We start from the raw sequence: 72,089 nt of genomic DNA on the forward strand, positions 1-72,089 counted from the left end.
TTATGGATTGTCATCTTTCAATTGATAAAATGAGAGCTCAAAAGAGGAGAGGAGGGCAATACTTTGCTTTATAGTCTAATAATTCAAATGTTAAATTCATCCAGAAATACAAAAACACATGCAGAATAATATTTAAGGCTAATCCTCTCAGAAGTCCAAGTCCAGGGCAATCTTTCTGCCTGGGTGATCTGAGCTTGCATATTATTTTTTTTCCCCAGCCTTTGGACAACCACTGAAACATCTGCAACATTTGGACTGCAGTTCATAGTACTGGTTCCCACACCTTCAAAATTGAACTGCATCACACAGGAGCCCTGTGTATCTCCAGCTTTCCAACTACAGACCTTCTGACTTCTCTTTTGTCAAAAATGTATAATTCAATTTCTTGATAGTCATACACATGTGCACATGCCTGTACTTGAATATGTATAGTTTATTGAATCTGTTTCAATAGAGACACCCCGAGAAAGGCATCTGGACACATTCTTCATTCATTTTATTACTTAAATACTTCCTATTTATATGAACAGAAACCCAGACACTTGATATAGAACATTTTTACCCTCTATGAGGAGTGAATGGGGAGTGAGATGGGAGGAAGTGGGAGGAAATGGGAGAAGGAGGACATGGGGAACAGTGGTTGGTATGTAAAATACAAAAAAAAATGAATGAAAGTTATTTGTAGAAATTGGATTTTTTCACACAGTATTATCATACAGGGGAACAAAAATAATTTATTTGATTTTGATTAGGACTATTTAAATATGGAATAAAGAAAACAATAATAAATGAATCTGGTGAGTTGTTATAAAAAAAGAAAACATTTGAAAGGTTTAACTCCACAGAAAAAGTTAATTTTTTTTTTGCTAAATCTTTGTCCAGTCACTAAAATGAATCTACTCTCCAAGAAGAACAACTTACTTCAAATTGTCATTCAGTTGGGTTTTGGATATTCCCAGCAATGGATATTTAAAAGTGTTTCTTTTCTCAGTGGAGAGTTTTCAAATTCTAGAGGAGAGGTTACACATGGTGAAGAAACAGTAAAAGTTCTCTGAATAAAAGACTGGATTCAGTATAGTTTGGAGTACATCAATTCTTTTATTCTTTAATAATTTTGCATGAATTAAAATAAGATAGAGTATCTGCTGAAAGTATGATATGAGGAACAAAGGAATGCATTAAATAATATCACAGGTATACTTTCTGCTCAATAAGCATAGGCCAGATGCATCATGTATAGATGCATCATAATAGATGCAAGGTGTTTGTTTTAAGGATTTTATTATAATTTGTCATAGCAATTCTCTTTTGATGCATATTTACATTGTGTCATGTTTTGTTGTTAATAGGACTGTGATAAATAGCCTTGTTCTTACAATGTTTCTTGTCTGTGTGATTAACAAGGGACTGAATAGAAATTGTTAAGCTGCCCTCCAAATTAATTCAAATTAATTTTCATTGCTGCTAAAAGATGCATTAGAATACAAATAGTGAGCATTATTGGCATTTCAACATTTACAATATTCCTGCTTTAATAATTCCTATCCATGTAGACTTTTTCTTTGTATGACTTCCTGGCTTGGATATGTTCCACATATCACTGCTGGATCTACCTCAGAGGGATTACTGTAGCTAAATTATATATCTGGTCAAAAGCCTAGGATAACAGTTGTCCTCAAAGTAGCTGCATAAATTTAAAACTTCATTTACAATGTACAAGAGTTCTAATGGTCTCTAATCTGCAACAAAGATAGTCTTTTATGTTTGCTTGTCTTTTGTGTTTTTGATTTTTCGCTTGGATTGTTCCAGTGAATGACTAGTGGCATCTCAGTTTTCAACTCTAAGTATTCATTATTAATAGACACTTTAATTTTTATACATTTATACATTTAAAAAATAAGTAAGTTTTAAATTTTGATGTACTCATATACACTTACTTATAATTCTTTGGCTCATAATCTTAATTGAAATATTCTCCCACTTGAAGATTAACATTTTAAAAATTTACATGGAATTATCCAGCATCTGTCTGATTTAATATTTTATTTTGAAATATTTAAGTGATTGTAATTCATTCTCATGGAACTTTGCAGATAGGAATCAGATATTCATCACCTCAGTTGCATTTTATTAGGGTGTGTAACTTTAGGGATGTTGATTTTGTTGTTTTATTTCACCCACAGGTGAGATTTGACTTGTCTATGCTGATTCTTCTTTCTATGTATTATAAAACATTTGCAGGAAGCTCTTATGCTACATACATTTTTATTTTAATATTTGAGGTTAATTTTCTTGTTAAGTCTGCAATAGTAATTTAGTATCTTTTGAAGTCTTGATGTTTGTTTGGTAAAACACAATTGTGGATATTTCTTTCGGAGCATTTCTGAGAGAAAGTGTCATATCAGTCAGTGCATTGGATGAGGCTGAATGACCTCACAAGTGGCAGTGGCTAATCCTCAATCCATGAACCACTCTGACAGAATAGAGGGAAGAGAAGGAGAATCTGTCTCAGTTCTTAAATTGAACCCTGGGATCTCAGGCTGCTGGACTCTTACTGTGACTCAGGCCATAGGCTTTACTGATCTGAAGGTTTGCGGGATTAGACTTGAGGCACACTGCCAGCTCTCAACCTGGCTTGTGTAAGAAAGAAACTGAAGCTCCTTAGCTTCAATACCTCTTGATCCAATTTATCATAGTAAATCTCCTTCTATATATGTCGTGCATCTTACAGGTTCTGTTTACCTAGAAAACCACGATTGATACACGTATAGTCACTGTTTCCATCATTGTAGTCATGAATGATTCCAATATAATTCAATATTTCAGTTTGATCCCTCATTTGCAATGAAGATTACATCATTAGAAGGATATTCTCAAAATGAACCTCTCTAGTATCAGACATTCAGCTGCTGTCTCTGCAAATTTAGAGAAATCTTTGATATTGCTCAATTGCATATTGCATTTTTAGTCACTTACTACTGTCTGTCTAAATTGTCTTTTTTAAATTAAAAAAATATAGAATATAAGTTTCAATATCCTATACACCGTTTTATAAATTTATCTAACATTTAGATACCATTCGTTATATTTTGACATAATAGTGGCTAACACATAGTAGGACTAAATACATATTTTAAGTGGATTGATAAACTAGCTCACATTGGAAAGTATGTTCATGACCCTTATTGAGAAAACTACCACTCTAGTTTGTAAATAGTCATGTGTTTGGTGTTTATAGGAATTTGAACTTTGAAGATATTAAAAGGACAAGTGCCAAAACACATAGATGAAGCCAAAATTGCAATTAGGATTTTTTTTGGAACAGAGTCAATGTTTTATACATAGCACTAGTATAGAATAGCAAAGTGAGAACCAAAAAAAAAAAAATCAATGTTATAAAAAATTGTATTTATGGACACTTCACCAGAACCCTTTGACACTAATTTCTATGAATAACTTGTCAAGGACAAAGGATTATTCTCAGTTAGGTAAGATTTCTTATTTATAGGAGGCTTACTCTTTATCTCTCCTCTACTTATATTGGGTCATTTCTCTACCTTTCACATTGTCTGCCTCTACTAGTAAAATTACTAAATTTGAAGTAAGTATAAATTCTTATATAGGTTCTCAACACAAGTTTGTGATAGTAAGAACACATTTATCTTTAACAATATTTTCAGAACATTATGATGTTCTCATAACTCTGAAAATGAAATGCTTGACACATTATAAATCATCTCTATCTCTATCTCTATCTATCTATCTATCTATCTATCTATCTATCTATCTATATGAATGATACAGCATTGTTAAGCAGAACTAGTCCTTAAATTCAAACTGTGAATGAAATATTCTGTTCTGAGCAGAGAAAACAATTTTATTCTAGTTCATAATGACCTAAAAATTTTATGTGCACACCCATGTGCATGTGCATGCATGTGTATGTGTGTGTGTGTGTGTGTGTGTGTGTGTGTGTAGGTGTGTGCACTCTAGTGCATGTTGTGTACATGCATATGGAGGCCAGATGTCACTTTGGCAGCCTGTTTTTTTTTTTTTTTTTTCACCAGAGGTCCCACTTTTTTTTTTTTTTTTTTTTTTTTTTTTTTTTTTTTTTTTTTTTTTTAGAATCAAGTCTCTCAATGACCTGGAGACTCCTGAGTAGCCTAGGCTAACTGCTCATAGAGTTCCATGAATTAGCCTATCTTGCTTCTCTGACACTGGAATCAAAATTAACCATCATGCCTGGGTTTTTATATGAATATTCTTAGAGATCTTATGCTTACCCAGGAGGTATTTTATTGATTAAGCCCAAAGCCCTTAAAATATTTTTTAATAATTTTTTATTTTATAAATTAATTTAATTTTACATATCAGCCATAGATTCCCTTGTCTCCCCTACTCCACCTCCCCATCCCCAACCGACCTCCCCACCCCTCCCACCCCCACCTCCACCTTCCCCCCAGGGAACCCCCCATTCCCATCTCCTCCAGGGCAAAGACTTCCCTGGGGATTCAGTTCAACCTGGTAGATTCAGTTCAGGCAGGTCCAGTCCCCTCCTCCCAGGCTGAGCCAAGTATAAGCCCCAGGTTCCAAACAGCCAGCTCATACACTAAGGACAGGTCCCGGTCCCACTGCCTGAATGCCTTCCAAACAGTTCAAGCTAATCAACTGTCTCACTTATCCAGAGGGCCTGATCCAGTTGGGGGTTCCTCAGCTATTGGTTCATAGTTCATGTGTTTCCATTCAATAGCAGTGTTTTTTGTTTTGTTTTTTTTTCTTTTGAGTTGTATATGAAAAATAATATTAGTAAGTACCATAAAGTTATTCTACTCTCTCCAGATAAAATATTACATGGCTTTTATATATATAATTATATATATATATATAATTATATATATAATTATGTTAATGCCTTGAGTTGTATCTCTGGTAAAAATAAAACAGCATTGTAAGATATTATCTATTAAATACAATAGAGAATTTGAGAGCTGGGCATGTTAGTGCATGCTCATAATCTCAGTATTCTCTAGAGTCTTATACAAGAGGACTGTGTGAGTTCAAGGGCAGCCTTGACTCCACAGTGAGTAACAAGCCAGCCAGGGATGTACAACTGGTTGCTGTATGAAAAACCAAAATCAAACATCTTTTAAAATAACAAATCTTGGGACAGGAGACACAAAAGGAATACACCAAGACAAGATTCTGATCAAGATGCAACTTTATTTTTCTCCAGGAGGGTTTATATAGTTCCTGCAGGGTGGGGGGAGCAGGAAGCTGTTATCTCCATAGGGTAGGGGAAGCTAACAGGATGTTTATGAAGGATGTTGACAGGGTGAAAAGGTCAAGGGCTCTGACTCAATGTCCTGTTGCTAGGCAACCTGACCTTAAGATGTTCTAGTTCCCGGTCTTATGGGGGTCTGTATTTTTCCATTACCTAGAGATTCTGTCCTTGTCCCTGACACACTGTCTCCATATGGATTCACTTTAGACTCTCTCTCTCTCTCTCTCTCTCTCTCTCTCTCTCTCTCTCTCTCTCTCTCTCTCTCTCTCTCTCTGTGTGTGTGTGTGTGTGTGTGTGTAGAGAAAGAGGGAGGGAGCGAGATTGCAAGCATATGGAAAGATTTTACCTGTTCCATCTTTACATAGACTCTCTGCCCATTATTCTTCAGCATGCGTTTCTATGCTTTCCAAAATGCATGTATGATTTCCTTGGCACTGACAAGGCTCTGTTCAGTTAGTTTGTACATTTGTTTTGAGCCTAGGCTGGCCTCAACTTCAAAATCCCCCTGCTTCAGCTTTTGCAGTGCTAGGATTTCAGGCATGAACTATCACGCTTGGCTCTGTTCAGTTTTATGTCTGTTTTCCACACTCTGTAATTTCTTGTCTTCATTATTTTTTAATGTGTCCTTTTGCTCGCATCTGCCTTTAAATCCTACCAGTAAAGTTTTCGTTTCAGTTACTTTATTTTGTCAGCTTTATAAATAATTGCTTTGTTTCCCCTTTAGCTTTGTATAGATGATGTTTTTTCTTCTTCTTTCAATTTGGCTTTCTCCCCATGTTCATTTAGCCTTTGGAACATCTTTAAGATAATGGACTGAAAACAGTGTATGAGATCTGTCAGTGGGTGTTTTTAGGACCACTTAACAGATTGCTAAATTGTTTATTCTTTAAATTAATTATACTTTCAAGTTTTGGATATGCCTTGTGAGTTTTTGTTGAGAAGTGGGCATTTGTATGTGCACTGCCCATCCTTTTTGAATTGTATTATTTTATTAGGTCTTATTTTTGTATCCTGAATTTTGTAGTTTACCCATGCACAGAGTAGCCTGAGGCATGTTTTCCGTATGTGTAGCTTTTCATGGGTCTGTGTGTTCGTTTTGTGCTTATTTATGCATATACGCAATTGGTGTTGAATGCCCTTGTCTTTAAAATTTGGCTCTCAAAATGGAAATAGGAAAGTAAAGTGGAAGTAGAATATGGTTTTGGGCTTTTCCATCTTTTGGACAGAACATCAGCGGATAGGAAAAGGCTTAGAACAAAACAATGCCACAAGATCTCTGCAGCTTCTCTGCTTCATTCTTTGTTTCTCTGAGATTAGACACAGCTGTCAGAAGAGCCCAAATTTCTGATATTTATAAAAACACTTTTATATATTCTGAGTCCTGAGAAGTGTGTGTGAGCTATTCCAGGAACAGGTGCACATCTGGCAGAACTGGGCTGGAAAGTGGATAGTAACCTCTATGCAGAACTACAATGCACCAAAATTACTGAAGGTTCCCCCAGAGGCTACATTCCAACAAACTCTAGAATTTCTACATGGTCACATCAAACAGACTGACAGGGTAATTGTTGTCTAGGTTGGAGTCCTCTGGAAGCCTCTTACTCAGTTGCCCTTCTAGAATTTAGTGAATATATGTCTTAAAAATCTCTCTACAGTGTCCTCAATTACAAGGAGGTAAGAGAATCGCTACCTCATGTAAACTTCTTCTACTTAAGAGGCTGGCCAATGACATGTCATAGTTTACCTAGAAACAATGCAAGAGTATGAGACTTATTAAAGCATGGCTTAGTTCCTTTATGCTTAACATTTTTATAACCTTAATATCTACTTGTAAGAAATAAATGAGAAAATATAGTGTGGATATGATAATTCCTGTAATTTTCTGAGCTCAGCAATATTGTTCAGACAGTTTCTTGTATTGTTTTTTTTTTATCTCTCTCACATTACATGAGGTTGACAATATTAGTGTCTTCTCTTCATGAAACCCATACTCCAAAACATGGCATACCTCAACTTGTATAAAACAAGACATTTTGCTTCTTAATGTCTTTACAGGAGCACATTCAGCAAGTCAGACTACTTCTAAAAAGAATTTTTAAACAAGATCAACACAGGAAGAATGAAAAGAGTTTTAGACCCATAGTCACTCACAACAGCTAAAGCAATAGTGAAAATTGAATGGCCTGGGCACCTCTGTGTGAAGCCTGGTTTTGACACCAGTGTGGGATGTGTTTTTCTGAATACAAATTTCTCTGTCATGTGAGGTGTTTATACTATAGTAGTCATGCCTATTCACAGGCAGCTATGTTATTATTACACAGAGGAATATGATACGTGTGTGCAAGTGAGCATGTAATGGCATATGTGTGGAAGTTGGAAGACAACGTGGTGGAGTGGGTTCTTCCCTTTCACCTTTATGTAGATTCTGGGGACTGAACTCAGGTTCCTAGTCGTGTGCAACAAGTGACTTTACCAGCTAAGCCACCTTAGTAGCCCCATGGTCTTTAAAATTGTGAAATACATCAAAGCTCTTTAAAAATTAAATTAAATTAAAATATTCTCTGAAAATTCTTAACATGAATTGATGCACACATTCAAATGCCATTCTATGGTCAGAAGCCCATCTTAGCTAGGACAGCATATGGTATTTGTGTTTCGGTCTGAAGTGTAGTAGCTGTGAACACAGTGAAAAAGGAGCTAGCCTAGACACCTGGCTTCCTTTCAGATTGTTGCCAAGTGTTTCATTCTCATTTTTTCCTGGGTCATTTGCTTTCGGTATCAAAAACAAACTGACAATTTTTTTTTTCTTTAGAGGATTTTGGGTATGTTGTGTGTTAGCAACCGATATAAATACTGAAACTACCATTTTGTAGCAATTAGTTGTGATGTGGTCTTCATAAGCTATATTATGTGACTAATAGCCTCCTGACATCCAAAGGTAATGGCGTGCCATTCACTTTACATGTACAAATTTTGCCATTTCATGGTCAGAATAAACTAAGACCAAAATCTGATTTCAAAAAAAAAATATATATACCCAGTTTTAAAGGTGATTATTTTCAAAATGATTGGCACATTATAATATTAAGGTTGTTTTTGCATAATCAAAATTTAATTTTGAGAATTTTCACTCAATTTTTTAAATTAAGTATAGAAAATAGTTTTGAGACTCACTGTGATTTGCTACTTTATTTTTGCATTAGGGTCCATAAGAGTTAAGCACAGATGCGAAAACATTTTTCAACCTATTCTCAAATTTTGCCTGGAGTCAAACCCTTTAGAACTTCAAAAAAGTTAGATCAAAATTCCATTTTCACTCTTTTTTTTTTTCTGTTGATCCCTCAGTGCTTTCAGATAATAAGCGGAGCGGGAGCTCAGAATGTCGAAATACTGTCAAGCAGGTTTTCTCATTGAATTTCCAATCTAAGCAGAAATCTCATGAAGAAACTACTTTTACCGTATCTCAAAAGTACAGAAAGTTTAAGTAGAATGCCAAAGTTTGGATTATTATTTAAAACAATCCTCAAATCATCTCAAGTTATCTCAATTTTTTTTTCTCTCATCATTAATAGGAAACTTTTCCCTTGGTCAGACATGGGTGCACTTGCCTATAATGCTACTGATTTGGGGAACTGAAGCAGGCCGGCGTCCATGAGTTCAGGGCAGGCTTGGTGGATTACAGGCTACCCTCTGTGATTGTCACCCTGTGTGGTTATGCTCCTGTCTTATTGTGATCCTGTGTGATTGTGGCCCTGCCTCCTTTAAAAGAGATGAAACAAAAGAAAAGCCTTTTCTTACATAAGAATTTCTCTTATGATATTAACTTCATCCTTTATCAGAAATAATTAGAATGATAGAGCTCTGATTTCAATTAGGAGGGATTCTCTAACACTAGATGAGGAACTGCTGGTAATGGATGGCTTCTGAAGGGTGAATAGTCAGTTTTCCGCAGATTAAAATATTGTCTATAGAAAATATGAGAATAAACCCAAGAAAATTTCCAGAAACAAAGTATAAAAGAGGAAACCTGAACTATCAACGAGGAAGAGAAAAGTAAAAATAACATGACACCTCCAATCAATTTAAAATCCAGTCATCAGCTCCTAGGAATTAAGAAGAAACTGAAACACGAAATAAAAAAAAAAAATAATGACAGTAACAAAATAAGGTAGACTGAAATTTTTGACAAGCAAATATATCTTTAAATGCCAGCATCCTTTAAATTCCAAATAAATTAAATAAAAAAAAATGATCACACAGACCTCAAAAACCTTTGAGTGGTGAACAACCTAGCAAAAACTGTTACTATTCAGGATATTTTTACAGATAAATGATCGCTACCAAAATCGACATAGATGCATCCTGTGGCCACTACTCTAGAAAAAGTTCTGGTAATTGGAAACAAAACTGAAATTCTAGTTCTCCCTGGCATTAATACACCTCAACTATGACAGAAACATGTGTCTAGTTTATGTGACAAAATTATTACAAGCTTGGCACCTTACTACCGTCAGCATAAGTGTGACAAGTGAAGACACACTGGACTTTCAGAAACTCATAAACTAAAAGACAACTTGTATGAATTCTTTCGGCAAAAAAATCTAGATGATAATTAAAGAAAGGCAATAATCCTCCAACAAATATATAGTAGAAAAAAAGAAGCAATATCAATGAGGAAAAGAAAGTCTAGACTAGCAGCTAACTGTGCAGTCAGTCCCTAGAGCAAATATTTTATGCTTTACCAGAAAAATGTCATGCCCTAACAAGGATGCCCTTTCACAAACTATGGATTATGTACGATAAGTAGTTTAATTAAAAGCATCTGTGCAAGGATGCCATTATGGCAGATGCTTAGAGAAAGACAAAGAAATTAGAAACCCAGAAAAAAAAACTTAAAAATTGCTCAATGAAATGTAAGTATATAAAGCCTTTAAAAGCTTAGAATTCCTTTTGTATCTAGTTATACATTGGGATCCTCTCTTTATGGGATACAAGATGAGTGTCAAAGAAGTCAGAGTGTCACTTCCTCCCAAGCAGGTACAAGTTATTTGGTTGTACAATTAAACTTCACTCATAATTTTAATGTACCAAATGCCATCTATTCATCTTCTAAGTAACAGCGTACAGATACAAAATTCAATTGCAGTTGGACTACTACAGAAAAGAAATCAGGAAAGGGTTTAAGTTGCTAAATTTTGTCTTACATATTGGAAAACTAGCTTTTAAATTTACCTGGCTTGCCGTGGGGTGGTGGCACATGCCTTTAATCCCAGCACTCAGGAGGCAGAGCCAGGCAGATCTCTGTGAGGCACTAAAACTACCAAAAAAAAAAAAAAAAGTAATTTCACCTGGCTCACCACCAAAAGATGAGATGAAGAATTAAAAATTGTAAGATATTTGGTTGATATACAATGACCACACTGATTATAAAAAAGATAGAAGATGGATGGATGGAACTGATTCAGAGGAATGTAAGGACAAATAAGCTAAGTCTCTGCATTTCAAAGTAGAGAAAATGTGTCCTGTATAAACAGGATTAACAAGAATATAGTATATACATTGCTCTGTATACTGTACAAATAATTACACCAGGGTTAATAAGAGAATAACTTAAAGTGTTTGTCTTAAGGAAAAAAATCAGAACTACATGATTTGTCTGACAACTTTAATTTTGTGTTTTCTTGAACGGTTTGATATTTTAACATTTTAACCAAGTGTTTAACGCCTGCATTAAATGTATGATTATTTTAGAAATAGAAATATTTGTGGTTTGTTAAAAAATAAAGACATTTTTCAGAATGAGAGTGGGCTACTGAGCAGGGAAATGCGTTCACTCAAATAGCCTAAAACTATGTGTTTTTTTTTTTAAAAAAAAAAACTATGTATTTTTTACACTTAATTAATTAATTAATTTAGCAAGAACATACTTTTGTGTGTGTATGCAATTGCCATGAAATATTTCAGATATCTGTTGCCTCCTTTTATCTTGTGAGTCTCAGAGTTCGAATCCAGATTGTGAGCCAGGGCAGTGAGTATCTTGATTAAAATTGATTTTAATAAAAAATTATCTCACATATAAACAGATGCCTATTTATATAGGTAGATTCTTTCTACATATATTGTTCATAAAACCCTTTTAAAATTGATTATTTAAAGAATGTTTAATGTGCACAAAACAAGCCTAATATCTTTTGTATTAAGATTTATTTTTATTCCTGTGTCTCTGTGTGTGAGTTTGTGCATATGAGTATGCATATGTCTTCACAGACTAAAAGAGGGAGGTGGATTCCCTTTTTCTGGACTTACAGATGATTGTGAGCATGTAGTATTCACTGCTGGGATCAGAACTTGGGTCCTCAGTGAAATCAGTATGTGCTCTTATCACTGAACCATCTCTTTAGTGCCATAACATCCATGTGTAATAACAGAACGACTTAATGATATCATACTTGATAAAAATTTTTCTGTCTGTTGAGAATATGGATAATCTCCATTTATTTAACTACATAAGTATGTAAAATGACTATGTATGTTTATTGCTTATTGTACATGCTGAAAATTACAATTAAAAGAATTCATAGATAGCAAATTGTTAGATAAGATTTATTTATTACCTGTTGACTTTCCATGCAACTTAAAACATTAAAAATACTTGTGAATGGTGTGTGCCAGTATGTGGCCTCTGATTTGCAACCTATCATGCATCAGAATTAAGTAGGTTGATTACAAAAATATGAATATTTGAAACTAACCTACCAGCAACATTTTTCGTTTTGCAGATATAATATTTTTCTGTAAAATTAAGCCCTGAGAATTTATATTTCTGGCAAATATCCAGTTGATTCTAATGCTGCACCTTGCTTTTGAACCAGCTTGCTAGAAAGCAGAAAATATTTCCTTAGGTGGATGCAGTCTTCTAGTTTTTACTATGCCATTTATTTATTTATTTATTATCATATTTATTTATGTTATTGTTTATTTCACTTCATTTATTTATTATCACTTCATTTACAATGTAAGCCTTTTATACCAATATGGTAAACTCATCGTATGTTTTTCTTCTGACCATCAATAACCTTATAAATAAATCTAGAAAAAAGTGTGTTGATGTTTACCAGTGAAGTGGCCTCTTGGTTCTTCCCACTCTCTGAAATTAGTTCCCTTTAGCTTATTATCTTCCTGAACATTCTTTCAGTAGTAAGTTTCCTAGTAAGGAATCCTCTTGGTTAATGTTTATTTGAACAGATCACTATTTGGAATTAACATTTACATAACATTTTTGAAAGATATGTAAGTCTCAAATGACAGTTTTCAGGGGTTATTTTTGTTCATTATTTTAGAAAAATTCTAGTTCCAATAGCCAGCCTTGCTTTGGTTTGCTCTTGCTTTTACTGGATCGGAGTATCATTCTCTTGTTAACATCAATTGCAGTTTAATCTCACCACACTGATTTATTTTCCATCTTCCGTGTACAGTCAGTTCTTATTGAAATATGTTCTCATTATTCAAATCATAATGTCTTGTATCATCTACTAATAAACAAATCTGTCTTTTAAACCCAGTCCCATAATACAATATCAAAAAAGCATTTTTGTGCCTTAAATTCTGAACTCTTCTGAACTCTACACATTTTGTCTGACCCTACATAAAATCCTCATCATTACAGAGCACTTCTTTATGTCACTGTCTTGTGTCATCTAAACTACTAGATCAATAGTAACTAGGAAAGTCATGTTACTGCTATATTCATATCTCTATTTCCTTAATCTCCAACATGCTTATTGTGTGAATATCATAAATATTTCTTAGTCAAAATATACCAAGAAAATACAACTAGTATAATAGGTATACTGTTGATGACAATAATTTTTCTTAAGCTACTTAATGAATTTCAAACTACCTACACAAGTTTCTGGATCATTTTCTTCTAATTTTAGCTGAAGACAGAGGGCATGACTGATTTGTTGCATATGGTGTGATGATCTATGGCTGGACATTGTGTGCTGCCTGGATTCCTCTTTCATGAATCACAGACCTACTTCCCTAGCTCTGGGAGCACTGATGATAAGATACTCTCAGATGTTAATCCCTATCAGTGTTATGACTTCAGAGAGTCACTGTGCCCAAGCTCATGGACTGAGGGATGCCTCATCGGAAAACAACTATCACTAAGATCAAGTCCAGCTACCTCCTCACAATATGCATAAATCTCCATGCAAGTCAAGAGGAATCTTTAGTGGAGACTTTAGTCAAGACTTAGCTTGATTCTTACCCTCTTCTTCCCACCTATGCTGGACCTTCCATAGAAAAATTTATCTAATATTCATTGTATTGACTTACCTGGAGAAACTCACTTCACTGCACAAGATTAAGATTAATCCAATGCAAATGTGAATTGTCATTCTTTTGTAATAAGTGTGCTTTAAAAGTCTCGTTTTCTTTCCAAGATCCTAATCAATTACTGTGTAAGAATGCAAACAGAACACTGTATTTATCCAACAATAACTACAACAGTAAATTTATTCTAGAAATACAAATCTAAAGTCATACTGAGCCAATCTGATTTTTCACTTTTTTATATATCTCTCTCCCATTGATTTTCCTGAGCTCATGTAGACAAGAGCATGAGTAGACAGAATATATTAACTCCATTTAATATGTGAATATAATATAAATGAACTTCAATGAATACTTAACATGAATGCATATTCATGGATCCCAACACTGCCCTTATTAGACACTTCCAGGGAGCCTGAAATTGTAGTTTCAAGAAAGATAAACTGAACATATTTATAGAACTGGTCATAAAGCCATTTTGCAAAAACCGCTCCCTTCCTCGCCTGCTGACTGAAGCAATATCTGATCATCGTGGTTTAGAGAAGAAATCGATCATACTTTTTTTTTTTTAAACTAGGATACAAATAAAAACAAATTGAGGATAAATGAGAAAAGGTGTTTCTGTTCCACTTAATGTCTATTTAAACTGCTTGCATCCTGGTTTTTAAATTGAAGCTCAGCCCTTCTTATTTCTGTTTCTTTGAATGGTGTGGAAAAACCATTCTCAGAGTCAATAAAGAACACAAAATACAAGCACCAGCTTTGTGTACACTGGTTTTATATTATATTGAAGAAAAGGGATTTCTCATGCTGCTCCTAAATTTTCTTTCTGCTTTCGATCCTCTGAGTGTTTTGTTGTAGATGAGAGGTGTAAAAGAGAGAGACAAAGCAGCCAAAGGTTCAGGTTCTAGCAAAGAAGGAAGGCGAACAAATACATTAATAAATACATTAACTAACCAAACTGCTGTTATGTGGGGCGTGGATTGATGGGCAGGAAAACAGTATTTTCATTACACAGTAAGTTAATATGGGACAAGAACGAGTCAGAAGAAAATTGTTCCAATATGCGGCATGGCTGACCTCTGGCTCTTCAGAGCAGAGCCTCTGCAAGGAACAAATCTTTCACTTCTTGTTCGATTGTGCACATCATCTGGAAATAAACACTTTTCACAAAAAAACATTTCAGTTAAAGCTTTATTCTTCAAACCATAATGTATGCCTGTGTATATATTGAATAAAAAGATTTCTCAGGTCATTTACCTTTGCTAAAATGCCATTTTGACCAATTAGGTAAATATGATAAAAATGATACGTTTTTTAATTTCAATTTGTATGGTGGCGGTTAAGTGGCTCTGGTGGTATTTAACTTTGAGTTTTATTAAGCTATTTTCATTTTAAGTTGCTACATTGTAATTATAAATGTTTGTTGAATATACTGTGCCATTTTGTAACCTATATGCACTGTGAAATGATATCAAACTTTAAAAAAATTCATCATTTCTTTTTGTTAGGAACGTTGAGCATCTTCTGCAACACCGATCATGAGATAAAACATAACTGTGGTCAGCCACAGCTAGCGGTTATTAGTAAGCATCATTTCCCGACTTGCCCTGCAGATAAAGGGACAAAGTACAATGATATATGTTGATATATGTATGATAATGTCATAATGAAGTCCATTATGTGTATGCTTATTTAAAAGACAAAAATAAGTTATTCTATTTTTTTTTTTTTTTTTTTTTTTTTTTTTTTTTTTTTTGTGGCGCACACCTTTAATCCCAGCACTCGGGAGGCAGAGCCAGGCAGATCTCTGTGAGTTCGAGGCCAGCCTGGTCTACCAAGTGAGCTCCAGGAAAGGCGCACAGCTACACAGAGAAACCCTGTCTCGAAAAAAAATAAAAAATAAAAAAAAAAAGTTATTCTAAAAGTATAAAAAATGTTATTTTTCAACCGATTGTATCATGTTTTAGTTTGCTTCATTTTTATTGTTTTGGGTTTTTGTAGACAGTGTTTCATATAGTCTAAGACGGCTTTGAGCTCAGGATATAACCAAGCATGGCCTGGAACTCTGATCCTCCTGCCTCTGCCTCCTACCTGTTGGGAACACAGTTGTGAGTCACTATCCCTTGCTGCATCCTGTAGCAATAAACCATCCTTCCTCTACTTGTTTCTGATAATAGTATTATAAATATTAAGTAGAAAAGCATATTCTGACACACTAGGCAAAAACATCCACTTCTGGGGACTTAAATGAAAAGAAAGGCGTACGATAGGAATTCATTAATTCATCTATCCATTTATTATTTGGGAGATTTTTTTTTGAGAAAGGAATGTTTTATTTTTCCCTCTTATCTCTGACCCAAAGGTAATAGAGAGAAACTTACTGTAGAAGCAAATTATGTGGATGTGATGAAGAAAATGATTTAAAGGAAAAGAGATGGGGCATGAAAGAGGAGGGGCCAGGGACAGGAAAGGGAGAAGGAGATAGATAAGGAGGGAAAAAGGGAGAGGGAGAGATATTTGAAGTGCTCTCGAGTTTACTCAGAGCATCAAGGAACACGCAGAGAGTTGGAAAGGTGTGTTCAGGTGTTTGTAAGAGTGATGTGCAGCAAAGAAACCCCCAAAGGAAAATCTGGTCTGTGCTTCACATTCACAGCAGACCTCAGATGAAAACCATTGTCTTAATTAGGCTTTTATAGCTGTGAAGAGACACCATGACCATGGCAACTCTTATAAAGATAACATTTAATTGGGGTGGCTCACTCACAGTTTCAGAGGTTCAGTCCATTATCATCATGAGACAGATGGTTGTGGTTCTCAGGCAGATGTGGTGCTGGAGCTGGGAGTTCTACATCTTTCAGGCAACAGGAAGTCAACTGATACACTGGGTGGTATCCTGAGCGTAGGAAACCTCAAAGCCCACCCCCACAGTGACACGCTTCCTCCAACAAGGCCACACCCACTCCAACAAAGCCACATCTCCTAATAGTGCCACTCCCTATGAGATTATTTCCTGTCCCTGGCCCCTCCTCTTTCATGCCCCGTCTCTTTTCCTTTAAATCATTTTCTTCATCACATCCACATAATTTGCTTCTACATTCAAACTATCACAACAGTGTTCTTACTTTTAAATGAAGTAAGTTTATAAAACCATGTATGTCGATTTTTATGAATGTGTTTTTCAAATATTTTATTTCATTCAGTGTAATGTTGTAAATACACCTCATTTTCATTCCAGTTGATAAATGTTCACCATTTTTTCTATATAGTAAAAGTCTCAGAAAGTGGAATAGGCCCAGACTCTCATAATTTCTGAAAGGCTCTGGCTATGAGAGCTATTCATCTTACCGAAAGCATGCTGACATAATTGATGCCAATACCACTTCCTCCCCTTTCATAGGCTGGAAGCAGTTTTCAATAGTTCATTATAGAAGAGGAACCACTCCTCTGTCTAGTAATGAATGTATCTGATTCTATTCTGTTCTCCCCATTCCATTATCCTATTTCTGAAAGCTACTCCTATGCCCTCAAGCTTTTTAGCAAGTGTATTTCACAAGAAGCTTTTTGGCCTGAGACACAGTCTTTACACTCACTCTACACATGAGCTATGTTTTACCTGTACAGTCTCTGGTATTCATTCAATTATACATAATCACTATGAGCTAAGCAGTATTCTCAGTTGTGTGTGTTAGGTAGTAAATAAAAAAATATATAAACTTTCTATGCTAGTGGCTCTTACAACTTAAACATTTTATTAATGTTATTCATTCAGATAGAACATGAATATTTGTTATTAGTTTGCTGACAGTAGATTTTGCAAAGTTATTAAAAATAAGAAGGGATGATGGAGATTTCTGCCAGCCTTCATAATGAGCTAAGTTTAGAAAAAGAGTGTATGTAGAAATGGTTTTGTGTGGTAAGGTCGTAAACAATCCTGAAACTAAGAATTATTTAGGAGAGATTTGCTTATTCAAGTGAGCCATCAAATTTCTTTGCGCAACTATTCTTTTCAGGATGCAATTTTTTGTTAGTATCAGGGAAAAGGAATATAAACTCTAATGCAATATTTCAGGATTTTTTTTTTCAATTTTGGAAGCTGAGTTGCAAAATATATAACTTCCCCCAAGGCAGAGCTCTGCTTTCCCAAAGAGATACTTAGGCAGGGTGTTGGCTTGGGTGTTGAACACTAAACAGTCAAGCTGGCTTTGAAGTCTCATGCTGCCCACCAACACGTTTGTTTTCTCAGAATCTATTTAGCCCAGCAGGGCATGGTATGAAGGTACTGAGAGCCAAGCTGCTACCCAGCAATCTAGGATGCTTGCCATGACTTCCTTAATTACCTCAGTGGTGCATATGGCTGAGCGTTTACTGTGTGTGCAGAAGCTGTGGCATATACACATATACACATAAGAGGAAGTTTATGGCTAGACCTACATTTTACCCCCAGAGAGCTAGGTAGAGACACGATAGGGGAGAAAGAAATAGAAGAACACCCATTTTAAAGGTAAATATCAGTCACCAATAGATGTGATGAGATGTTCATATAGAATATACAGACATTGTCTGATTCTGTAGCAGTGTGTCTTATTTGTATAGTTATTTGTGATTTATTCATCAGTTCATTTTGAAACAAGTCTTGTATGTAGCCCAATCAGGCATTGAAACTGTGATATAGCTCAGTCTGACTTGAACTCATGATCCTTGGCCTTCTTGGTGCTTGAGTCACTGCTACTCCTGGCAGCTACATTCAACAAAACATCATCTCCCAACAGAGCACTATCATCACCCCACTATCTTTTCCTTTCCCTTTGCTAGTTAGAAGGGTATGTGGACAACGAGTCTATTTCCTAGCCTCCACTGTGCCTAAAACTAGATGAATGATTAGTTCTTGATAATGAGTGATAAATAAAATTGATAAGTACATGTTGTAATCTCATCCTTATGAGATTTTTGTCCTTTGCTTTCCCCCTCTCTTTCTCATAGTGTGGATTATGGTAAAGAGGGACAAGGTTGCCTTTTCCACTAGAATAATGAAGGCTAATATCCTGGAAGACAGAGGCACAAACAGTGGCATTTGCATCTTTCTATGTCTGTTCTTATGTCTCTGTGTACAAGCGGGATGCAAGGCCTGTTATTTACATATTGTTGCATTAGTTATACTCCCTACAGATATTAAAATATGCATTTTCTTTATGAAAAAAACAATTCTCCTAATAAACATTTTATGAACTTTTTTAATTTTGTAAGACAAAAGTAGCTATTAAGCATTCTGCCCTGGTGAAATAGACTTTCAAAATATTGTCTGTAATCATTTAGTAATGGGCTTTATTTAGATCCTGTTTCCTCTGATGAATTGTGATATTGGCTTTCTTAAGTTTGTGTTCACATTTAGAATCCTAACATATTCAAGATCCCCAAGAGTAGTTATGGAACAAAAATGGACTCCGTATTTGTTGTTGTTTGTGGGCTTTCTGTTTCATTGTGATATTTTTTGGTCTTATTGTTTTGTTTTAATTTTTCTTTTTTTTGTCTTTTGAAAAAGAGAAAGATGGGTGAATATGAAGGTGAGGAGGACCTGGGAGGAATTTAGGAGGGAAAATATCAAAACATGTTGTATGAAAATATTTTTTTAAATAATTAAATTAAAAAAATTGTCAAGATCTCTTTTTATGTCTAAACAGTGCTTCTTTCTTTCGGGCCTGGTGACCAATATTGACTTGTCTCTTCATTTTGCTATTTATAGAATGTGGGAGATTTGCTATTCCCTGTGTTTTAATTACTTGAAAATAGATTTTTTCTGTGAGTATTTATAAGCTTATATTTCTGATGAACAAAATTTCATGTGCCTGGACCATTACAGTAGCTGTTTATAGCACATTTATTTCCCAGATATAGATGTGTCAATCAGAATGTATGACAGATGGAAGTCCACAAACGTTAATGTCCAATCTCCTTCAGGTAACCCCTACCAGTTTAGCAACTGACCAGCAACATCCTTCCCACACTTAACCAATAAAAATTGTTCTGTTTGTTTAAACTTTGGAAAATGATCTATACTGCACACACACACACACACACACACAAAAAAAACATCAAATGTCTCTTAAATTTTCTTTGATATAGTCTTGTTAGTATTAACTAAAGGCGTATAGTGAAAAGCAATTATTGGAGACTGTCCAATAGGCAGGGCTGTCACAGATGTTATTTTTTATTATTATTTTCTCAGAGGAATTAAATCAGTTAACATGACTGGGTTCGTTGCTATAAGATGGACATACAGTATAGTGAGAAAAAATGATTCAATGACAGAGATGCTGTGGAAAACCTTGGACTTGCATATTTATTCCTTTATTTAATTTATGGCCAGTGTTGATTTTTCTTTTCTTTATTTTAACTGAAATATTCACTTAAAAGTAGATTCTTTTTAAACTCTTTCTTGTCCTTGTCCTCAATCTTCCAAGGAGAGAGTACAGATGGTACTTTAAGACCCAAATAAGTAAAGCTCTAAGAAGTCTAGAACTGAATTCTTGAATATGTATTCTTAGGGATATGCACTTATTTCCACTTAAATTTGAATAGTTAAACCCTAGTAAAATTTAAAAAAAAGTAGTTCTTTAGTTGCCTTGGCTAATTCTTGCGAGTTGTTCTCTGACCTCTACATATGCACCTTGGCATGGGTGCATCCACTTTCATTTGAACACCATTCACACCTGAAATACACAAAAATGAAACAACAATAAGTGAAATTAAAATAGTAAGATAATTTTAAAGTTCAGATAATTTTATCCCTTCAGTGTGCCAATCTGGATAATAAAGAAACTATTATCTAATGTTAACATAAGGGCAGCAAGGGGGTGAGATTTACACGGCCAAACCATCTGTGGTTTCAGCAATATAAATCAGTTTCCAGCTTGATTTCTGCCTAGACTAGGGGCCTGTCCCAAAACTGAGAGTTGTCAACCTCTGTCTCCTTTACAGTTGCCATCAATAAATCAGTAATGTTATAGAGAACAGAAAAGCTACCCAATATAGGAGTATGGACACAATAAAAATAGGAGGAGATGACCCAAGGTATCTACAAGGTGAGAGCCATAAAAATCAAAAGAAGTGATTTAGTATAAACAATACAAACCATGACATATAAGTCATGGGAGCATTACATACACTAACAATAAAACATGAATGGGGGCTTCTTTGTATCTGAGGGAAACAGCTTTCTGTTTGTATAATATACATAAACTAGAAAATTCAAGCTTTTTTCCTTAGTTATACATGTTAACAATGAAAGTAATTTGCATGAGAGTTTTGCATCTAACATTAACATTATATAAAGGAAAGAATGATTGATTTAATGTTTTGATGAGTTCCTGTTGAAGAAAGAGTAATTCTAACGAACAGTGGATTGTGCAGAAGTTAACTGAAATCCTCTATTTGTTTGTCCTCTATGTAAGCCCATATTTCAGATAAACTTAATATGGTTTAAATTGATACACCTTTTGTTTTCTACTTTCATTTATTGATTGAACATTTCATATATGTATGTATACAATGTGCTTTGACCCAGTCTGTCTTCCATTTTTTTCACTTCAAAACTTCCCCTTTCATCCTCCACCACTTTTCCTTTCCAACTTCATGCACTCTTGAAAACCAATAACCTGATTCTCTTTAGTGCTGGTTGGATGTCTGTGACTGTGGGACCATCTACAGGTGAAAGGGTAGTGGCCCAGTTCCTGACTTTCTGAAAAACATTGACTTCCTCTTCCAGTACTGTTGATAGACAGTAGCTCCATGGATAGGAGTGGGACTTCATGAGCTACTCCTAGATCCATGCTGAAATTTTGGCTGGCTCAACCTTGTGAAGGTCTTGTGCATACAATGTAAGCTACTGTGAGTTCATGTGTACAAATGGCAATGGTATGTATAACTACATTGACATGTCGAACAAATATTGTTTTACTGAAGATGTCTAGGCCCTCTGTTTCTCACTTTTTAAATTAATGGAATAAAAAATTTAAACAGGGAAAAAAACAGCAACATAGTTTCAGAGATAGCTATAGAAAGACCTTTTTTGTTGTTATTGATGATGTTTGTTTGTTTCATAAAAGGAGTCTAATCCTGTAGCCACAGTTGAATTCAGTGTCCCTTGACATCAGACTGACATTGAATTCAGTGTCCCCTGAGTGCTGAGACTAAGGGTGTGTACCACCACACTCAATTAGTTTCAGTTAACAAATAAATAATTTATACCGAAAAAAAAAATGAAGCAGGTTTCCAAGATAGTTGCATAAATATTAACACACACACATACACACACACACACACACACACACACACACAGAGAGAGAGAGAGAGAGAGAGAGAGAGAGAGAGAGAGAGAGAGAGAGAGAGAGAGAGAGAGAGCCACCCTTCAGCTCCCATGGAAATGACTTTATCACATAATCACTAAGAACAACCGTCCTTCGAACCTGAACAGTATGAGTAGGAAGTTATTGATATAGTTAACAATTCATATTCTAAATTCCAACATACTGATCTTGGCATCTATTTTTCCAATTAAGAAGACGTAGCCATTCTTTCTGGATCATAGGACTTCCAAACAACTGGGAGATGACAAGCTGTGGAGTAATGTTATCATCCTATGGAAGACAAATGTCCTGGGAGGTAAACAGAAAGACACCTTTAGTAGTCTCTATAGCTGGACCAAGCTTATTTGACATCTTCCTCTCTGTTACAGACTTCCCTTGTCTCAAAATGTTGATTTTGGAAAGCCAATAATTATAAGTTTTTTTCCTCTTCTTTTGAGGTATAAGTATTTTTACAGTTTCTGAACCTTTTGCCAGGTTGAAAAATCCTCAGTAACCTTGGGCCATTTCCTTGAAATGCAGTCACTGAAGAAATTAGAGCCTCCTTCTCCTGGTCACTGTGGGGAAAGAGAAGCCTTTATTTCTTCCTTGATTCAAGCTATAAAATAATCCTTCATGTATTGTAGGTGAAGTCAGTTAGTACATAGATAGCTTGAGATCCCAGAACACAGGTAAGTAAAATCTCTCCATGTTTGTCTTCACAGAGTTGTATGTGTATTGTTGGATGAGCTCTCTTATTTATTTGTAGCAGTGATAGAATAATAATGGTAATATATAATTCATAATTTTGCCCCAGTGAGCCTCCCTTAACAATACATAGCCGACACAAGATGCTTGGTTTTGATTTCAAGACATATTATTTGGATAATTTTCAGTCAAGACACTGAAATATTGACTTTCTAATGCTCTTCCACTTTTCCTTGCTCTCATATTAGAAATTCAAACTCTTATTCCTCAGTGCTCACTGTTGATAGGTTAATTGGTATTCTATATATTTTTCCTATACTTCTATTACAAAACTACTTCAAATGTTAGCTAATAATGATATAACTTTTGGGAGCTTTATTTTTCCCAGGTCATGGCTACAGATATAAAGCTAACCATCACTGATATGTCAGCCTCCATCTGAGCCTCCTGATCCAAATTCATCTACTATTCCTTACATTCTTCATAAGGTTGATTTCTTCTTTTGTGTTCACCTAAGCACTTCCATTTTCTTTAATCACTATTTCAACATTCAATCTTATTACAAATGAATCTTGATGCCTGGGATTGCAGCACACACTTCTAATCCCAGCTCTCACGAAGATGATGTAGGAGAATATTAAGTTTGAAGCCAGCCCGGTTGGATGCTAATAGGAAGATTCTGAAACAAAAAGAAAAATGAAGGAGGGAGTGAAACAGAGAAGGGAAATGAAAGCAAAACAAACAGACATTGGTACTTTGACTTTGTGTGAGATGAAAGCTCTGTTTATAGGATCAGAAACACCGCAAGGGTGACTCCTTCACAATGCACTCAGTTGTATGATTTGCAGATCTTGTGAAACTTCACTCAGATCTTTTTTAGGCTGTTAGTCACTGCATCACTCTTGTTGCTGTAGCTTCGCTTTGGATAACATTTGAATGTGTCCCTCAATGGTTCATGCATTGAGACATAATATTTATAAAAGAAAGGGTAAACTAAATGCACATCTAGTTTTAGAGGTTGGGATTTTGGGAGGGGATTAGGATTTGACAAAGCCATCATTGGGTGAAGCTCCCAGGACTTCATCCTGGTAAACTAGCAAATAGAGAAAGATGCTAGAGGATTCACAGGTGTGTTGCTCATCACTTGCTGTGTTTTGCTCTGCACTGCCTGAAGATGGCGCTATCAAAAAGGTATTGTAGATGTGTATCCTTAACCTCCAGATGGGGGAGCTATACAAAGTACCTTATAGGTTACCAAGTCCATGGCATTATACTATCAGAAATAGAAAAGGGGATAATATACTAATTTTCCTTTGAGAACTACAAATCATTTTATTAATAGTATTCATATAGCCGTGGATAATACTATTAGTGCTTGGTATCATTTGTGCTAGCAGAGGAAGATGGCTTACTATAGTAAGTACTTTGTGATGCTGCTGTGTGGACCAGTACACAAGAAGACCAGATTAAATATGTGGTTAATTGAGGAAGATCCATGTGGACCTTGGGATGTGTGTTGTGTTCCAACTCTGTCCATGTAGGCTTCTAGTTTCTGTGTATTACCCGAAACAATAGTGATTTGTGGTAAAGAACTGTAGTGGGGTTGATTGATGAGTCCTGTCCAGTGTCCTTATAGTTAATATGTGGCTATCATCTTAGATGGTAGCTTATTGTATAAAGAAAAATTAAAAAAAAAAACAAAACAAAACTTTATTTAGAGAATTTTTTGTTTAGGTTCTTTTGATTAATGAGTTTCCAGCTTTGCTCTTGGCTTATAAAAAGATTGGGAAGGAATAAAGGAAGGGAATGAAAGTCATGAGAATGAAAGATACAGAAGAAAAAATTAAAAAAACAAAGCCCGTTGACAGCTTCATTTGTAGCTGGCCCCATTGCTGGCAAAGCCTTGGTATTTTCACACTATGTCACCGTTTATTTAATGAGAATTGTGAGTGACCATGAGAACCTTTCAAAGCTATGTCTCAACAACAAATAACACACAGACATAGTCTAATAGTGATCACCAGATACTTTGTTTCCAGCTTTATTCAATGACTGCTACTTTTCCAGCTGCAACTGTAACCCCTGATTTATTTTCTATGACTTAGGAAAAGATCCCCAACATCAAAATGTATTTACGTGTTGGCAATAGCCAATACAAAGAACATGCCTGCTCCTTTCCAACTACCCTCCAGATGAAATCTTGTAAACATGAATCTCTTTTCTCTTAAGGTTTCAAACACATCTGGATCTCACCAGGTCTGGAAAGATGGCTCCATTGCTGCACCAGAAGGAATAAATCTAACTTTGGTGTTTCCACCTCAGATGCACTTTCTAGTGGCTTTTAGCTTTGCCACGGATCAAATACCACTCGATCACAGAACTTGAGGCAGATTGTTAATTCATTCATTTTTGGTCACATGACCATTTAGAGACAAAAAAAAATAAGCACAGGGAGTCTGGCTCATACACTCATATTCTCACATGTATGCTGTACTTAAATGATAGGCTGTGAGAAAGTAGCCAAACCAAAGAATATCTATTCAGGCTGCCACTAATGAAACCAGGAAGCCAACAGCATGCCACACTTTACTAAAAAAGATGTACAAAAGAGATGCCTGGTAGTTTCTATATACCTGGATTTAGAAGAGTTCAGCCATTTATCTAAATATTTATGATCACATATCTTATTCAAGGATTTACAATTCCTTCCATTGCCTGAGGTCTAAACAAAGCTGTAAATGTAAAGGAATTTGCTTTTACTATGTTATGAATATACTTTTCTAATCCTTTCCTCTTTTCTGTTCATGAGAATGTTACTTATGGAAGAATTGTTTGGCTCTAACTTAGTAATAGAAGAGAAGAAAAAGTAGGAAGGGAAATCAAAGACTGGCAAAAAGCGAATCTGAGTGATGTCGAGTCAATTTGCAGGAACTACACAGAGTTACTGTGTGCTCAGGAGAAATCTGCAAAGCAGCTGACAAGAAGAATTTCATCTTCATTTTTAATATGAATTTCTCACTCTGCCTTATTGCTTTTCTGCTTTATGAATTCTCTTTCTTGTAATTTCTTCAGATATGTGATGATTACATTCTAGAATAAACATCCTTTGCCTGTGGAATACACAAAATATAGTATGCCATACTTAGGGTCAGACCATTGATTAAAAATGAAAGGTAATTACAGTTATGCAATGGAATATATATTTGCTTTTGGGTATTTTTTCTTTGAGTAAATTATAGCTCTTTGCTATATTTTTGTAGTCCTGTGGGCAGAGCAATTAGTGATTTGAACTACCAAATCTGTTTGGAAATAATGGAGCTTAGATAGTCTTGTGCTATAATTGCTTTTCTGGGCCCCTCCCCATCCCTGCCTCCCCCTCATCACTTACCCACATTTAATCCTGTTTAAATAGCAACATGTCAAACATGTCTGCTAATCAGCTGGCTTAGTATCCCATGGAGATTTCTGCAGTTTTAAGCACTACATTTCACTATGTAAGGATTTTTCCCAAATATTGACTTTTGGTTTTCAAGGTTACTGATGATGTGTTCCAGGACATTAATCATTCTAACCACCTCAACAAAGAAGCTCATTAAAAAGACAAATACATTTATCAAGCAAATCATCAAGAAGATTATATACTTTCCACCCATCACAGATTATAGCTGAATAAATGACTTGAGTACTTTATAATTAAACATGCAGAACCCTTAATATGTTAATACTCAGATCCTTCATTGAGGAATAGGATGGTCTGGGTTTTCTAACACATAATTAATATAGCACAATTTAGTTGCAATTATGTGAGTTAAAACAGGACTAGTGCTGTGAGTATATAAACTCAATAAGGTTTTAATATTGTGATCAAGTCTAAATGCAAGGACATTAGAAACTGAAATGTCTGGAAGTTTGAGATTTCTGCAGAACATGTATCTGGATTTTTGGTATCTAACAAATACACGGTCTCTGGCTTTGAAATAAAGCTTCAGGTGGAAGAGACACAGCTAACCAGACCTTCGCCCTCAGGCTTCACTGAAGCTGGAATGATTATTTCTTTTGTCAGCCAAAATAATACTTTAAAGGTTCAGGAAAGGCCTGAGGGGTCAGTTTCCTCTCTGGGTCCAATCTCATCTCTTGTTCTATCTCTCACCCACCTACCTCACACAGATCAGACTTTTGCTCCAGAAAGTTTGCAGTCCTATCTCCAGGTCTCCAAATTAATGGTCACAGATAACCTTGAATTGCAGCCCTCCGGCAGGGGAGATATCTCAGCAAGTTCATATTTCATTAAATATCTGATTTTAGGCTCAAAGTAAGTATACTGCTTTCTAGTAGAGCCTTACTAAAACATGTGCAAAATAGCTAACATCCTCAACTATCAAAATAAATAAATAAATAATAAAAAAACACTGCTATCAGATCTCTCTACTGAATCCAAAGGCTAATGGGCTACAGAGTCATTAAAATTTGTGTCACCATCTAACACACTTGCTGACTTCAGTGAGTGGTGTCAAAGTAAAAATTGCATCAAAGTTATGTGTGCAAGGAAGAGTCTAATCGATGTTCTTCAAATGGAGAAGAGAAAGAAGACTGATGGTGGACATCGTTTAGGCAAAAGAGATGAGCTGTGACTTTAAGAACTGGCAGAGGAGGTGGAAGATGGATGTCACATGTTGTCTGTGTGTGATAGCTGGCCTTACCTAAGGGAAGAGTATACTTTATCTTTACGTCAAGTGCTCCTGTGTTTTGAGCTCATTATGTTCTGCTCTAAATTACTGCTGATTACATAAAACAGTGATTATTTTAGACTATGTCTTTGCCTTGAGTGAGTTCATTTTACTAGCAGCGTTGGACTCTATTTTGAAGATGGTAGATCACTGTTCACCTGAGAGGACACATGAATGCCACCATCTGTCTTTCATCAACCATACAGCACAGACTAGTAAATATCTTATTTGGGACATTATTCTGTAAATTTCTTGAGGTTAATTGGTAATCTAGGGGTATATGGAAGAGGCTACTAACATCATATCAGGAAAACCATGCCCAAGAATTTATTGGACACATTGGGATAAAAATGAAATTAACTTACTCACTTAGATACCATAAAATGTAGAGAGCTAGCCTCACCATGGTGATGGACCTTACTAATTCTGTCATTTGATTACCATGCATGTGTCAAGGAACATTGATTGTCCCAGGGGGTTCAGCTTGGTCCCCACTATTGAAGTTGCATAGTCAGCTGCTGTCAGCCAGTCCTCCTCTTTGTCCATCTCAACACACTCTCCATGCTTCCACCTGCTCCTGCATCTTGATGAGGTCATGCCCTTTTCCTTGCAGCTTGCCTCATGTCTAGAGTTTTGCTTAAACCTGTTGCCCAAGCAGTTGTGTTCTTCATCTTCTTCCCTGAAGCTTGCCTTAGTTCCCCGTCTTTCAAATACACATTCTATATACATTTCTATCGCCCACTTCTCAACCCTCTTTAACTTTTCTGGGACCATTTAGCCTTTTTAGAAGCAAAGAGATAGACTGTGTGAAGTGGTCTGAGAGCTAATATCGGTGAATAAGTTTGGAGTGAAAGGACATGCGTTCTCCACAGTCAAGATGACCAAGGAAAGTGACAACATCTGGTGAACAGGTGCCACTAAAACCACCATATATTATGAATGTGTTGTTATTAAACATATTCTGACATTGTAGAAGGACACAAACTCATTGCTCTAGGTTTCTTTACTCCTAAAGAGACTTCAAATAAGAGGATTATCATTTATATGTAGAAGGAATCAGTCTCAGGTTCTTGAGAAAGATATTCTTGGTATGCAAAGCTGGAATAAAATGTGAAAATACTGTCATATCAAAGGGTCAGAGGAAGAATTTGCAAGTTTTTTGAGACAGGAAGTATGGAATATGAAGTAGGAATTCAGCTGACTGTAAAAAAGCTATATCTGGAAGAAGTCAAGGACATTTCCAGAGGTAAAGCCAAGACTCAAGGAGGACTTGGCCTTACTGGCTTTTGAATATTATCTGTCTCCTGCAATGAATTTCTTGCATGCTATCATAGCTCTTCTGTTCTTTTTCTAAGAACAGTGTATTTGATCATTCATTGAGCATAATTTCCGCATTACTGTTGGAATATTTAGACAACCTTCTCCTAACTGTGCTAACAGCAGTAACACAGCCAGATCCCTAATGTCAGACCTTTCTGTAATTATCATTATTAGCAACATCTGGCCAGGACTTTCTCTGGATGAAAGTATCTTATCTGAGATACCTCCCAGACTTTCTAAGAACAGACTTTAGCTTCCAGACTATCTGCTTGAAAAGGCCTGGCAGATGTGCTAACTAAGGTTAACCTTCTTTCTTCCAAATGTTATCTCTGCTCTAGATCAATGAACTCAGAACTAATGGGTTTTTACTTACCAGGTAGATCAAACTGTTACTCAGGTTGCCTAGCCACAAGTGCACTCCCCTGCCCTGCCAGAAAATGGTGGCAGCCAAAATAGCTCAGAGAGATAAAGGGCCACAGGAAAATAAGGTAGTTTTATTTTTACTTGTCACTGATAGACTACTAACACTTTACCTAACCACTTCTAAGAATTTAGTTTGAGTGCATAATTTTCCTTCGAACCAAATTTAGCCCTCAGTTGATTCTGTTCCCTTTAGTCACTTCTCTTTTGGGTTGTAAATGGTAGCTGATAATTACTGCTCTTTGTGGGAATCTTATCAACCCCCACTTTGACACAGAGAGCATTCAAGCTTGGTGACCCTGCTTAGCCAGAGCATTGCTATTGCATGGGTATATAACAGTAAACAGTAAATACTTGAAGAAGACTATATAGGAGTACCAGAAGAATGAAATGGAAGATGGGGAAGAACAAGATGAAGAAGAACTAGATGAGAAAGAAGGAGATGGGAAGAACTAAGGAGATGGAAAAGAACTAGATAGGGAAGAATGCAAGAGAGAACTTAGAAAAATAAAGAGAGGAACTAAGATGGGAGAGGAGCTAAGATGGGAAAGAAATAGATGGATGAGAACCTAGATGAGGCAGAACTAGATGAAGGAATTAAGATAGCACATAGAGGGAACAGAATAAAATTGTAGAGAGAAATCAGGCAAGAAAAGAGCTAGTTAGGAGAGCAGAAAAGAAGCTATGCAGAGAAAGAACTGACTCAGAAGAATAAAGTGAATGGACTAAAGAGTTTCAGGTCATATATTCATTTGATATCTTCAATGATTAGATTACCAGATGGTTGTAGATTCTTCCACAGACCCTGGGAAAAGGCTACCAAGGGGCTGGACCCAAATAGTCTTTGTTGTTTCTCTAGGGTCTGGGCCTTGACAATTAGGTTATGCTTGCTGGTTAACAAGCTTCAGTCACCTGTCTTCCCTTCTTCAACATCTGGATTATAAAGTGCCTCCATGCTTGGCATTTTCAATGTGTCCTGGGGGTTGGGTCAATTGTAGTCTTTATGCATGTAATGCCAACATTTTATCTAATGAGCTATTTGCCCCAACCCCTGATTGATTGATTCTATAAACCACATTGGCCTTGAATTCATAGGAGAGCATAGGGTGGTCTTAACCATGGTAATCATTTAGCCTTAGCACCCTAAGTATTAGGATTGTAGGCTTAAAGCATCAAACTCAGCCTAAGTTGTTTTAAGCAATGATTTGACTAAGAAATCTAAAGGCAGAAGTGACTAAAGCTTCTATAAACAGGCTAAATTTAGATCTAGCGCAGTAAGAGTTAGTAACATATTCTGGTTGAATTCCCCATAATAGGATGGCTGAAAAAATAGCAAAAGGGCTATATATTCACAGCCCAGGGAAAGACTTGAAGGTAGCAGCTTCTTACAGTTTCAAATAAAATATTTAAGGTTTATACCGATGGGCCCGTCTATGAATCAAAGCATCTGATCAGAGATTTCCATATACAGATTCATTCGAGACTCAGTGGCTGTGGTAAGACAGATAGGGATTCTATAGGGGATAAAGAATGCCTGGAGCAAGGTGGAGGCTTAGTTCTTCCAACTTCTTGATTCTGGCAGGGAACGAAAATGAATTTCCTGTTGTGTCTCAGGGTTCAAGGGTTGCTGGGTTTTATGTTTATTTTTGCTACTGCCAATTGTGTCCTTGTAAAACTTGAACATCACAAAAGTTCTGAAGTCCATCAATTAAAATAATTTTGGCCTGGTGATATATTGCTATTGTGAATGTGAATTTACCCAAAAATAAAGTCAGTCTCACAAACTTACCTTTCCTTCTAAGTATACCATTTTTTAATAAGGTAACTGAGGAATATTTTAAACTTAAATTCTGTCTGCTACTAACTACTTGAATGTGAGTGAATTATTACATGACCTTTCCCTATTTTTGGCTTTGTTTTCGTGTTTGTTTTTGAGATGAGATCTGACAAAGTCCAGGCTGGCCAGGAACTCACTGTGCAACTGAGGATGACCTTGAACTTCTTAGCATCCTTTCCACCTCTGAACTGCTGGGAATACAGGCATATGCCTTTGTGACTATCTTATTATATTTCTAAAATAGAACCTAACATATCTCTCTGGTCCAGTGCCAGGAGAGTTAAAAGCATAATCATTTTAATGTGTCTGGCACTGCCCAGGCCCATGAAAGATATCCATTCAAAGCCACTATGTTTCCTACTTTCCATTGTCTGTCTCAAAGGATAAAGCTCTTTTGTCTGGAGTCTCAAAAACTTCATCATCATAATTACCTATTCACTTATCACTTTCTTTAGTGAGATAAACAGAATTTGTTACCTGACCCCCAGCACCTGCCATACTCTCTCTTAAGCTTTTCCCTGCTCTTTAGACCTTTCTAAAGTTCTCCACTCTGTACCTCATGGCCTTAGACATCCAAAGTACTGTTATAGATTATAATTCATATTCTCTGAGGACGAACATGCAGCAATTAATGGTTTAACTGGGGTCATATAGGCTTTCACTGAGCGTGACCTGGTTCTTTCTATACAGTTCTGTGTAATTTGTGTGAATCTCCGTATATCTGAGTTTGCCTCTAATATACTAGAAAGAAAATGCATCAATTGCATTGGCTATGGTCAAATTTAAAAGAGATATTGTAGATTTCAGGTAGTTACTAATCCATGAGAAATGCAGTAATTGCTACTGCTGTACTGACATTCTATATCCTTTAACTGTTTTTATATGGACAATCAACCAAAAGGGTTATAAACATTGCTTCTTTTCTTTTCTTTCTTTGTTTCTTCTCCCCCCATCTCTCTCCCTCCCTTACACATCTCCTTGCAAAATCCTCTGAGAATTTTTGTCTATAAAAAAGGACTATAAAGATTTGATAAATTCTCCTAAAATATTTCTTAAATTAGATGATTGTGAATAAAATGGATAAAAGGAACCTCGTTGATGCTTTTCAAAGAACAAATCATTCTGCTTGAAATGCAGGAAAACAGAAATTTAATAAAATACTGTAATGCATGCTCAGCATTAATTCTTAAGTTCATTAAGTTGATAGTTTCAGAGGGCTGATTTCCAAACCAATGACCCCAATCCTTGTTCTGGTTCAGAACAATTTGAGAAATAAAAGAGGAATGGGTTGAAAAAAATCTATCCATCACTTTCATAACTGGAGATTGGAGGACATGAGCTCAAGCAATATTACATAACTGGCTGTATTTATAAGAACATTTAAATGATGCTGACAAACTTTCTCCTGAAATATAAGTTATACCGGAGGAGAACAGGATTCATCTTGAAGACAGATACCAGTACGAGGTCATGGAAAGCAGAATCCTTACTCTCCTGATGCTGCTGTCTTTCTTTGCCTTCCTAGCAAAAGTGTAGTCTCTGGGAATATAGCTGCTCCCAAGAGGGAGGCAAAAGCAACATCATACACTCTAAGATTATTCTTACAAACTCCCACTGGGTCATATGGCTGGGTGAGGAAAATTGGGTGGGAGAGAGGCTAAAGCATGTTTAAGGAAATCTTCCCCTTATTACAAATTCACTCATAAGAGGACCACAATACATCTTCTCCTTTACCATAACTGCCCAAAGAGATGCACAAACACATCACCTTTTCCAGAAAGACACATATGGCTGGTACAATTCTCAGATCTGGTTAACATACACAAAATAGCTTTATTTTTTAAAAAAGGGATTTCTCAAGAGCCTTAAATTAAAAGGATGTCATGGTAAATTGTCCTTATTTTAATTTTCTTCATTTAAATTTTTATAATTAATTTTATTTTTGATTAGATATGTCTCTTTTCTTTTTATTCACTGTAATGGTTTCTGTTCATGATTTTACAGGCTTTGTGATAATTTTAATGATTGAAATTTTCTTTTTATTTCTCTTAAATAAGAGAGTGTGTGTTCTGGATTTGTTATATGCATTATATTAAAGACTAGATGCAGATGATGCAGATATGGAAATGACTGTGAATTCAGGACAACTAAAGAAACTAAAGAATAAGTGCAGGAGATATTTCAGTGTGGAGAATATTATTATATTTCCTCCCCTGGAATACTAACCAGGACAGTCAAACACATATGACAGTTGCTGACATTCTTTTATGGATGCATTTTTTCCCCAGGAATAAACTAATGCCAAAGCAACGGGAACAGATTTAGAAGACTTGGGTCATGCAGCCAGGGCCACCTCTGCTATCAGATTCTGATGTTTTGCTCTGTGATTTTATGTGAAAGTGCTATAAAACTGATGAGCATTCTTGGGAAAGATCCACTGTCAGGTGGTGGCAGATGTTACAGCAGCTGCACTCATGCTTTCAAGTGCGTTCTCTGCAATCCAGCCTGATGCCGTGCAGAGCAGCCTGTGGAGGGTACCACAGCCGAGGCTGCAGAGGCCTTCCAGGGATAGAGGCTGCTGAAGAGTCTAAATGGCTACAAAAGACTGTAAAGCTGGGCTGATGAAAATCCAATCACAATCCCCTCTCTACTCGTATGCCAGGTGGGAAGGAAAAGGACAGAAGGAGAGATGCCAGCTGCTGCTCTTGGGGTTAGAATGAATTTGATTCTGCAATGAATAATTTCAGCACTATTTTTCTCCAAAATCTCATCAGCTTCCTGTACCTGCTCATTCACAGGCAAAACTCTAAAGTCAACATTCATCCAATCAACTAATATTTATTGAGCTTCTGCTGTAACCAGGATTGTGAAGTTCTAGGGGCTCAGCAATAAATAGGAAAACACTTTTCCCTTCAAGGAGCTTAATGCTACCGATAAGAAAAATAACACACAGAGGTAAAAGACCCTGTTTCATCATTGGGGCTAATATATGGTAAACAATGAGTGCTCAAACATCAAAACTGCTTCTCATATTGGAAGAACAGGGAGATATATCTATCTTCAAAGACTGATTGAACTTGTTTTCTAAGAAAAATGGAAACTAAGAGAGTTTAAATACCAAGAAAGGACTGTATCTTTTATAGGCAGGTAAATACTGGAATCAAACACTTCTCCCAGTTTATCTGGAAATAACTTATCCCAACAATTCACTGTTAACATACAGTTCGTTTGATGTATAAAGTCTAAAGATCAGTACTAAAGATCAGGTGTTGGTCTCCCAATAAAGATAAGCGTGAGAATATATTAACGGTTGAAGTTGGCCGTTTGAAGCTCCATAGCTCTTTAGTTACTTATGAGCATTCTACTTACGGCCAGTCACTATTGCTCAACCACTCATTTAGAGAGCATTCTCTGATTGCATTACTTAAGGTCTGTCCTTTCCGTGAGTGAGAGGATCATGGCTTATTGCTGTTATTATGAGACAGAATATAATGGCTGTATCATCTTAACTTCAAGACAAGTGCAAATCTAAGGGGAAAAAAAACAACTGATTTCACAGGTAGCCATCTTTATCCTTTCTCTTTACCTCTCTCCAAATTGTCCTTTTGAATTTCCCACATCATCACAGTCAGGGCTGGTTCATGGGCTTTCCCACAGCAGTCTCACTGCTCCAGACTTGGGTGGGGCTCATACAGCCTTAAATTTTTAACATTATCTTTGGGTCTGTGTTGAGTGGGACAGCCGAACATCAGTTTAGGAAACCTGAGCCTCTTCTGAAATTCGACCCTCCTTCCTACTGCATCTAGACTTCTCAGAATGGTTTCTCAGCTACCCACTTCCAGAGGCTGCTCACTAACCATTGCAACCAATCACCCTCTTTAGAGACTTAGGCTGAGGTATCAATAAGGCTAAACTTAGGGCCCACACTCTAGGCACAAGTGGGACCTTGGTAGCAGTGAAGATCTGTCACATTTTGGAGGTTTCTTTGCACCTGAGGAGATGTCAAACAACTGACATATATCCCAGCAAGAGATAGAACACATAGATACAGGTAAATAGCCCTGTTTTGCTTTATGAATGAAGGATGCTGCATTTTAGTTTGGTTGATGTTTACCACTAATTATCTAGATGTAGACAGCTCTACAGAGAGCTAAGTTAGAGATTGTCTCTAGGAGCAAGTTGGTGATTGTGAATTTGATAGAATCCAGACTCTCTCTGTTGGCTCCTGCACTGAGATGGAATGATAGCATGATTGCCTTTATTCCTCCTGATCTCCCTTGGTTTGGAAATTTTATTCTGACTTTCAGTGCTGTTGTATAGAATACAGCCTGCTAGGAATATTTTCAGTGAGAGCTACAGTTTGAGAGAAATAATAAAGATCAAATGAAAAGCAGGATTTAGTAGCATGATACAGCATGGAGGGAAAACAGAGTCTGTCTCTGAGTCCTGACCAAGAGAGATGTACAACAGAAAACCATTCTTCTGAAATGCAAGTTCTAAATTACAGTGTATAAAGGGAATTATGATCTTCTTTTAGCCATCTAATCTCTCTTGTATTTATTGCATATGTGGTACTGTTTTACACATTCACCACATTATTCTATACCATGACACAGCAATTAACACACTTGAATTAAAAAATAGTTTTGAAAAACAATTTATAGATTTTAATTACTTTTTAAGCACTTTGTCTTTTGCAAATTATGTTTCTAAGATGCTTGTGGGATATTTTAGAGATGGGATTAAAAAGATGGTTCATGAGATAAAGACACCATTAGAAACAAAGCTATAAGTAATGATTAATTACAATTGTTATAAGCAAGTCAGCTGCTAGGATTACAGCGGAAATCTGAAAGTGTTTTATCAGTAGGTTGATTGTGAGTGAAGAAACTACAATGGAGGCAATGTGATGAGATGTCTTCAGATGTGAAACTCAGAAGCAGGAGTGGGTTAGTCCCTATAAATAGAATAAGTGAATCATTAAAAACAGTGTATAGATGGACTCTAGATATACGAAGAGAAAATTTTAATTTATGTCACTGAGGTAAACTTTTTAGTAAAAGGATGGATTAATTAATTTGGTCTTTCATGACATGAAAAGTAGATCTTAGGTCTTACATTAAAATAGTTGTATTGAGTCAAATACCCATTGAATTTCTTTCCACTTATAAAAATTTTATATTGCCAATATTTATATTGGAATATAAATCGCCAACTATTTCCACCATTTTCACAGCAATGCCTTATTTACAGTTTATAAATAATAAACTTAACAAGTTCATCAGCTGACCAGCTTAAGAAAATCATAAACACTTCTTTCTTTTCATTTTTCTCCTTTATTTTCTTTTTTTAAACAACTCCCAGTAGGTTTCAAGGACATTGTAAACACTGGGGAAGCCTTTAATAAAGTCACAAAATTGTATGTTGTCATCAATACAGATGTACTCTGCTCTTGAGAGCAACGCAGATGGAAAACTGCAGAGTCAGCATACAGTATGTGCTTCCAGGGTTAAATCTCTAGGGAACACATTGCCAAGGTTAGCTCAGGTTGCAGTGCTGCTGCCAAATTCAAGAGATTGTCTTTGTTCCTTCAGAATTATTTCACTGGCTCCCTGAGCTTTCTTAAAATTGAGTGATAAGTACTGTCCATGTTATGGTATAAACAATGTCATGTTGTGACTTACAATCTTTAAGATCTCAAGAACCATTTTTAAGTAGCTATTAGAAGCCAGGCTCAGCAAAGAAATATGAATAGAAGAATGACTGACATTGGCCTCTGGACAGGATTATGATGATGGCATGGATTCAAAAAAAAGAAAAAAAGAAAAGAATAAAAAGTACAGGAAACTATAATCATTAGAATAGAACAGAAGTAACTAAGATGATGCTGAGAAGACAGAAGGTAGGGGAAGCAGGTTCTCCTATCTGTTAGAAGAGCAGAGATCGCAGGAGGAAACTTAAAAATTATGAAGCCAATATAAGTAAAAATATAAAAATCACTATTTGCTACAAGACAGTGAAAGCAGTTTTTATTGGGATTATAAAATAGAAAGATATTAGGCCTCAGTAAAACTATGGAAAATATATTTATATTTTACACATATATACATAAGTATATATTTATACACTGATAAATATATATATATATGATACATAAAATATTAAGTTATATTAGGAAATATTTTTGAGAAAGTTGTGATTTAAATGAAATCTCTTTGAAGATAAAATTCTAGTCAATCCTGTGAAAACTTCTGAGTGCCCACTGTGTTTTCATTATTGCTTTGGCATGAAGGGAATGATGGAGGGAACACAGATGTGACTGGTCCATAACATCATGCAGAGAAACGATGTATATTTAGAAACAGATGAAATTGTCTTGTATCTTTGGGAATCTGTAGATACTCATTTCAATGTCACTTATTTGAAATAATCCGACTTATAGGACACGTTTTACTTTCTCATGACTAGCTATATTAGCTTGTAAAAGATAATTTGAAAACTCATTTACCTTTCCTACAGTGCCATAGACTTTGCTGAGTAAATCCACTTAGTGAATGAACTGACAGAGTTTAAAGAGTGGGAAATGTTTCTTAATTTACAGTGTCTCAAGATGAAGTGGGTCACTATCCACTTCCCTTAAGCACCGATGAACTGACAAAATGACCTTAAGTGGCTTATTCTCATAAAAACCAAGATCATCAACCAAAGTTAATTCTGCTTTACATTTTTCTCCTCTACCCAAATATTATTTTTTATTAAAATTACCTTTAGGCTTTCCCTGTTAGTAAAGTATAAACTATAAATCATATTTTCCATTTGAGATACTTCTTATCCCCCAGGAAAAAATCAATACATCAAAATTAAATTTCAAAATTGCATTAACACATCTTTGAGGCCAGATATTCTAATAGTCTCTGGATAGAAACTAAATTATAGAGTTAGTTATTTTATGTGGCCAATATAATTATTTTTAATACCTTTTACTTTATAGGATACAACAACAAACAAGATTAAATCTGATATAAAGATTTACCTAGAAAATAAAAGCATGTTTCCCCATTTTACTGTAACATCACTGAACTTAATTTTTACATCAATATTACCATTAGCTTTCAGAATCTGGATTAAAGTAAAGGTTTTAAGATTCACTTCTTTTAAAATACCTAAATTATAAACAAAAATTCATTCAATTTCAGCAATTGACCTCTCTTTCAGAGATATTAAAGTATTATTTAATCTAATTGGAAAGCTGGAAAAAAATAGAAATCAATGAATAAAATTATATTTTTAAAGAAAATTAGAGCTATAATAGTGAAACAGTGGTTATCAATTTCATCTCATATTAATTATCTTCACAAGCTGTTCTTTTTTGCCATACTGTATTTCCTTTTATATATTTTCTTCATTGTTTGGCAGTTAATCCTTTGAGACATTTCGATACTTTTGTTTCCTATTTGTTCTACAAAGTCAGGAATTGACATTTGATGTATCCCTAGGTGCATATCTGTGTGGTTATGGGGTCTCAAAGAAGGATGGTAGATGTATGTTAGGGGTAGAGATACAGTCATGGCCTCATTGTCAGGACCAAACAACTTTTTTGGACCTTAATATAAAAAAATCATCATGATCTTGACCCAGCTAAAGTGTTTTGACAGGATAGACTATTATGCCATAATGAAGCTAGAGACAACTTTTTTCTTTATTAATATATGTCAGAGACTACACAGTAAATGATTAATGTCTGTTCACCTTTATTAATTCAAATGCTTCCTTTACACTTACCAGAATCAAGTAGAGATTATGCTTGCCAATCTACCAACTCAGTAGCTTTGTCCATGTAATTAACTTTTGCACATTAGAATCTGAACATTGAGAGTATGTCACACAAGCTTACAAATAAGCAAATACTCATTACTTCCTTTTTTTTCTCTTTACTGCTGGCTGTTCTGTGGAGGCACTAAGAGTGAATTAATTCTAACCAAGAATGGAAAAACCTTCACTTCAAATGATGGTGAATAACAAAACAATCCAGGCACAATGGTTCACACCTAAAACCCCAGCACCCAGAAGGCTAAGGCATGAGGATCATCATGGATTTGGGGTCATCTTGGGATACACACTGAGTTACAGACTACCCTGAGCAACAGAATAAGATTTTTTTTAACCTATTGCAGCACGCTTGTCATCTCAGAATAACATTATTACAGAGAAAGTATTACTATCCTGACTTTATAAGTGAGGAAGTAGAAGCTTACAGACACTAAGGAATGTTCCTCAAATCACGTAGTTAATAGCATGGTATATTTATAGGGATCTAGGGGCCATCTCATTAATACTTGACAATACATTATTTTTATAGTGCATCACCACCAAGCAATTTTGAAGATCTTTCTTTCTGAAATATGAGGACTGAGGCTGGTGAAAGTCCCAAGTCACTGGCAATGGTGGAGTTCACACTTTATTTTGCTATGAGGCAACAACAAGCATTTGTTTCTCTTTCTTCTACCCCTAAACACGAGCAAGTTAAATTTTTAGAAGAGACCATGACAAATAACTGAATGTGAGCTGGATCAATAAAGCAGGCTGCTATAAAGCAGCTCCAGGCTTCAGAATTTTGGCTACACTATCAACATCGAATGTCAGGCTTTTATTTGAGGGATGAAAGTCAGAATGATATCTAGAAAGTAATTTTCTTTTTTTATATTTCAGAGGTTGAATTTGGTCAGTTTTCAAATTGTTCAATATGAAAAACAAAATGAGAGTATTCATATTTCTGATAACACGCTTACTTATTATAATTCTGAGAACGTCTCAAAGGGAAACCTACTTAGCAAAAATCACATATTTACATATTATGGGAATATCAACATTGATTATATCCTACTTAGTCTCTCTACCTGCCAGCCCGCCTCTCCTTTTCCTGCCCAGCTATTGGCTTTTTCAGCTTTTTATTAGAGCAATCAGGTGCCTTAGGCAGCTAAGGTGAAACAAATGTAAAGCATTTTTACTTAGTCAAACAAATATAACACAAACAAATGTAATGCATCTTTACATCATTAACAAAGGCAGCAGAAAAAAATGTAACACACTTTCACATAGTTAAAGTAGTATTCTGCAGCATAAACAAATATAACACATCTTTACACAGTTAAAATAATATTCTACAATACTACATAGAAAACACCTAAAAACCTCAACTACAGTGTGACATTATGTATTCAGACCATAGGAGCTTGAGAAAGGAAATGATAGCATTTGTTAAAAGAATGGAAGGACCAAGTTGCAAGAGCTCACATTTGCTAAGAATGGCTTTATTTGCCCTCAAAATTATAATAAATGTAAATGACTAAACATATTGAATTGTAAACCTCTAAAACTTCATTATGATTCTCACATTGTTGAGCAAAAGCAAGTGACAAAGGAGTAAAATTCACTGGAAAGCATTGGAAATAGGTATAGCACCCTTTTCCTACCATCTGGTCTTCATGGAATTCAGCTTCTTCTAGCTGAGAAACTTTCCTTGCAGGTAAAATTCAGCTAAAGTCTTGAAAAAAATGAAGATACTAGGCAATAGCTGTTTTCTATAGTTTAGACAATAGGGATCATGAGGGATGAAACCACCAGGTGGAAGACTGAGGGGGGATTCAAAGAAGCTAGTGCCAGAAGAAGAATCACTGAACATCAACAGAAAGTAGGACTTTGTACTCAATGTGACCCCGGAACTTCTGGAGTACTATCTATGAACTACTCTTACCCCAAATGAGGAATCTGTAAATAAAGCCAATTTATAGTTATAGGGAATAGAATGGATAACAATAGGTGATGAGAGCCAAGTTGAGTGACACTAGAAGAAAAAGAATTCAAAGATCACACTCTGACATGTTCTATAAGGTAACTACCTCAGTGCAATAAGGAGAAAATAAATAAATTGAGGCCCAGAGTAAGAATATGATCGTTTTCACTAGCTCTAAGAAATTCTGAGGCATCACTGTAAGATAAAATCTTTTGGTCTTGTTTCAGATGCTCACTAGAGTGACCATAAATAAAATAAATAGGGAACTTTGATGTAGTATGACATTGAAGAATGACTTCAGTTACTTATTATAACAATACCATAATTAAAGTTCTAAGTCCATCTATTAGTTACTCTTCTATTGCTGTGATAAAGGACCATAACCAATGCAACTTACATATAAAGAGTTTATTTGTGCTTACAGTTCCAAAGGGACATGAGTCCATGACAGGGAATCCAGGCAGCATGAGGCAGGCATAGCAACAGGAATAGCTGAGAGCTCATATGGCAAATCTCAAGCTCTCAAGTTATTTTGTGATGCCTGAGTTTTCTTGTAGTGTGTACAGCCAAGTTGAGGATCGCATGTGACTACTTATGAGACTGACATCTCAGCTCACATCCACGCATTATTGTCCTAATAACTGTGAAAAATAAGCCCAAACTCAACAAATATTGTTCTGTGTCAAAATAGGGTTTCCACGGTGAAGTATATATAACCAACAATAAGAACTAAGACATTGAATAACACTAAATTTCATGCCTGTGTTAGACTATTAGAATGTAATACTCTGGACATCACTCCTCTGTCAGATGTGGGGTTGGTGAAGACCTTTTCCCATTCTGTAGGCTGTTGCTTTGCCTTGACCGTATTTTTTTGCTCTACAAAAGCTTCTCAGTTTCAAGAGGTCCCATTGATTGATTGTTTTTCTCAGTGTCTGAGAGAAATTTAGGAAGTGATCTCAGGTGCCAGTGCATTCAAGAATACTTCCTATTTTCTCTTCTATCAGGTTCAGAGTAACTGGAATTATGTTGAAGCCTTTGATCCACTTGGACTTAAGTTTTGTGCACAGTAACAGATATGGATCTATTTGCAGCCAGAATATATAACGAAATTAGAAATCAAAATGTCCAACAGTCCAATTAAGAAATGGGCTATAGAACTAAACAGAGAATTCTATACAGAGGAAACTCAAATGGCTAAAAGACATTTAAGGAATTGCTCAACATCCCTAATTATCAGGGAAATGCAAATCAAAACAACTCTGAGATACCACCTTACACCTGCCAGAATGGCTAAGATCACAAACACTGAAAACAGCTTATGCTGGAGAGCATGTGGAGCTAGGGGAACTCTCCTCCACTGCTGGTGGGAATGCAAGCTTGTACAACCACTTTGGAAATCATTATGGTCCTTTCTTAAAAAAATGGGAATCAATGTCCCCCAAGATAGAGCTATACCACTCTTGGGCATATACCTAAGGAATGCTCAATCATACCACAAGGGCACTTGCTCAGCTATGTTCATATCAGCATTGTTTGTAGTAGCCAAAACCTGGAAACAACCTAGATGCCCTTCAACTGAAGAATGGGTAAATAAAATGTGGTAAATATACACAATGGAATACTACTCAGCAGAGAAAAACAATGACATCATGAGTTTTGCAGGCAAATGGATAGATCTAGAAAAAAATCATTCTGAGTGAGGTAACCCAGACTCAGAAAGACAAACATGGTATGTACTCACTCATAGGAGGATACTAGATGTAAAACAAAGATGACTAGACTGCTACTCACAACTCCAGGGAGACTACCTAGAAAACAGAACCCCAAGAAAGACACATGGATTACTCAATGACAGAGAAATGAATGAGATCTACATGAACAACATGGACATGAGTGGGAGTAAGAAAGGGCAAGGGTCAAGGAAAAGAGAGCTTAGGGGAGTGGGAGATCCCAGCTGGATCAAGAACAGAGAGGGAGAACAAGGAATAAAAGACCATGATAAATGAAGACCACATGAGAATAGGAAGAAGCAAAATGCTAGAGAGGTCCACAGAAATCCACAAAGATACCCCCACAATAGACTACTGGCAATGGTCGAAAGACAGCCGGAACTGACTTACTCTGGTGACAGGCTGGCCAAACACCCTCACTGTCGTGCTAGAAACCTCATCCAATGACTGAGGGAACTGGATGCAGAGAACCACTGCCAGGCCCCAGGTGGAGCTCCAGGAGTCCAATTGGTGAGAAAGAAGAGGGTTTGTATGAGAGAGAATTGTTGAGACCAAGGTTGGAAAAAGCACAGGGACAAATATCCAAACAAAAGGAAATACATGAACTATGAACCAATCGCTGAGGAGCCCTCAACTGGATCAGGCCCTCTGGATAAGTAAGACAGTTGATTAGCTTGATCTGCTTGCGAGGCATCTAGACAGTGGGACCGGGTCCTGTCCTCAGTGCATGAACTGGCTGTTTGGAGCCTGGAAGGAGGGGACTGGACCTGCCTGGACTGAATCTACCAGGTTGAACTCAATCCTCAGGGGAGTCTTTGCCCTGGAGGAGATGAGAATGGGGGGTGGGCTAGGGGGAAGGGGTGCGGAAGGGGGAGAACAAGGGCATCCGTGGCTGTAAAATTAAATTTAATAAATAAATTTAAAAAAAAGAATGTAATACTCAATCAAAAAAAACTGTGTATGGTGCACAAGTTTTTTTGTCATCAGGTATTTTTCTAAGCTCCAATAACAATTGTTTATAATTTTTTGTATGAGAAAAACTCATACAAAATTTCCCATTGTACTCCATGAATTTGAATTTAAATGAACCAACACTGAACAGAACTAAGATGTTCAAAATGATAGTGTTGAAATTGAGGGAAGAAAAAAATGACACATGCAAAAAAGAAAATGTCTGCTGTAGTACAGAGATTGTCCGTGAACCAAATTTTGTATCACAGTATTCTGCATCTTTATAAGCGAATGTCAACATGTTTGATTTATAATAACTATGCCATATGAAAAAGATAACACAACCCTTGTAAGGTTGATGTTTTTATCTTTTTATTATTATATTGTTTTATATTCAATGACCAATTGATCATATTTATTGATCTTATTGTGCCTTTTTAAAAAATTAATTCTTCAACCGGGCAATGGTGCGCACATGCCTTTAATCCCAGCACTCGGGAGGCAGAGCCAGGCAGATCTCTGTGAGTTCGAGGCCAGCCTGGGTTACCAAGTGAGCTCCAGGAAAGGCGCAAAGCTACACAGAGAAACCCTGTCTCGAAAAAACCAAAAAAAAAAAAAAAATTAATTCTTCTATATTCCATTATACTGCACACAGTAGGTCAAGTGGTCTTGACACCCTGAAGTAAACTTGAATTCTCAACCAGCAATAGACTATGCATCAAATATTCAATTTGGCAATGGGTCTACATTCTTACAGGACATGGTCTTGGGGAAATGATTACACAGAAACAGACATAAAATGACAACTTCCTGGATGGCATTGCCACATTTTTGGGTAGCTCCTTGAACATACATATTTGCTCACCATGCCTGATATTGAGATGTATACCTTGGAAAATGTCAAACAACTTCATGCTTCATGTACCTAATACCATTTTCATTGGCATGTGCTGAGTCCACTCTAGGAGTTTCTCCATGTCTTATACAGAGATCACATTATATTTTACTGAGCAGTTATAATTGCAGGATGACTTCTCCTTTTTCTTTGTCCTATTAACTTGCTTTATGTTTTAAAAGTATGTTTTATTTGGAAAACACTATGTAGTTACAACTTTTGCTTTCTACTAGCTTTGCTGCTCTTGTAATTAAATTTTCTACCACAATACTTAAGTCCATTTCACTTATACATGAAATACCAAATGGACTATTTCTAGCTCTCTGGATTCAGTGGGACCTGTTATACATGTTCAGCACTGTAACTCTGTACCAGTTCTTCTGCAAAGCTGTTATCCCTGACCAATCATGGATTCTTTGCATGTTGAAACCACCATAGCTACTGCTATGATTCTAATTTGAATCTAATTTGGCTCAGACCAAAGAGCAGCTTAAGGGATGAGATGATGGAGGGTTCCAAGAATCAAGGCATGTCTGTGTAAACAATGTGACCTGAATCATGTAAGAAGTAGTAGGCAAGACCTCACGTTTAATTAGACGAATTCAGCTTTGTAGTGAATAAAAGGTTTCCTACCCCCATTCCTTGGAGGTCTGTGAGCAAACCTGTCTAAACTTAAGCCTGCATTTCGATGAAAACTCGGGCAGCCCATGTGAATTTCAGCACTCTGCAGGCAGTTGACACTTTGAGAGACTCAATGACATGAAAATAGGCAACAAGTTCTGTTTCCAGAAATTGCAGTACCGTTCTTCCTTAGTGTAGGCTCCTCTGCTTCTTCCACAAGAACAGATTGAGGTCTGTCCTATTGAGTAGGTGGTCTTCTATCAACAATACGCTGCAGCAAGCCCATAATCATGTCCTGAAAAGCCCCACCTAGAACATTTGGCTCTAGTGAATGAATTAGCCCACAGGTAGGAATACCAGTGGAAGAATGTAGACCTTCTCTAAACACACACACACACACACACACACACACACACACACACACACACACACATCCTACAACTTCCCAAGTTCTTCTGGTTTTTATGATATCCTGAAGGTGTAATAGATGCAGTGGCAGCAGCCTCAGAATGGCAAATCTCATTTTATTTTCTATTTCTCTAGTTACAGCCACACTCCAGACATGCTCTCCTCTTCCTGCTTTTCAGTTTTATTCAGCTTGCATTGATTTCATCTTTTAGTAAGTCAGGCTATTTTTCACTTTAATTTTTGTTGCTAACTTCACCATAACACAAGAACACTTTCTTTACCAGTGGTTTTACTGGGAGACCAAATATCAATCAAATATCAAACATGCTAGGTTAAACTGAGTTGATACAAATGATGATTTTGATTCCAGAATAAATCTGGTTAAGCATTGCCTTATTGTAGAATTGCCAATGCCTGCACTTGATGAGACAAATGTTTGATGGGTTTGCAAATTTGACTTTGAAGATTAATCGGGTACTTTGTGGAAGACTAATAAATATGTAAAAAGAAAATAAGAAGTTAACTCTGAAAGTAAAGACTCCACCATTTTAGCCGGGATAAATCTGTCTTCATCAGTGGCAATCACTGAGATTAATATTAATTATAATCAATACACTGAAGACAGATTACTTCTGTCCATTTATTTCCCTCTGTCATTTATTCAAATAGCATCACAGATCTGAAAAGGGAAAACTACTCCCTGTAAGAAAATTGTTCACCCATGTGAGGTAAATTAACTCTTCCAGACACAAGGGTATCATTTGGTAAATGGTGTCTCTTTGTGCTTGAATTGATAACCTCGTGTCCTTTAAATGCTCAGTCATTTCCATGGTATTGAACATGGGTAGTAACATCTCTCTCCACTTTCTTCCTAAATAGAATTTCATCTTTTAAAAAAGTATTTCTGTTTTTAATTATCCTAAGCATGTGTGTGTGTTGTGTGTGTGTGTGTGTGTGTGTGTGTGTGTGTGTGTATGAGTGTGTGAATGTATGTGTGTTTTGTGTTACTAGAGTTTGGACCTGGGGCCTCACACATGCCAAGCTCCATCACCTGAGCTATGTCTTCAAATCTGAACCTCAGTTTTAAAATAAAACTGAAACAAGGATATTTATTTCATGTAATAATTGGAGCACAAAAAATGTTAGGAATTTTTTAATATTTAAAATTTAGCAGGTAAACATCTAAAAGAAAAAAAAAACTAAAACTAGCAAAACACTTAATACACATTCTCAAAACATGAAACAAATGTGATTTTATGTATTTATTTCTAATGCATATCAGATATACATATTGTGAATCTGATATTGTAATAATGAAAGAAGCTCATGACAAGTTATGATGGATACTCAAGTCCTTTTCACAGAGCTGGACTAATATATTTCAAATTGATAACAACATAGACTCTCTCCCTTGTACTACATAGGTCCTTTAAAAACAGTAATAACCCTTTACTGGTTCTATTATTAGAAATATTTTCTTGTACTATATTTTCTCTTAGAATCAAACAAAAATTGTTAGCATGACTCACTAGACCCTGGGTGACCTTTTTTTCTACTTAACATTCATGTCTAACACCTGGTTGCATCAACTCCCCATTCAAAGTGCATTGTGGTGGTTTGAATAGGATGTCCCCTATAGGCTCATGGATTTGAATACCTGGTCATTAGGGAGTGGCACTGTTTGAAGGGATTAGCAGGTATAACCTTGGTGGAGGAAGTGTATCACTGATGAGGAACTTTGGTATTTCAAATGTTCAAGCCAGGTCCAGTGTTTATATATTCCTGCTGCCTTTGGATCCAGATGTAGATGTCAGTTACCATCTCTACCTGAGTGCTACCATGTTCCCTGCTAACAGGATAATGAACTAAACCTCTGAAAGCAAGCTTCAATTAAATGCTTTTATTCTGTAGAAGCTTCCATTGTCCTGGTATCTCCTCACAGCAATAAAACTCTGACAAAGACATGCATATAATTCATTTTTATATAATATACAAGTATCTCATTTAGTATCTCTTGTGCTGAACACTGGAATGCCTGGTTAGCAAAAGTTGGTACTGAAAATTTTGTGTTTAGCAAGTGCTTTAAAATACATGCAATAAGCTGGGCGGTGGTGGCACACGCCTTTAATCCCAGCACTTGGGAGGCAAAGTCAGGCGGATCTCTGTAAATTCGAGGCCAGCCTGGGCTACCAAGTGAGTTCCAGGAAATGTGCAAAGCTACACAGAGAAACCCTGTCTCAAAAAACCAAAAAAAAAAAAAAAAAATACATTCAATGTAGTTCTATTTTTGTAACTGTAATTCTTAGATTTCATCAAGCACATCGGATGTTCATCTTTCATTCATTTTTATATTTGGGCTCTATGAAGGCTGCTGCCTCTGCCTAGAAAAAAACACAGCACTCTCATTTTTCCAAAATGTTCTGTCCATTTTATCTAGCTGAGTACTATGGATCCTATATTACTCAACTTAAATTGTATATCTTCAGGAAAGAAAACAAACTTCAGAAATCTCCCAAACTTTGCTTACATATACAATGTATCTGAGCACAATTACTCTGTACTCTTAAGACTTATTAAACTAGAACCTCCAGAAATGGATAATATCCACAATACTCAGAACTTTATCTTGTAGTTTATACCAACATCCAGAAAATTATGTGGAATATTGTGGCCATTATACACAAAAATATTGGAGTGAATATTACATATTTTAAACATGTCATATTTATATTGGACATGGTCTGTAATAGACATCTGAGATCTTTATAATTATACACATTTTATATAAGATAGCAGTTTATTCCAAGAAAGCTAAATCTAGTACAGAATTCACTGTGCAGCTCAGGCTTACCTCAAATTTGTTATCTTTCAACTTCAGCATCTGCCTCTGGGCTTATTCATGTTAGGGTCCTGGAGGAGTCCCACAAAAGACCATCATCCACATATGCAATCAGCAAGATCATTTTTGTATTCCAGCATGCTGAGATCGACCATCCTATACAAAGGCAAAACTGTGATGACCTTGAGAGGAGTTCCCCAGGTTTCTTTTAAGCATAGCTAAGGGGCATTCCCAGAGCAGTTAGGTCATTTTAGATGTGATTGGCTTAAGCAAGCAGCAATCATATTAGTGTGTTCTAATTGGCCAGGGCTAGTAAGGGCTGGCTAAGGCTTCAGTTTTTCCATTTTGGGGCAGGCCTGGACAAGTCTCAGGCTCAGTCCTTATTTGGCTATTTGTGGCTCAGACCTGGCCTGGCCCGTTATTGCATGTACCAGGCCCTGTACTTGTCCTTGCTGTCAGGGGTGTAGGAGATTGATTATCCTTTGTTTGTGGCTCCCTCAGAAACTGCTTGCTCAGTCTTGGGAAACTGGAACTAAGACCTGATCTCTAACAGAAAACTGAGCAGTCTGTTATGATTTTTGCCCAGCCCTCTCAATACACATGTATCACCATGCTCTTTTTTGTTGTTGTTGAAAATATGGTTAAGTGATGAAAAATGTCACCAAGGTTCTAAGAATAAAGAATAATAAGTTATTATATGTGGTGGCATTTATGAGGTTATTTTACTTTCCTAGGCACTTATCTTCTCTTTGAAGGCTTTCAGTGATGAAGAGAACATACAGTTTTGGAACTGACACCAATCTATTCAAAACAACCTGGTTGTTAAATAATCTTTCCAACTAGTAACAATTTAACTCCTCACAAATTCTATCCCTTTATCTTGAGTACACATTGGTACCTACATAGAATTCTAAGATCACATTGTGATGGAAGCTAATTCGGTGCAGAATAACTCAGCTCACATTTCCCAACTCCAGGAGAATCATTTGTTCTTCAGAAAGGTCTCCAAGCTTTCCATGAATGTCCTTATGTTACGCAGGTTCCAACTTTTATTTCCTTGTTATCCTTTGAAGATAGTCTAATCCTCATAGTTCTAATTTACATTGAACCGATGTTAATATTCTTTTTTAAAAACAGACTTCATCCAGACAATTAGTTCTTTCCATACTCCTCCTTTAATTGCTTTGAGTAGCTACTCAGTATGTATGGCTTATTGTAAGTATGAAGAAAATTAAATGCTAGAAGTTACCACTGAGAAGAATTCTTACATTTACCATATTAAAATTTTTATTGAAATTTGTAAGGCCAATTTTTTTTTCTGAGAGGAAAACATATTGGTACTGTCCAAGAAAGTAGTGCACAGAAGAGAAAATGTGTTTGGTGTGATTCTGACTGTAGACTGTAATAAGGGCTGGAAACAATATGATGATATTGACTTCAGACTGGGAAGTTTGCCTGAAGACAATGTGGTCCTTGTACTTCGATAGCTTAGCAAAATATCTCAAAAAGACAGGAGAGTCTTTTTTTCCTCTCTCTCAAAGCACAGTGTGTCTTCAGTTTAAGTTGGAGGCCCTCCAGTTCTCCTTTCAGATTTAGGAAAATCAAAACATTTCTTATAGAACACATAGAACATGGTGTTCTGACAACGTTCTGTGGCAATCCCCATGCTTTTGAATTTTTTGTTAAGTGCACTTTAAAATTAAAAGAAAAATGTAGAACTCCAGTTGTGCCTTCACAATGAATCTATAGTCTATTATAGTTTAAGCTCTCAGACTTCTACTTCTCTCGTCTTTTAACATTGAGATTATGGGATAAGATAAATTATAGGTATTAGGTTTCTGGTAAAATCTAGTTTAGGGCACTGCAGGTTTAGCACAAAGTACAAAAAAAATCAATCTTTTCTGCTGTCATAAAGCTTATTGAAAACTTCTCTTGTGCCATTAAAATTAATGTAATTGCCTTTCTCTCTCTTTCTTAGTCACATTGCCCTTTGCCCAGCTCCTTCAGGTCATCTCCTTCTGAAGACAATGAGTTCTTTCTAGTTCTTTCCATCTAAATTAAAACTGGAAACTAATGCTGCCAAACAATGCCCTTCTAATTCATATTTTACACAAAAAGATCTAATTTTCTCACAAGATTGCTGAATTTCCATTTGGATATTTCCCATACTCTTTATATCACTTAAAACCCATAGCTATAGAAATGTGGAGGAAAACGAGTTCTTCTTTTTGAAATATGATTGAGAAAAGCATTAAATCTGAAATAATTACAGCAACTTTTTGATTTAAGACAAAACTTTGGGGGTTTTATTAGGCTTGAGTGACAAGTTCAGCAGTAATTTATCGGATATTAATATTTAAATGTAAGAATTACACAGGCTATGCAATTTGGGTTTTAACTTAAAATGTAGTTTCAATACATTCAATATTAATTTAAACATTTGCTTAAGAAAAGGTAGTTTCATTGATGTGTCGTAATATTAAATGCATAGGAACGTTTACTGTCTGACTGGCACTGGTGAGTTAACCTTACTTACCTTAACACAGAGAAGTTTGGGTTCTGCTCACCTCTTCAGGGAGGCTGCCAATCATGCTTCAGCTGGGGTAGACAAGATATTGGAACAGTAGGACACTCACTGCAGTTCATTGTGGAGGGTCTCTTTGTCTATCCCTCTTTCTTCCCCTTCTCCTCAGATAAAAAATTATTGGCTATTATAAACAACAATCAAGTCAAGTTCCCCCAAGATGCATCACTGATACTTAGTCGGAATGTAATATAAATCACTTTGATCGAAATGAAAGGCAAGTGATAAAGTGAAATCATTCAAACAGGACAACTTACAGATGTCCAGTTCATTTATTTAAGTCTTTCCCAGAATTTTTTTGGTTACTGCTTGATAATGTGACATACCCCCTTTATTTTCTTACTAGACACAGAGACCCTGCTCCTACTCTTTGGTTGTCAATATCAAAGGTCATCCAGGAAAACATACATACAAGTAACGTTAGAAAGACAAAATGCTTTCTGTGCCTTTGGACTGAGTTTCTTCTACTTTCTATTATTCATAGATTTGGTCTTTTTAATTGTGTCCCCAGATTTTCTGGATGTTTTGTACCTAAAGCTTTTTTTTTGTTTTGTTTTTTGTTTGTTTGTTTGTTTTTCAGAATTAACTTTTTCTGTTTTCTGACTGAAGCATCCATTTTTTTCTATTTTATCTTCGATAACTGAGATTTTCTTTTCCATCTCTTGTTTTCTCTTAGTGAGGTTTGTCTCTCAGGTTCCGGTTCAAGTTCTTAAATTTTTCATTTCCAGATTTCTCTCAGTTTGGGTTTTCTTTGGTGACTTTATTTTCACTTTCATGTCTTGAATTGGTTTTGTTTGTTTGATTGTTTGATAGTTTTTCATTTCTTTCCACTCTTTGTGTTTTCCTAGATTTCTTTAAGGGGTTTATTCCTTTCCTTTTTAAGGACCTCTATCCTATTCCTAATGGTTATGTTGAGGTCCTTGTCTTGTATTACAACTGTATTGCATTTCTCGGGTGCTGCTGCAGTAGCATTGCTGGGCTCTAGTGGAGACAATTTGTCCTGGCTGTTTCTGATGTGTTTGTTCCATGAAATCTAGGCATGTGGGTTTGAGACGATTGTAATCCTAGGTGCTGTCATCTGGCTTTATCTCTGTTGGGTGGGTGGGTTTTTTTTTTGTTTGTTTGTTTTTTTTTGTTTTTTTCCATTGGTTTCTGTTGCACCTTGGGTTCTGTTCTGGTTCATAGGAGAGTGTGTTGGCTGTGTGGTGCCTGGTAAGGAATTCTTCTCAGATCCTACCAGATATGGCCACTAGATTTTTCCATGTACAATGTATTTCTAGGTATTATGAGTTGACACTTAGGAATGGTGATGGGCTACAAGGGTGGAGGAGCTGAGGGAGCCACAGGAAGGAGGAAAGCAGGATGTTCTTCTAGGATCTGCTTAGTCTGCTAGGAATGGAGGTAGAGAGTGAGGAGGAGCCACTGAAGGTAATCTGCTACAGAACTGGGGATAAGACTATGGGATTGGATTTGTAGTTACTATACCTGGTTCCCTGGCAGGTGGGCTGCCTTGTCTAAATCTTAAAAAATGAAAAAAAAATGTTCATACATCTGAAGTAAATGACTGCCTTCCTTAAGGTCCTATTGTGATATGAGTGGTATTTTTAAAATAATGGCATAAATTGCTTAAAGAAGAGCTTTGGATTCCAATTAACTGTCAGTGATTGCTTTGGCTGTGGGTCAATTGCACAGATGTGTTCAGAGATCAGTGATTTTGGAGATGGACAAAAGAGAGTATAGCAGAGGCTAGAGGAGCGCCTCAATAACCTTGAAGGGCATCCATTTAGCTCCAGGCGTGTTGGAAATTTACTTAAGGAGCACACCACATTTCTCAATGTTAGAGAAGTGAAGAGTTTATGATCCTTTACATGCTTATATTGGACTATTTCTTGAATTTTCAGTCTTCAGCTTCTTATTTTTAACCTCACTAATTATATTGAGATGACAACCTGGAAAAGAAAATATTTCAAATATTTTAAACTTTTGGGAAGAGCAAAGGATGTTGATAAAAGCCAAATTTTTATGCATCAGCTGTAGAATGCAATTAAATATTTTACCTTCTATTAATTGTATTACATTATGTAGCATTCAATAAATGCAGTCTTTATATTCATTCATTCATTCATTTAGACCTTATAAAAATCCTTTATGATCATTTTTATATTATACATGAGAAAAAGTATTTTGAACTGTTATCCTATCAAAATACTGAGTGAATAATTGGTATAGAATTTATAAAGCGACTGGTATGCAAAATGAATAAAAAAGTTCTTAATGAAAAAATAGGAAAAAAGAAGTTATAAAGGTGAAAATGCAGTTTATTTCTTTTTCTTTTTTTTTGGATTTTTAAATTTGTTTTATTTTACATACCAACTAGTTTTCCTCCCTTCTCTCCTCTAGTCCCCTCCTCCTACCTCCTCTACACCCTCATCTACCTCTCCTCTCTTTCAATTCAGATGGGGTAAGGTCTCCTTGGAAATCAACAAAGCATGAAATATCAAGTTACTGCAGGACCAAGCTCCTCCCCTCTGCATCAAGACTGAACAAGGCATCCCACCGCAGGGAATAGGTTCCAAAGAGCCAGTTCATGTATCAGGGACGGACCCTGGGCCCACTACCAGGGAGTTCATAGGCCCTATACAAGACCAAGCCACACAACTGTCACCCAGATGCAGAGGGCCTAGTTTGGTCCCATGCCAGCTCCCTAGCTGTCCATTTAGAATCCATGAGCTCAGGTCAGCTGTCTCTGTGGATTTTGTCATCATGTTCTAGGAGCCCTCTTGCTCACATAATCCCTCTACCTTCTCTTCAACTGGACTCCCAGAGCTTGGCCCAGTGCTTGGCTGTGGATCTCTGCATCTGCTTCCATCAGTTACTGGATGAAGGTTCTATGATGACAATTAGGGTAGTCACTAATCTGATTATAGGGGAAGCAGGGATGTGGGAGTACAGCTCCCACCTTTGGAGGGGTTCTTGGGTAGAGGAGAGAGGAATGAAGAAACATTAGATAGAAAGATAGAATGAGACAATAAGAAAGACGGAAACACAGGATAGCTTTGGAAGGCCCTGGGGTCAATACCCAGTCTCCCAGAGCTTTATTCAAAAGGGCTTTTTATAATATGCCAAGGGGAGAGACAAAAGACCTCTCCTTTGTAAGATCAAAACACACTGTACAGCCAAGTGTAGACCCTTCCCAACACCTGGTAAACATGCCTGTGGCCAAATCATCCCATTTTGCAGCCCTGCTGGGCAAAGCAAGCCCAGACTTTCTGACCTTGAATAAGGTCTTAGTAGGAAGCCTGTGTGAGCCACCACACAGGGAAAAGCCAGTTCAAGCGCCCTCTCCACTATTGCTAGGAGTCTTAGCTGGCGTCATCCTTGTGATTTCCTGGGACTTTTGCTGGCACCAGGTTTCTCCATAACCCCTTAACGGCACCGTCTAACAAGGTATTTCTCTTATTACTCACACTTCTGTAGAGTCCCCAACTTGACCGTCCTGATCTTGTTCCCTCATGTTCCCATCCCTCCATCCCCCTCACTGCCAGTTTACCCAGGACATCTCATTTATATCTCTTCCCAGGATGATCCATGTATCTCTTTTAGGGCCTTTCTTGTTAGCTAGCTTCTCTAAGGCTGAGGATTGTAGTCTGGTTATCCTTTGCATTACATATAATACCCACTTATGATTGAATACATACCGTGTTTGTCTTTCTTGGTCTGGGTTACCTCACTCAGGATGATTTTTTCTAGTTCCCTCTACTTGTCTGCAAATTTCATGATGTCATTGTTTTTTTTTTTTAATGTTGAATAATACTCCATTGTGTATATGTACCCCATTTTCTTTATCCATTCTTCAGTTGAGAGGCATCCAGGTTGTTTCCAGGTTCTGGCTATTATGAGTAATGCAAAAATTCAGATTTTTTTAATCCATGTTCTCTCTCTCTCTCTCTCTCTCTCTCTCTCTCTCTCTCTCTTTCTCTAACTCTTTTGCTCTCTCTTTTTCTGACAGTAGCTCCCTATGTCTCACAGGCTGGCCACCAAGTCAGGATCCTCCTGCCTCACAGCTGTATGTGTGTTTCTGGCATGCACAAACCTGCCACATTTTGATCATTGCTCTTAGTATTAATAGTATTATTAATAAATAAGGTATGAGTATTAATACCTTATCAATACTACTAAATAATAATAGGAAAATAAGGACTAATAATGTTTTCCTCATGCTTTGTGTTTCAATAGAACTGTACTCTTGCTTTTCTGCAGCTGCCTCCATTTCATCCTCTATTTGTAGTACTGGGTGAGTTTCAGCACAGAAGATAAATGTCTCCGCCTCACTTCTCTGTTTCTAAAAGCTGGTCACCTGGCTGAAAGGATATGCTCTAGCTGATTCTCTTCAAGGCACCATGGTCAATGCTAAATTTTCTTGTGCTATCTAAACCCAAAAGCCATTTAGTTCAGTCCAGCTACTGGCAGCAGAGCTGACATTTTGATTATCATTTGCTGACTCCCGTGGTCCTTCAGTGAGTACTGGCCTTTAGAGTTGTTGGAGGGAAAGACAGAGATTTATTAGTCCTCTAAATACCAACATAGTACCAAGAGATAAATGCTGCTTCAGAGTTATTGAACAAAGCGTCAAAACGTTACAGGACCTAATTCAGGGAGTTGCCTCATTGCCATCAGATTTGAAGCAGGCTGCACCAAGGAGGTCAAGGTCAACTTCAGGTCAGTGTAGAGGGAAGAAGAATGCTTTTCTAGAAAAACCTAAGGAAGATGACACTTTAGGTTGATGAAGTGTATAATACATATTCAGTCACACATTTTAATTACTAAAAACTCGTTATTTACTTCATGTGTATAGATGTTTATCTGTATGTTTGTCTGCAAACAACTGTGTGCCTAGGTATCACAGAGGCCAGAAGAGGATATTGTATCCCCAGGGCCTGGAGTAACAGATGCTTGTGAATTACCATGTGGTTCTGGAAATTGAACTTTGGTCCATTGGAAAAGCAGCTAGTGTTCTTTTCTGCTGCACCATCTCTTTATCCTCTCATTTAAACTTCATAAAATCCCTACTTGACAATTCTTATTTCATATTCAAGAAACTGTGATTTATATCAGTATATCTTCCAAAGCATCAGCTTCACTTTAAACAGCTACATGGTACCTGCTAAAGAAGGAAGAAAGCTAAAACTAGCATGGTCAGATAATGAAGCAAAGACATTTCAATTGGCAAGCAAAAGACTCAATGAAGCTACATCTTGTACATAATTGATATATTTTAAGAAGCTAAGTCGATAAAAGAGGACATGTACAGACCCTAGTTGGGGAAGATGAAACATCAGTCTTTTGGAGCATCGGATTACATTATGAACTGTCTGGATGGCTCAGTGAGTGAAGATTTCTGCTGCTCAAACCTAACAACCTTAATTTGATTCTTATATCCCCTTGTATAGGGAGAGAACTGACTCCTGAGCGTTGTCCTCTGTGGTGGTTTGAATAAGAATGATGCTCATAGGCTCAAATATTTCAACTGGTTCCCAGTTGGTAGAGTGTTGGGAAGAATTAGTAGTTATGGTCTTTTTGGACGAAGTGTATTGCTTAGAGTAGACTTTGAGGTTTCAAAAGTCGACATCATTCCAGTGCCTCTCGCACTCTCTTTGCCTGCTGACTGTGGATCAGAATGCAAAGTTCTCAGCTACTGTTCCAGCACCATGCATGCTTGCATGCTGCCATGTTCTCTACCATGTCAGTAATGAACTAATACTCTCAAACTGTAGTCAAGCCCTCAAATAAATACTTTCTTTTATAAGAGTTGCATTAGTTATAGTGTCTCTTCATAGCAATAGAAATCCTAAGACATTATCTGACCTCCATATGTACCCGACTCTCTCTCTCTCTCTCTCTCTCTCTCTCTCTCTCTCTCTCTCTCTCTCTCTCTCTCTCTCTCTCTCCCACATACACACACACTGAATTAAAAAGAAAGATGATGAGGACAAAAATAAAAGAATTTTCATTTAAAAGTATAGAGAAAAGATAGTGCATGATCACATGGAAATACATTCTTTAATATTCAAGGTAGCCTGGACATAGATGGAAAGAGAAATTTGGTTGACATATAGTGAATATATACAATTTCAAATATTACTTTTAAATAGGTAAGTAAGGACTGAAACATGTAACTTTATTTGAATGCTATAAAATTGAGGGAAATGATTTCTGTTAACTATAATAAATTTTATATCACTTTGAATTTTACAAAATTAAATTATTATTTTATAATACAACCCTGGGCTTAGTTTTTCAGTTATTTTAATATGTCAAATATCTTGTTAGTGGTTAGTTAAAAAATTATCAAAACAATTTTTGGGTGACATAGTTCTTGGTAAGAAGAGCATGAATAAACATCAACTTACCTGACTTGGGAAACCAATTACAGACAAAAGTTAGGATAATACCAGAATCCAACTTGGTATAGGATGAGCTCTTTGGAGTTACCTAAAAGAGTATTGGTTATGAGTCACACAATAGCATGAATGACTCAGAAGCCATTGCCTTTCTGAAAGCCCACTGCAGCATGGGTGTTCACTCAGAAAAGCTGGAAGTCTCTGCATAACTTGTAGGGGACTCTACCCCATACAAAAGAGTCTCCTTTTCTCAGTAATCCTTACTTCTTAACTTTGAGAAGGAAGTGGCCATGTGCATCTGCAACATTTCAAGGAATTCATGAGATACATGTCATCCTTACTGCAAGAATATTAAAGAATCTCCTTTTTAGAATTTCCTGAATATTAATGAACTTCTCTCTTATGGAATGTTTCAACCCAAGAATAATTGCTATATAACTTCAAATAGATAAAATTATGCTTAAAATATTATACAATGAAGTACCTTAGTGGGAAGAAGAGGTAGGGGAAAGAAAATATAAATCTGAAGCAGAGAGCAAATATGGAAGCTACTAGCCACTTCTATTGGTCAGAATGGGACCTGATTTTCTGCTAGTTATACTATATACTAGATAAGAAGTAAAACTGAGACCTGGGAAAGATGCATTACTGTCTTTTAATACAATATGTTTTAGTCTCTTTTTGCATTATTATAACAAAATGCCTGAGGAGGAATCCTTAAAAGCAAAGGGATTTGTTTTGTTCTTGCTTTTGAGCCTGAAAGTTCAAATGACATGTAATGGTCTCTAATAAGGCCGTATTCCATCTGAGCTGCATTCCCATGTTGGGTTCTAATAGCAGGAGCTCACATAACATGAGCATCATGTAGACACATAGAAACTTAAGTAATATTGGGTGGATCAAGGCACAACCTTTCATAACATGCCCTTCTAGATAACTACCAAAGGTTACAAAATAGGGTTGTATCTCTCAATGATTTAAAAACCTCCCTAAGTTCTACCTCAAAGAGTCTATCACATGACCAGGATCAGCTGAAGACCATCTTCCTAAGAAAGGAACCATTAGAGAAAAGAACATTTTTTATGCATATGTATAAAATGATAAAACCTACAAAATGCCTAGAGTGAATGTTATCAGGTAAACAGTAAGAATCAGACTCATGAAGATTTAAAAAATGAAGAGGATTGCCAAAATAAAAAATCTATATCAGTCTATTGGTAGGTAGTGGATTAAAAGGATCTCTTTTAATCCTGAGCTGCTCAAAAAGCCTTAGGATAGTAAGTCTGAATGTGAACATCCTTTACCTTTTTGTTCTAACCATACCACTACTGATAATTTGAGATGCAGAACACATTGTGGTGGAGGGCTGTCATGTACATAGTGGGATGTTTAGCATCATCTCTGGATTCCACCAACTAAAAGCCATTAATATTTTTGTGATCCACTACATAGTGGTGTCAGCCAAGTATTGTGTCTGGAGATAGAAAACTATTTCCTGCAGGACAAAATTTACATGTCACTAAAATTAATTGCTCTCTGCCTGGCAACTGGATTCCTAAATTTGTTGCAGAGCAATGTTAGCATTTTCCCATCAGGAATTGTGGACAGTAATTAGAGTAGCATTTTTTTAAAACAAGGAACTAGATACTGCTAGAAATTCACAGAAGTATCATGGTCCACTAAAGAGTGAAATAGTACACAAATAACTATTGTGTGACAGAAAACCCCTCAACATAGTATGAGACATAGAAAATATAGGCATCTCATACAATCTGATAAAATTATTTCAGAATATATAGCTGAATGAGAAATATAAAAATGGTCAAATACACATACAAAATATATACAGTATATATATTCTGGTGTTAACTACTTGATAAAAATATAATGAAAAAGAGACAAAAATTAAAGTAAGATGATAATCTATTCTTTTGGTTTTCGAACTACTTGATAACATGAAGCTACTTGTACCAGCTGGCTCGAACTCATAGAGATCTGCCTGCCTCTGCTCCGATGCTGGATTAAAGGTGCACACCGCCGCATAATGCCTACTTCTTAAGGGAAGAAAAATACGTGAAAGAAACTACATATTTGGAAAACATTTAAATGTATTTTAATATATTTAATTATTGTAAAATCACATCTTTTCCCTTTCCTTTCTATGTCTCACCCTTAATCCTATTCATATCGAGGGCCTCTTTTTCTTTGATTATTATTATTATACACATATCCAGACAAATACATCAATTACATCCTCCTGAGTTCTTTTTTGTTGCTTATGTATATAGCAGGCCTGAAGACTTTGAATTGGACAACCAGTTAGGGAGCTCCTCTCTGGGAAAGGCTAATTTTCAGTGTCTCAGCAGTCATTAGTGACATGTTGTTCTTTCTCTAGGGGAGGAACTCTGTGACTTTCATATTAGCATATCTAATATTGAGATTGTCATTGTTTGGATCTTGTTTAGGCAGCCATTTCTAGAAGACATGGTCTCACAGCTGGCTTCTTGGTCCTTTCCTTCTTGTAGTCTTACTGCCTCCCCTCTAGTTCCTGAGATGAGATCTTAAAGCCTTCCCATACGTGAACCTTAGGTACAGCAGTTGCATGGTAGATGCAGATGTTGGGGCTAAGTCCACACAGTCCTTTGAAGTCTATGTTACGTCTAGGTGGTCTTTAGGAACAGTCTAGATTTCCTATGAGAAGAAGCTTCTTTCATGATAAGAGTTGCACATATCTGTGGGGATAATGATGAATTTTACAATGAAGGTAGGAGTTATGCTGGTCGAATAAAATGGTGGTAGTAGAGTTTCTTTCAAGCATCATGATTCCACTAAAATATTGATAAAGAATGAATATTTGAAAAATATAGAAATCATTTGATATCTCAGTGTTTAGCACATGAGTATTCATTTAAAATTATTTTTTTCAACCTGTTTTTTGACACATTTCACAATTACAACTTCAAAATATTTTTTACCACAGCCTAATATATTTTTCTTCTCAGAAATGTACCATACTCCCTTATGATAAACTGTAGAACTATTCTCATCACCATTATACACAAGCTTTTCTAATGTAGGTGGTGAGGTCAGTTTGCTCCACAGCCACAAGGGGTAGTAAAGATTCACCTGCCATTATGATACTTCTAGAGATTACTGGGACTGCCATAATAAAACACCACAGACAGCCTCTTAAATGACAGAAAATATTTTCCCATAGTTCTGAAAACTGTCCAGTCAAGCTGTTAAAGTGTGGCATTTTTTTTTGGGGGGGGGCTTAGACCTGTCTCTTGTTATGCTGGGTGACCTTTTTGTCCCATTTTCACAAGGTCTTTCCTTTGTGTTCAGACAGTTGATGTCTTTCTACATATCTAAATCTCTACTATTTATAGGGATATGAGCCATACAGAATTAGGTCTGCCTCAGCTGTCTCATTTTAGCTCAATGACACATGTAAATGTCTTGCATCCAAACACAGTTAACATTCTAAGGTTCCAGGGATTAGCACTTCAGTATACAGATTTGGGGAGAAATACAATTCAGCCAGTAAGAGTTCTCTGTCTTGCCACTCTGTGCATGAATTTTGGATTCCTATCTGCTTATGACATGGTATGGCCACTCAGTTACTACAAAGATCATGTGTAGACACATATGCACTATTAGGGTTTTTTTCTGAAATCTGTGACTGTGTCTGATGAGCCTCACAGAAAGTCCAAAAAGGAAGAGAGCTACAATTATGCTTTGTAGCCCATTTCTCCAGCAGTAGCTTCATTACAGTGGACAGGGTCTGACTATTAAAATATCTAAGCTTCCTTAACTTTTACTTGCACAAGTTGATTGACAGAGAGAAACCAAGTCCTATGGGAAACAAACCATCAGCAATGAGCACTTATACCACCATATTTTACAGAATTCATTTTTAACTTTTAAAATGAAATGTCATAATCTATCATTGGTTTCACCTAATTGCATAAGGTAATACTTTTCTAGTATAATTTTTAATGTTTTTCATACAAGTTGATGTCATGCTCTAAAATATGGATTTGAAACTTTTCTCTAATCAATATATATTATTGTTAGCAGGTTATTAATCTTTGAATCTCATGTAATGTCTGGATTTGTTCATATTTCAATTAAAACTATCTAAATGTATTTGAGTCTGGCAGTGTAGGTCTGCAATCCAGGTACTTAAGAGGTTGAAGTAGGAGGATCAGAAATCCAAAGCTGCAGCAACTGAGTCAGATTGCATGTCAGAACAAAAATTTGGAAAAATAAATTAAAAAAATAATTTAAAGAAAACAATTAGAACTATTAACAGATACATAATACCAAGCCAGTAATCCTAACACTTGGGGAGAATGAAGTAAAAGGATTATGAGTTCAAGGTCAGGTTATGTATACTAGAAGTTCCTGACAAGTTTCACAACACCACCATAGTCTTTTGTAAAATTCCCTCTTGTGGTATTGTGAAAAACTTAACCAGAGCGGAATGAGTCTAAAGACACTGAAGTAAGTTAGTAGGTCCATGCAGTCACCCACAGGACATAAGTAAACAGGGATTTCATGTACATTTTTCATGAGCTGATTTATATAACTCAGAGTCATCATAGTTTAAAGTGTCAACATTTTAACTATCATGCTGACCAGAAAATAAAATGGATTTCTTATTAAACTTGCATTAAAATGGAAATCTTTATGTCAGCATTCATTAAAAAGGCAAAGAGAAAAAAACAATTTGCAAGATTACAATGATGAAAATAGAAACAGAGGCTGAAAGAACAGAAGTTGATTGACTACAGTATTACTGAGCATGACATGCATTTTACTTAAATTATTCATTCCATCTTCTAGCTAAAACCTGACATCTCCAGGAGCCGATGTAATCATCATTCTAAAGCTGGTGCTTTAATAAAGCCCTAATCAATCTTGAATTTCTCTTATATAATAAACTTCCATCTGAGAATTGAATATCCCAGTGATAGCCTAACACACTCAACTTGGAAATGTAGGAACTACAGTCTTTAAGGAAAAGAGAAGGGGCCAAAAATGGTGCATCATTGTCATTTTTGAAAAAAGAGAAGTGTGTGTGTGTGTGGGGGGGGGGTCTTTTATCTATCTATCTATCTATCTATCTGTCTGTCTGTCTGTCTGTCTGTCTATCTACCTAGTGTCTGTGTCTCCTCACATGTTAGAATGCCACAATGTATGTGTGGTAGGTAAAGAACATCTTGTGGGAGTTGACTTTCCTTCTATGTCTTATGTTTTTGATTGGAAACCAGGCTATTTGCATCGGGGACATGCATCCTTTCCCACTGACCCTTATGCCAACAACTCATATTCAGAATTTTACTGAAGACACTGAATATCTACAGCAGTTAGGGAGAATGGATATCTTTATAATATTGGCTCTTCTAATCCATGAGCACAAATTAGGTTTTGTTTAGTTTCATTTACTTCATCACTGTTTTATAATTCCCTAGCCCATAGAACTTATTTTGTTAAATATTAACATATATATCATTTTGTAGATTTTGGTGTTAAGTACCAATTCACCTTATATGGTAAACTCTCAGGTGGCATAGTAGTACATTGTAACTATTTTGGGTAAACATTTAGTGTTTCATCTGAGCATGCACAGAATTTCTTTATTTTTATCAATGTCTCATCAGCTTGCATAATGTCAAGCATCTGAAATTCACTATGTTTTATAGCAAATCTTGTCTTTCTTTAAATATAAGAACAAAGTGACCATTTTATTACAGCATGTGATAAATAATGTATTTATCTTTAATTTTTTGTGAAAGCTTTAGGTTGATTTTTTTTCTTTTTTCTTCCATTGTTAGTTTGTTGCAAGTATCCCCATGCAAGCATATTGTGTTGGTCTTTTTGAAAATGACACCCACAAGATCATGTATGTGAATCACTGGTTCCCAGTTAGTGGAACTATTTGAGAAGGGTTAGCAGGTATCGCCTTGTTGAAGGAGTTATGTCACTGGAAAGAGGTTTCAGAAGCCCATGAAAACCCAAGTTGGCACAGTGCCTCTTAATTTTGTTTCAAGATGTGAGCTCTAATCTATTACTTCAGTCCATGTCTGCCTGTCTTCTGCAATGCTGGCCATGGACAGCAACCCTTTGAAATAGTTAGGCCCAAATAAATGTTTTCTTTTATAAGTTGCCTAGGCCATTGTATTTTATCATAGCAATTAAAAAGTAACTAAGATAATGAGTTTGAGGTACTTTTTTTCCTCTAAACCTGTTCTGATGATATACATCTTCTCATGGTATATTAATGATGAAATAAATTTGTATCATGTATAAATTTTACTTCTTTATCATATATTTTATCATCATTGATAATTTGTCATGCAAATATTGGTTGAGAATTCCTATGTTTATGTTTATGCTAGGTATTGCCTAATAGTTTTCTTATAATAAACTCATTTGATTTTGAATTTATAGAATGAACTGAGAACTATTCTTTTCTAATTTCAGCAAGAGTTTATGTTAATGTAGTGTTTACCATTGCATGTGTAGACTTGGTTAATTAAATTAACACTAGGGTTTTCTTTGTTGGGAAGGCATTGTTTACAAATTCTGGTTTTTTGTTTTTGTTTTTGAAAGAAAGGATGAATGTTTCAAATTGAATGCCATGTTTTACAGGCTTTCATGGAGACATTAAAAAATTTACTGATCCTATTTAAATTATTAAGTTTATGGGGATAAAGTTTTTCATTGTTTTCTTACCATTGGTTTTACGACTGTGGAATGTGCAGTGATCTGGTATGACAATCATCTTTTATTTCTAATATCACTTCCTCTTTCTTTCTTTCTTTCTTTCTTTCTTTCCTTCCTTCATTCCTTTCCTTCTTCCCTCTTCCTCCTTCTCTTCCCCTTCTCCTCCTCCTCCTTCTTCTCTCTATCACTCTCTCACTACTGCTCTGTCCTTACTTCCTTTCCTGTTTCAATCTTCCTCTTAAATCTCATTAAATCATAGTATTCTTTGATGTCTTTCTGTCATTTTTAACCACTGAGCTATAAATGTTCATTATCTTATGCTATGAATTTATACTATTTAAACAACCTACCGTGTTTGAAAAATTAATTGCCTTTATTTAGGGGCCGTCCTGCGTCACAAAATGTTGAACATAAAGTGAAAATTTCCTACATAGCTACAACCCTACAGTTACATTGCTTCTATAACACATATATGGAAATGACACATTTATTACAATGATGGATCTTCACTCACATATCATTACCAACTGTTTTAAAACAATTGGAGTAAGAAAAAATTGTATTTTTCTTTAATTTATCCATAATTTTTATTTCCATTTGTAGATTCAGTATTCTACTCTGATGTTATATATCTTTGACTTAAAATTTTGTTTTAGGAACTCTAGTGGAACTCCACTGCTCTGGTGTCATTCCCATCAACAGGCAAGCAAGTGAATGACCTGCTCAACAGCTGGACTGCTAACACCTACTAGATTCTGCTACCCCCACGACTCACTCTGCCACCCATTCCCACCTACCTAATTCTCCTCCTCACAAACAGCCCTGCCCTGCAATTCCAGCAGAATCTATAAGCATAAGTACAGCCCATACCCATCTGAAGAACAGGTGAGTGACTGACCTCCCAGCTGAACTGTCCCAGTCTCCATACACTAAGCCCCAGGGCACATCCTGTCGTTCCCCCCCCCCCCAAATCTCAGCATCATCAAGACTGCTGGAGCTTTTCTTCAACTCTTGTGGAATTCCATGCTCTGGTGAAGGCCCCATCAGTCCTTCTCTGAAACTCCAGTAGACTCCATAGGCCCAGGTACAGCCCGCGCCAATCAGAATAACAATACCCATCCACTGGGCTCCATATTCTGGTCTACAACTTTGGAAGAACACTGCAGCTTTACAGGAGACCAGGCTGGATCTAGTTCCCCAAGACACTACTAGACCTAAAGACTTGCCAGTCACCAGAACCCTTGGTCTACTTAGGCCAGAAGACAAGAGAGGAAACAGAAAGCAAAGGAACAAAATACCCATTCAACAAAAACAAACCCAAGAATTAACACCTAGACCTATCTCAAATCCAGTGTAAGAACACATTTAATAACAGAAATGGCAATATGGTATGACCAGAAACCCAGTGATCATATTACAGCAAGACCTGAACATTACAACAAGCTGAAACACAAGAAAATGAAGTTAAAAATAACTTTATGAAGATGATAGAGGCCCTGAAAGAGGAAATGAAAAATTCCCTTAAAGAAATTGGGGGAAAGACGAGCAAAAAACTGAAGAAATCAATAAATCCCTTAACAAATGCCAAGAAAGCCAAGAAAAAACAATCAAAAGAGTGAAGAAAATGGTTCAAGACCAGAAAATTAAAATTGAAGCAAAAAGAAAACAAAAAAAAAAAAACAAGGGAATTCTGGAAATGGGAAATTTGGATACGAGAACAGGAACTACAGATGTAAGCATCACCAACAGAATACAAGAGATAGAAGAGAGAATCTCAGTCACTGAACAAACAATATGGGAAATAGATTCATTGGTCAAAAAAGCGTTAAGTCTAAAATATTCCTAGCATATTATCTAGGAAATCTGGGACACTATAAAAATACAAAACCTAAGAATAATAGGAATAGGAAAAGGATAATCACAACTCAAAGGAACAGAAAACATGAATCATAGAAGAAACTTTTCCTAACCTAAAGGACATCCTTATAAAGGTATGAGAAGGTTGCAGAACACCAAATAAACTGGACCAAAAAAAAAAAAGTAGTCCCCTCACCACAGAATAATCAAAACACTAAACTTACAAAGAAATAATATTAAGAGCTGCAAAGGAAAAATGCCAAGTAACATATAAAAGCAGAGCTATCAAAGTGACATTTGACTTCTGAATGGAGACTTTGAAAACCAGAAGGGCTTGGACAAATTTCATGCAGTCCCTACGAGACCACAGAAGCCAGGCCCAGACTACTATATAGCAGCAAATCTTTCAGTCATCACAGATTGAGAAAACAAGATATTTCATGACAAAACCAGATTTAAACAACACCTATCCACAAATCCAGGCCTACAGAAGATTCTAGAAGGAAAACTCCATCCCAAGGAGTTTAGCTGAACCCACACAAACAGGCAGTAGATAATCTCATACCCTCAAAATACAAAGGGAAACACACACACACACACACACACACACACACACACACACACACTACCACCACCCACTACCACCAAAAAACAACAGGAAGTGATAATCACTGATCATTAATAACTCTTTATATCAATGGACTCAATTCACCAATAAAAAGACACAGACTAAGAGAATGGAGATGAAAACCAGATCCATTCTTTTGCTGTATACAAGAAACATACTTCAATTTCAAATGCAGATATTACAGTGGAGTATAGGATTGGAAAAAGATTTTCCAATCAAACAGACTTAAGAAAAAAGCTGGTGAGGCTATCCTAATATCTAACAAAATAGACTTCAAACTCAAATTAATCAAAAGAGATGGAAAAGAACATTTCATATTCATCAAAGGAAAAACTCTATCAAGATGAAGTTCAATTCTGAACATCTATGCCCAAAATAAAATGTCACCCACACTTTTAAAAGAAACATTACTAAAAATTAAATCACACATCAAACCCCACAAATTAATAGTGGGAGAATTTAACACCCCATTCTCATCAAAAGACAGGCCTTCCAGACAGAAAAGAAAGAACTAACACATGTTATGACTCAAAAGGACCTAACAGACATCTACAGAACATTTCACCCAAACACAGAAGAATATACCTTCTTCTAAGCACACACTGACCATATACTCAACCACAAAGCAAATCTCAACAGATAAAAAAAAAAAAAGAAGAACCTCCTATATCAGATCAGATCACCATGGATTAAGGTTGGAGTTCAACAATAAAACGAACTACAAAACCTACAAACTCATCATGGAAACTGAACAACACTCAATTGAATTACCAATGGTTTCAAAGAAGAAATGTCCTCCAAAGAATCTGACATTAGTACACTTGATTTCCCAGATGCTTGGGAGGCCCCCTGGCAGTAGGATCAGAATCCATCTCTGGTGCATGAGTGGGCTTTGTGGAGCCCACTACCTAGGATGAGACACCTTGTGCAACCTTGAGGCAGGGAGAAGGGCTTGGACTTACCTCTACTGAATGTGCCTTCACATGGGAGGCCTTGACTTCTTGTGGGAGAGAGTGGGGGATGGGTTAGGAGGGGAGACTTAGGAGAGGGGACAGGAGGAAGGAAGACAGGGATCTTTGATTGGTGTATAAAATGAATGAAAAATTTTTCTTAAAAAAAATGGGACACAGAAAAAAAAATAAATTCTGCTTGTGGGCAAACAACCTTGGCCATTCATTAGAATTTCAGCCTGCTGTGAGTTTCTATACCAGATATAATTCCCTATAAAGTTTGCATTGGTAGAACTAGCTCTCTTGATCATGAAAGCCACTTGATCATGAAAGCCTCTTGATCATGAAATTCTATTCTCACTTCTCTTCCTTGTTCTACACACATTCACCAGACAACAAATACACACATGTAGTGGGTAGCCATTCCAGCTTTGGTCTGGAAGTTCCAAGCCCTATTGAGGCTTCAGTAACTATCACGCCTACAAGGCGGGGCCAAGAGAGGGCCCTGAAGACCGGAGATCAGGATGCACTGCACTGCCTTCTCTTGGTTCCCAGACCCTGGTCACTAGTGGTAGACCGAACTTGCCAGACTCCGGGCTGAGCTACGTCTTCCCCAGACCCTTTAGCCTATCCCTTCATTTGTCAGTTATCCCACAAAATAAACCTCCCTTTTAACTACGTGGAGTGGCCTTAATAATTTCACCAATACACACACACACACACACACACACACACACACACACACACACACTCAATTTTATAAATTATTCTCTAGTGAATGCTAACTGACAAAAGATATACCAAATTATTCAGGTTGTGGAGATGAGTTTATAACTTGAGACCTTGAGACCTATATTTCTTATGTCTATACATCAACAAACAAAGTACATTTAATCTACATATGTCACAGAACTTCACTATTCCTTATAGATCTATATGATAATTTTAATGAATATATCGTCTTTTTATAAAAGAAAACTCTTATTTAGTCAACAGATCTATATTAAAGTCCTTTCAGTTTCAATAATAATTATGTTACTTGAACATTTTGTAGATAAATGTATTGTATTCAAGCAATTTAAAATAACTATATTAATATCAAATTAGAACAAATTAGAATCATTTAATTAGAATTGAAATAAAATGTTTGGCAATGATTATTACATAATGGAATCATATACTAATACATTAATTTGAAAAATGTATGTCCTTAGAATTTATTGTTAAAGCATATATTTTTGTTATGCTATTTTATTGTATTTAAATGTGAGTGCATATTTACATATATGTTGCTTATAACGTTTTCACTATAGCTGCCTTGGAAAATCATAAGTAGAAAACCAAAATATGATGAAATAATGAATTTTACTCCCCATATAACATTCTAAAATTAATCAAAACTCCTTTCCTATTTAAAGAAAATTAAATGACCTCAAATTTTCTCTGTTCATTATTTATGCAACAATCATATACGATTTAATGGTTCATTTCAAACAGAATGCATAAAGTCCTTTTCAAGTAAAATCATTGCAAGCTGACTATCAGCTATTGTGTGGGCATTTGTAGAAAGAAAGAGGCTTTACTAGCACAATCAACTTCACACTTCACCCTTAACTTTTGGATATTTCAGCGGGCAGGGTCATTCTACAAATTCATGAATGTTTACAGTTTGAGGATTGGCTTCTAAATATTATATTAAAGATTTTGCTGTGGAATAACCTTTGTACACTGCAAATATGTATTGCTCTCATTGTTAATAAAAAATGGATTGTCCAATAGGTAGGTAGGATTTTAGGAGCAGAGAGAATGCTGGGAAGAAGAAAGCTGGAGTCAGTGGAGTCACAAGAGATGCAGAGAAAAACAAGATGAATGTTCTGTGTTGAAAGAAGGTACTGCCACTTGGAAGAGGGTAAATAAAAAATATAGGTTAATTTAAAATGTAAGAGTTAGCTAGCAACAAGCCTGAGCTATCGGTTAATCATATATAATTTATATTAAGTCTCTGTGTGTTTATATTGGAGCCAGCAGTCTTGCCAAAAACTCCACCTGTAAGACACCCACAAGGTGACATTACAAAAACTAAAACTAACAGATATAAGGGAGGAATGGAAAGATAGACAGCTGTTCCTTGTTCTCACAGTGTAAGGCCTGCTGCTAATGAAACTCTAAAAATATATTTCATTTTGGATGAGCATTCAGTGTCAAATGATAGCATATCAACATTTAGTGATATTTTGAAAAAAAATCAGAAAAAGAAACATTAGCTTAGTAGATTGTTAAAACAACACATCACAACACTTTTTTGAATATATTTGATTTCATTGAACCTAAAACTTTCTTTCACTATTGAAAAAGTAATTTCTTTGTAGAGTTTGGTTTTAGCTTAGAAGTGCTCCTTTTCCACATCTATGCACTGTTAGGAGTACAAGTAAAGTGTTTTCAATGCTCAACTGCTGTTATTGACCTAAAAGCTACCTTGAAGACTCAGACTGGTGTGTGTAGGATGGCAGTCTTTTAATCATCTTTTATATGTGAAACCTGTGCTTTTAAAACTCTCCTAACATACACTGTGTTTTCTTTCCTCCCATAAACAACAAAAAAACCATGATTGTAATCTTTACTCTTAATTGAATGTACAATGATGAAAAGCACTCACACCTTGACAAATGCAAATTATATTAATCAGGGCATTTTATTTCTCTCTGTTTTTTGTCTGTCTGTCTCTCTGTCTTTCTGTCTGTCTCTCTCTCTGCATAGCTGTAAACTTTTTCACTGTGTTAAGTTTTTAGAATGTTCTTTGGAACCTAGTCCAGGCACAGCAAGTCATTGCTTAAGTATCATTTCACTTGAGTGCTATTCACATTACTTGATCTCACGATGGAACTATAGTTTGCTATTGTAAAACGTATTTAATGAATAATAGTGGCTGAAAATTAATATATATTCTTCAGTCAGAAAGCACAATTGGAATTTGAAAATGGTAATGATTTTAAATGAAAACTGGTATATGCATGGAAATCCAAACACTAAACCTCCAGTCTGCCTTCACATTGCTGCAGACTTCCTGTTGCAGGGTTTATAAGGTGAAATTCAAAAGTTTCTTTCTGTGGATTATATTGTAATATTACTATTATTTTTCCTTCCTTTGAATCACAAGATAATATAGTGGAGTAGAATCATTCATTTTTTGGTTGAGAACATTGAGGAATGACATCTTAACTGTATGAGGCAATTCCTGCTTCTGAACTCTGATTTTATGTGTGTGTGTGAATGAGTAAGCCAACCTTTCTCACATCTCACCCCTTATCCCATTAGATGCTTTCACAGAGATCACCTCCAAAATACCTCTACTGTTCTGCATTCTCCGGACATATAATTAGATACCTTCCAATTAAATGGCAGTAAGTCTTTCTTGAGAATAATACGTTTATTATTAGGAAATCCATGACAATCTACATGAACACTTCTTGATATAAAAATGACCATGAAGAAAGGATGGAAAGAAATAATGCTTAATGGAAATGATCAAGATACATAGTATAAATATACAATTTTTTTTTTTGTTTTTTCAAGACAGGGTTTCTCTGTGTAGATTTGTGCCTTTCCTAAAACTCATTTGGTAGCCCAGGCTGGCCTCGAACTCACAGAGATCCGCCTGGCTCTGCCTCCCAAGTGCTGGGATTAAAGGCATGCGCCACCACCGCCCAGCTAAATATACAAATTAAAAAAAAAATAATTAAATTATTATGAGAAATAAAATAAAAGTGACTACTTAATATAATATAGCACTAGGTATATATTTTTACGTGATATTACATTTTAAATAGATTATATTATGAGAAATATATAATAATGTTAGACCAATATATGTTTATAATGATAGATTTCTACTTTAGTAATCATTCTATTGGAATCTAATATCATCATGAATACATCAGAATTGTTTTATTTTATTTTAAAATACAATTCAGTTCTACATAACAGCCACAGATTCCCTTGTTCTCCCCCCCCCCCCCCTCTCCCCTTCCCCCTGCCCACCCCCCATTCCCACCTCCTCCAGGGCAAAGCCTCCCCTGAGGACTGAGATCAACCTGGTAGGTTTAAGTTTATGAATTGAAACTATGTGTGTTTAAAGTTGTATTTACTTTTGTTGAAAATTTATATATACTCCACAAATACAAAAATATAATATTAACCAATAAATATGTATATATTTAGCTATTCATTTAGCCCTTTAAAAATTTTATTCATATATTTTCATATGGATGATTTTTATATTTTCCTTGATTAATTATTAGTTTGTTAATAATTATTAATTATGTTTTTGCACTTTTAGTTATAAAATAATTCTATCTCTTCTCTCCTTATCCTTCCTTTCTCCAGCTCCTTCCATGCTCTACCCTTCAACCTGATAGCCTCTTTTTCTTTGATATATATATATATATATATATATATATATATATATATATATATCTGTGTGTATTTGTGTGTGTGCATATATATGTTGTGTATATATATATACAGACATATATATTGTTGTACATGTGTGGATATGTATACAAAAACATTTTCGTTGTTTGTCAGTATACGGCTTTAGGGATGACAATTTTATATTTGATAATTAATCAATGACCTCATTCCTGGGAGAGGCTAATTCTTCCTCCCTCAGCAGTCATTAGTTGCCTATAGTTCTTTGTCTAGAGGCAGAACACCCATGAGATTTCT

General features: G+C 36.1%; 1 long non-coding RNA gene across 2 annotated transcripts; it reads right to left on the reverse strand.

Moving 5' to 3' along the window:
- Positions 1 to 19,795: 19,795 nt before the first annotated feature.
- LOC114696772 lies at positions 19,796 to 48,406 on the reverse strand. 2 transcript variants are annotated; one of them, XR_005093019.1, is made up of 4 exons: positions 48,225 to 48,406; positions 23,145 to 23,347; positions 22,148 to 22,272; positions 19,796 to 20,328 (listed from the first exon to the last, which is right to left on the reverse strand). It is a non-coding gene; the product is annotated as an uncharacterized LOC114696772 (long non-coding RNA). The 2 variants fall into 2 exon arrangements; XR_003735060.2 differs by having other exon boundaries at positions 22,148 to 22,538.
- Between the last annotated feature and the right edge of the window lie 23,683 nt (positions 48,407 to 72,089).

This window comes from Peromyscus leucopus, chromosome 15 (genome assembly GCF_004664715.2).
Source record: "Peromyscus leucopus breed LL Stock chromosome 15, UCI_PerLeu_2.1, whole genome shotgun sequence".
In the NCBI taxonomy this organism is placed as follows: Eukaryota; Metazoa; Chordata; class Mammalia; order Rodentia; family Cricetidae; genus Peromyscus; species Peromyscus leucopus.